Below are 72,089 nucleotides of genomic sequence, written 5' to 3'. Positions count from 1 at the left end.
GAAAAAATAGCCGGGCGTTGTGGCGGGCGCCTGTAGTCCCAGCTGCTCGGGAGGCTGAGGCAAGAGAATCGCGTAAGCCCAAGAGTTAAGAGGTTGCTGTGAGCCGTGTGACGCCACGGCACTCTACCCGAGGGCGGTACAGTGAGACTCTGTTTCTACAAAAAAAAAAAAAAAAAGAGCCTAAGTAAGTTCAGGAGCTACCTCTGCTCAAGATCAGGTTCTTGGTCTGCCTTTTAAGCTGTTTGCCTTTAGGCAAGTCAATCTGTTCATGACTCCATTTCCTTTTCTGTAAAATGTTTGAGTATGAAATAAGTTGGGTAAAGTACTTACAACAATGACTGTCACCTGCTAAATTCTCAATAATATTAGCCACTATTATTGTTATTATTTTTTTGAGACAGAGTCTCACACTGTCACCATAGAATGCTTTGGCATCACAGCTCACAGCACCCGCAATCTCTTGGGCTTACGTGATTCTCTTGCCTCTTTTTCCCAAGTAGCTGGCACCCACCACAATGCCCAGCTATTTTTCGTTGGCCATTGTCATTTAGTTGACCTAGGCCCAGTTTGAACTCACCAGCCTTGGGTGTATGTGGCTGGTGCAATAATCACTGTGCGACAGATGCCAAGCCTAGCCATTATTTTTAGTGTATGAGGATGGAAGTCATTGATCATACTTTTAGACAATTCCATGTTTTTGGCACCTGTGCTTGAATATTATTGATCTAGGGAATAGAAAATGCTATCACTTTTTCCCCAGGACAGTATATGTGGATGTTTCCACAAGATAGCTGTAAGTAGACCACATAGACACAAAATGTGTGAAACCACACATGGAAGAGTCTTTTCATTCTAAAAGACTTGTAATTACAGTTTTATATGACCTAAATAACAGGCATCAGGAAATAAGATTCAGTCTGTAATTCAGTCTTTTTTTATTTTATAAAAATCTACTGATTCATAGCAGTAGGGTGAAGAATACTTCAATTCAACAGGAAGAAGCTATCATACCACAACCTGAGTGCAGATGAATTCAGTGCACTCTAGGGGAAGCAGTTCAAACTAGATTATCCATATGCAGGATTCTATACTTCCTGTAGTATCTTTGTGATCTTTGTAAGTTCTGTTTAAGAGTTTGAGCCATAAATATCTCATGGATCAGAGTTTCAGGGATACTTGCATATATGAGGTCTCTTAGATTTTACTCTAGTTTTGCCACAAAGGTTCTGAATGCTTAAAGGGACCCAAGTCTTCCTGTGTATTCACTTCATCTTACTCAGTGTCTTCTGTTCAATTTTCCAGTCTTTCTGAGCAGAAAATATGTCTATTAAATGAAGGGATATGATGGTTTCTACCATGTGGGTTTAAGGAGGATTAGGTGGGAATTTTCTGAAAGCAATTTCATTTCTGTATTAAAAATAGATCACCTTCTACATCTTGAGAGATTAATATTGATTCTGTCAAACCTGCTTTTTTTTTCCCATTCCTTTTTAGCCTATATTTTTCAATGTAAGCAAGAGTATAAGGGGAGAAAGTTTCACCAAAATCTTAAGGTTGAAAATGTAAAATATTCTATGCTGCTACAGACTAGAAAATCTTATAACCTCTCAGGTGAAAACATATTATAAATTCTTCCAATCTCAGGTTTTTTCTGTGGCTCTCTTTTGACATGAAAATTTGATAAACATTTTAATAAAACAGGTACAGTTTTGTGACCGTCCTTGAAGTCTTTTTGGAAATAAGTCATAGATAATAAATGAGTAAATTTTTTGTAAAAGTAGTAAATTTAAAGTTAAGACATTTGCTCCAAATGCAATGCTCAATGAATAGAAAAACGGTATGGCTATTTTATGTCCATTTCTCTGTATGTACATGCATGAGGAGTAAATTTTTCACCAAATGTATTAAAGGCTTTTTTGGGAAAAGGGAGATAACCACATTACAGTTGACTGTGATGGGCCCTGAAGATCATAGGAGCCTATGAGACAATTATCACAAGTACAAAATCTCCCATAAAATTTAAGAAACAAAATAGCCAGAGGTCCTTTTGTTTTCATCTTTCTAGGTGCATCAATAACTTCAAGACAAAAAACACAATTAAATTATCAGATATGTGGACAACCAGATATTTGGCTGAAGAGGGAGAAGGCAACACTGAGGCTGTGAAGTCCTTCATCTTGGGCTGGCCCACTCAGAACTTTGTGGCCACTTTCAAGTAAGAACCACAGCTTGTCCTATGTTTACCTTGCTGAGCTATTGTGGTCATTTCTGTGATGAGAGGGAAAACTTCAGGCAAATTTTATTCCCCAAATTGGTAGAAAGATAACATTTTATTCTGATTGTTTATGAAATCTGTAACTGATTTTTACACCTAATTAAACCAATACACTTGTGTGACATGTTTCCCCTAAGAGATTTTGGCTTAAACTATATGAAAAGTAAGACCACTATTGGGGACTCTTGTAGTCATTTATGTTGGTTTGGCCAATCTCTTTTAAAGGGGCTCTTCTGTGTCAGTGTCCTGCCATGGGGGCAGGGTCCACTAAGACCTGTGGAAGTGGCAGCAACCGACTGAAGAAATATAATGTTAGAAACAATGGCAAAGAAAGAGACATGAGACAGAGAACAGAATTAAAGGTGGGAAGTCAAGGGTCCATTGACTGTTTGGGGGATTCCAGCAATGGCCCAGAGTGTTTGATCCATTCTGCTTCATAAATATTCATTTGCCCAGAGGGTAAGATGAGGGAGAGAACAAAGATGCCAGCAGTTTCTTTGAGTGAGAATATCAGCCCCTATTGTATTTGTTTTTTAAGGGTTTGAGTAGACTTGAGAAATCTGAAATCTGAGCCTTATAATGAGACAGCATCCTGCTTGAGATCGCACACACAGATTTCTAAGGAGGTGTTAAACTCCATTACTTCCCTGTTTAGTAAAACACCACTGGTGTTAATCTCCTCTGAGGAATCAGGGAGAGGCAGGAATTTTCCTCCCATCACCACCACAGAGGATCTTTCTCCAGCATAAGGGATTTAAGCTCTTCCACCCATATCTCAGGGTTTGAGCTACTCCCTTGGTTTCTGCCCAAGGAAATGCAAATATCCCAAATGGGTATCTGCTTTGCCTGTTTACTATGCAGGAAATGACCCAGTTAATGTATCTTTATAGGTCTTTGCCATAGTCTCTTCTGTGGCCATTTTTCCTCAGAGTGCTCACAGACCCAGCCGAGGTGTTTAAAAGCTGTATCCCTAACAGGCTAGCATTTCAGAAAAGGCAGGAAGCTTGCTAGCATTGGCTAGCTTAAATGTAAACTAGCTGACTTTTCTTTGTTCCAACTCACTCAGCTTATTGTTTAATATTCCTCTGTTTCTGGGGGTGCTCTCCCTTGCCAAGAATGAAGTCTTCGTTCTCCACCCTTCCTGCATACTAAAACAACAAAGGGGACTTGAACTTCTAGGGATATTAAAGGGGAGTAGATTGGTCAAACCCTTCAACTCCCTCTTCAACATCCCCTTTCCTAATGGCTAGGTGTTTGTTTTACATACTGAGCCTTTGAATTTCATAAGTCTTTCGGAGCCACTGAAATGGCATGCATGAAGCTAATTTTATAAAATATTCTGATTTAGTTTGCATAACTGATTTATCCTCCAAATTTTGCTAAAGAAGTAGTTTTTCATCCTACAAACAAAATTGATGTCATGACATACAGGGTTGTGAATTCTGTATCAAGTGTTGATTTAGTTTCTATGGAAATGTGGGAGTTGAGAGCAAAGTATAGATTTTTAAGGAGTAAACCTCAGTTTTCAGGATTCATTATTTCCTGGGTTGTAGGATTAAATAATTTGTTTCCTCTTCTCCTGACTGTTCTTAGTTGGTACTTTTCAGTTTGGGGGGAGGCAAAAATCACAGCTGTGAATTTGAACACCTTCAGGATTTGTTTTTCCCTTAAAGATGTAGGGTCCTATACATGAACCTGATGCTTTTCATTCTGCTTTTCTGCCCAGCACCACCAAACTGTTAAGGCTTCATCCAAAAGCCAAAGGACTAAAGTTTTTCAAGCTGTTAACCTTCTCTAGTAAAGACAGGGATATCATGGCATTCTACTCTGCACTAGTGCCATCCACAAGAGTTTTTGTTTTTTCCTTTTTTTTTTTTTTAAGTCCTTGGTGCATAAATCATGAACACATTTATGGCATTTTTGGATTCAATGTGTTGAGTATAGGTACAAATTGGAATGCTTACTCCCACTAATCAACATAGTCTTCACTTCATTTACCCAATTAAAACGTTTAGACATTTGTGTTCTTCACCTGATAGAACCAACTTGTACTTGCAATGTGCTCCATAGGTGTGGTTCCCCTACTAATCCTCCTTCTATCAATACAACCCTTGCCCTTCACCTCTCCCTCTCCTTTCCTCCTTCATCATAGGCTAAAGTTGTGGTTCATTTTTCATATGCAAGTGTGAGTTCTTATAAATTGGTTTCACAGTAGTACTGAGTACATTGGATTTTTTTTTTCTATTCCTGAGATACTTAACTAAGAAAAAATATTTTCTAGCTCCATCCCTGTAAACATAAAAGAGGTTAAGTCTAGATTTTAAGAACTTATTTGGAAAGAACATATGTTTTTAATCTTTCCTTGCATGTCTTATTTTTCATGGCAGGCATCCAAAGATATCCTCATTTTCTATTGCTTGACCTCCTTGGAGTTCCATGTACAGATAATCTATTTGTTGTGATTGTTGTGACCACACAACCTTTTTAATCAAATAATTTTCATGAAGCTTTATAAGAAAGGAGGGGTTGGGGAATGTGGAAACAAGTTTTATATACACTTTATTGCTCAAACAATGTCTCTTGAACCAAGTGGTCAAGGTTAATATCTCCAGTGATGGCATGTGGATATCATGTACTTCTTGATATGTCATGTTAAAAGCAATTTACCTCCATGGTCCCCTCCCCCCATAGAAAAACATAATTCTATTGCAATAATGAGAAAATCATCCAAGTAACACAAATTGAGAGTCATTCTACAACATCACTGACCAGTATACCTCAAAACTATAAAAGTAAAGAGGCAAAAACAGGGAAATACTGAGAAACTGTCATAGATCAATTTCCTTTCTTTTTATTTTATTTTTTTTTTTTGGCCCTGGTCACATGATTTATTTGTTATATTCATAAAAATAACATAAAATCATAATTAAAAATTCAAGTAATGCAGAAAAATGACAAGTACAAAGTTTTAAAGTACCCAAGCTTTTCATTCCTACTACAGAAAAGTGGGGGCTATTTAGAAGTATAAATACATGTCAAAATTTAAATGCCTTTTTTATTTATATTAAATCATAGCTGTGTACATTAATGCGATCATGGGGCACCATACACTGATTTTATAAATAGTTTGAAACATTTTCATCACACTGGTTAACATAGCCTTCCTGGCATTTTCTTAGTTATTGTATTAAGACAATTATATTCTACATTTACTAAGTTTCACATGTACCCTTGTAAGATGCACTGCAGGTGTAATCCCACCAATCACCCACCCTCTGCCCATCCTCCACCCCTCCTTCCCCTCTCTCTCAATTTCTAAGGAAACATGATAATTAAATGTACTATGGATACTTATTAGCTCCTAGGCCAGAAAAAGGACATTAATGGAAACCCAGTGATGTCTGAATAAAGTCAAGAACTTACTTTATTTGAAGAATAGTGTCCCAAGATTGTTTTCTTAGCTTTAAAAAATAGTCATGATATTGTAAAAGGATAACATTAGAGGAAAGTTAAAGTGGGTGAGAAGGATGCAGGGGCTCTCCAACTTATTTTTATAACTTTGCTTAAAATCTGCCATTATTTTAAAATTAAGATTATTTTCTTACAAAATGGTGTAGAGTTTTGGCTTTTCTGATAATTGCTCTTGAAAAGCATTTCCTTGGGCTCCTTTTTCCCCTAAAGACAGCTTATTTGAGTGACATGGTCCCCAGCTTGCCCTCAGCAAGACAGAACTTTATGTCCTCCATCTTTGAGATAATCTTTCAATATGTCTTTACTTTCTTACCTTTAAGACAAACTTCTTTCCCTTCTGAATATTAGTATTATATTTTTCATAGTCTTAAGTGCTTTTACCAACAGAGAGCTAAAGTGTCTTTATAAACTCAAAGATAACCGCTCCTTTTAGAGCACTTTTGTTTTTTATCCTGTAAAATTGTATGATATTAAGAACTATGAAAGAAAATAACTCCTTGATTGTAGGATAGAGCAAGAGGAAGGGAAAACCTAAGAAGTTTACACAAATAAGAAGATTACAGAGTTTGCCCCACATAGTTGGTAATTTATTTTTTGAAGCAATGTATGCTATGTTGTCAAACTAGTGAACACCATAGAGCAATGAGAAGTAATGATCTAAAGCTGCAGGCAGTAATCCAGATACATTTCACAAATGTAATGTGGAATCAAAGCAGCTAGGTCCAAAGTAGCATATACTGTATGATTATATTTACTGAAAGTACCAAGACAAGCAAACTATTCTCTGCTATGGAAAGTAGGAATGGTGACAACCACAGGCTGAATAGGAACATCAGTGGACCTTCCATGGTGATTGTCTGTTTCATAATCTGGATGGTGGTCATGGAGGTGTGTTACACTTCAGCATTGTGCAGAATTCTCTATACATGTTATTTGTCAAATAAAAGTTACAAAATTACTAAGTCTCTTAAAATGAAAGATTTTTTTAACTTCTTTGAATAAAGTGAGTGGATAAAAAGAATATGTCTCATATATTCTCAACACTGAATAAACCCGAGCTTTGACATGAACTCTGAAAATGTGGGCGTTTTAAAAAAGAAAATGTAATAATTGATGAAAGATGGAGTTTGCATCATTAACTATTGGTTGACAAGATGCTATGTGCTTTCTGGTGGCCAGTTCTGAGATATTGCTTATGCAGAATGTTGCAAAGCCACAAAAATCAGAAAAAAATACAAATACTTCTGAAGTGGATTTTGTTGGATCAAGAAAATAACTAACGTTTCCAATTTCTCTGAAGAGATTAGCGAGAAGGTTTCAGAGAAGACCAAATTGGTCTAAAGTTCATTTTATTTATAAGTTTAAGAATTAGGGTGGTGCCTGTGGCTCAAGGAGTAGGGCGCCGGTCCCATATGCCAGAGGTGGAGGGTTCGAACCCAGCCCTGGCCAAAAGCCAAAAAAAAAAAAAAGAATTAAATACAGCTGGAGAAAACTATTAATAAATAGCCATTTAATTGGAAATGAATTGAGCTTAAACAGGTTGTATTACTTGAAGGTAAGTTTTCTATGAACTCATTTGCTAAATTATAATTCTTCAGTATGTATTTAAATGTTGACATCTCTGAAAACATTTTGATTGCTGAGCCAAGATATTTTCGTCCATATGCCAAATTTCGCCTTCCCCTCTTTTATCTCGATATTAGGCATACTTTGCATCGTATGATGGTTTAAGCTACAAACACACTACAATTGAGATAACTAATCCAGCTTTACAGATGTGGGAAAAGCAAGTGTTGGATTATACATCAAGTATTCTTGGCACTGTAAGAGCTACCACCCTTGCTCATATAAAACCACTTGTAGAAACTCAGTGAAACAGAGGGTCTGTGTAGAATCCATAAAAAATAATTTACTATGACTAGAGTTGATTTTGAAATTTCTCCAAAAGGACATTTTCCCTTTGGGCATGTCCAGAACACAGTTATGCTGAGGTTGCATCTTCCATGTGCAGCTATGTCAGTAACAGCAGGCTGTTTCTATTTTCAGCAGGATTGACAATCTTCAATATGCTAGCCTGAGTAGTTTGTGTGATTTTCTTCCTGTATTTTCTCTGATTGCAGTTCTTCACAGGAAAAAGACAAATGGCTTTCTCTTCTTCAGTGGTATGTTTTTCAGCATATATAGTTTTAATCTTTATGATGCAAGAAATGAATTCAACCTTTCCTGCAGAGATGTGCCCCAGATTGTTCTCTTAAGTAGAAATTGTTCATTTGTCCTGAAAATAAGGTACGGTATGGAGTATTTGGTAGCTACTACTCGCTATATATCTTCTTTCCTTACATGTTTGGCTTACTTTCTAGGAAGGAGACTATTACTGTTCAGAACATTGAGGTCTAGTTATTTTATGTCAACCAGAAAGTAGTCAAGAATATCCTCCCACCCTTCCTGTCACCTCCTGTCTTCTAATTGTGACTAACAGTTTCCTCAGTGTGTGTATTAAGTTCCCATATCTGGAGGGTTTTTGCTGAGTACCTCAAAAGCCAATTCTTTAGCCCTCCATTGTGTATACAGATTTCAATGGTAGATTTAGGCTCATCTGTCAGAACCATAGTTCTTCCCTCCTTCCTCTCCCCTTCTCCTCCCCAAGCAAGAGGTATTGAAGATTTGCACTCTGTCGGAGAGCAACATGAGAGGCAAAATGTCATGGCTTTGCTTTGCCCTTGCCAAGTATTACATATGCTTCTGTTGTTATCAGTATGGTGTGGACCTGTCCAGAGAAGGCAGGGAAGCTATAAGGATAAAATGTTACCCAGAGCTGCCTTAACCTGATTATGCTTCTTAAACCTCACTAGACATGGAGTCCCCTATTCTTTTATGCGCCTTAGTCCAACATCCCAATTTCTGTTTGTTTTCTTCCAACCTAGAAAGCGATCTGATTTTGCTGAGTCTTCTCTTATGTCTATAACCATGGCACATGAGGATATTGAATATATTAGCAAAGCAGATTGATTTTGAAAATAATCTCTCAGCAAATTCCATCTAACTCAGTGTTTGCATTTGATTAGGAACATCGATCTGGAAAAAGTCAAAGATGACCCAAAGAACATTCCCTTAAAAATCTACACTCAAGATGTTGCCAATTGTGTCCATGTAAGTGATTATCAGGCAGTACATTTAATTCCAGGTTTCTTCATAAATCACACTACTGGGGATAATGCACGTAAGAGAGACAGGCAGGCAGACAGGTGGACTGTACGTGTGTAGCACAGGGAAAAATGCAATTTCCTAGGTGTATCTATGTCTTTGTATCTATGCAAAGCAAACTCTGGAGGACAGGAAGCAAGAGAAGCTTATCTTAGCTACAGTATTTGACATTTACACTCGGAAGGAACACCGCCTGTCAGAGGTCTCCTTAGTCCCTGTGCATGACTGTTTCCTGGATCTCATCAACAGCAGCTGCAGGGAATGGACGTAAAGTTATTTCCACAAAGAGATATTTCCTATTATTATTTATTTCCTATTATTATAAAGAATTTTTTCCAAGTTGTCAATTCTGAAGTAAAAAGTAGTTTTGAAAAGTGTGTTTTTTGAGTTGTTATGGATTGAATTGTTCAGGTTAATAAGTGAATGATGTGGGAAAGGTGACATTTTTAGGGGATTAGGATTTTTCTGCCCCAATTTTTTGCAACATGGGTCAAATAAATATTGTTTAACTGTAGTTATAATATATAATTGATGACTGATTTTACTATAAAATCCAGGATGTTATCAATGATGAATTAGATGGAATTTTATGAATAATCTTATGATACTATATCCTGTCATAGTTCACCACAGCTCTAGCACACAAAATGGTTTCATTTGTGGAAAACCATATAGTGAAGAATGGTTATGTTTTGGCTAAAAAGCAAAACTTATTCAAATGTTCTGAACAAGACCTATTTGCCAGATATCATTTCTTCAGTGCAATACTCAAATTTTTAAGGCTCTAAAGTAAAGAGATTTTCTGTAGAAAAGTGGAAATAAATATATTGTTATTACCACCTGATCTGATTCAATTGTTATGGTGGTTTGTTATTGTCACAAGAGGATATTCAAGGAAAACCCCATAAATTATTTGAAACACTTTTTTAAAATGTGAGTTCTTGAGAAAGGAATGATGCTCCACTCTTCAGTTAGGAAAAGATGAAAGATATGGTGGGTCGGGTGCTCTGTTGATACCACTAGTCTCCTAGAGTGTCGTGGATGATTTGACACACTCTGTCCATTGCTCTGTGAAGCAGATTTCATGGCAAGCGTCTCTCTGCGGAGCTCTGCTTGCAGAGTGATTCCCCCACTTAGGAGCACTTGAAGGGGAAGTACTGTCTTCTTCCTTTAGCTGTGCACAACCTGTCAGTGAATACTGCTATTGTGCAACCAAATAGCCCCTTATCCATTTGTGTTTGTTTGTTTGTTTGTTTTTGTTATTCATTAGCTAGAGAGCTCTGTCAGGTGAAATTCACTTTTTTAGTCAACCACAAAGGCATGTGGGCATGTACACTTTCTGTAAGTATGATTCTGAACATGTGTGCCAAGTAATAAGAAAAACTATTATTAAGTAGGTAATTGGGAAGATAGATGCTTCACTTTATAAAAAACTCCATAAGATAATTTCTTTAAATGGGTTGGATTTAGACTTAACAAAAAGCAGAAACCTTTATTAAAATCAATTCTTAATTCAAAGCCCAGTATTTAACATTCCTGTGACACGTCAGGCAAAAAAGTCTCTGGGTTGGGGCTTCAAATCTTTTTTTTTTTTTTAATTAAATCATAGCTGTGTACATTAAGGTGATCATGGGGCACCCTACACTGGTTTTATAGAGCATTTGACATATTTTCATCACACTGGTTAACATAGCCTTCTTGGCATTTTCTTAGTTATTGTGTTAAGACATTTATATTCCACATTTACTAAGTTTCACATGTACCCTTGTAACATGCACTATAGGTGTAATCAAATCTTCCCTGTTGTGCTCTCAATTTGGCATAATCCTTGATGATACCAAGATTCTGATTTGAAGTAGATACATTTCAAATCCTTTATATAAATAAAAATTTCTTAACAAACAACTTTAGAACCAATTTGTCATGTCAAGTAATTGGCTTATGGAAAAGAATTACTGTTAATGGAGAAATAAGTGATACATTATTTGTAGATTTTCCATAGCTTTATTATCATATCTTTAAAATATCATTATATTCTCATTTATGATACTTATTTGTACCTTTAAGGCCCTCTCTATCATGAACATAGCCCAAATAACTGATTTGTTGTAAAACTTATGTATATGGAAAAATATTTCTTTCCTTTATAACATATCATTTTTCTCGATTTGACTGTTGCCTTTTTGGAATTTTGCAAGGTCCAATGATATGCTTGAATTTTGCTGATTTTTTTTTTTTTACATCTCCTTTTTAAATAAGTGTTTCTTGCTATTGTTTAGCATATACCTATGACAGACAGATCATAGACTCTATGGTAGAGTTGTTAATAGAACTGAGATATCTTAAATTTTCAATTCTTTCTATGAGAGGGATTGGCTATTGAAAGTAGCCACAGTGTTTGACACATAGAAAATTCTCAATAAAAATGTAAATATATTTTTGTGAACAGTTATTATTCATGTTTTGCCTAAACTGTCTTTAAGCCTTGCAAGGAAATAAAAGCCTGGACTGTAAAACCAGTACTCAGGAAAAGAATAAAGGTTCATCTTTCTCTGTACTTTCCCAATTACATTATGAGAAAACAAATATACAAATGAGGCAGTGTGGATTTTTCCTTGTTTGTTGATTTTACTTTGGGAGCTGCATCCCTGTTCTGTGCCAAAAATACATTTGGTATCCTATACTTGCTTAAGCTTTAATACTTTTGGGCCACACAACTTTTAATTTCAGAGAAATATGATATTAAAAGGTACAATTTATAAGGGAATACATGTAAATTATTATCAATTTTGTTCTACTGAAGCTTGTGATTGACTCTTTTCATAAAAAATCAAGACTACTTCTTCAGTTGATTTAAAATCTTTATTCAGAGCCATGTTTCTCATTTCTTTTTTCCTACAGTATAAAACCATAAGAGTAAAGAACTCACACACCGCCAACGAAGTTGTGCAGATGGTTTTGTCAATTCTAAGAGTAACCGTAAGTTACTCTGCTGGATGATCTTAATTAGAAACACACTGATATTTTAAGTTCATAATAATCTTATCCCTTTCATCAGCAGACACCTGATTATTAAAGATACCATTACTTTGTCCCCTAAAATGTAGAAATTAAAATGAATAAGCTGTAATATTAGCTTAATACATGGTGGCATTCTTCCAGTCTTATTTTGGATTTGTGTAAACTGTGGTCAGAATGAGATTGGACTATAATTTTCAAAAATAATATGTACCTTGATTGCACTATGAGAATTGTACAATATAATATTTTTATGTAAGATCCGTGTTGACAGAGTTTGAACTCCTTTTTCTCCTTCCTGCATGACACTATATTTCTACTGCTCCTCCATGCAAATATCCTGTTATTTCTCCAAGGTTCAATCAGTCTCAGAAAGGCCAATTCTCAAGGATTTTCTCAGTGTACCATTTTACATAAAGTAACATTGGCTGACCACACATCCTGAGAACGAACTGGCTAGTACTTCTAATAAATCAGGAAAGAAAAAGACAAATTTTGTGTTAGACACTAGATTCAAAGAGCTGTAGTGTGTGCACCATACTCCTTTCTGTTTTGCCTTTAGTTTTTGTCCCTTTCCATTTTCTGTGACACAGGTGAGTGTTTTGAAATTGTAGTAGTAGAGAAGATGAGAGTATTCAAAGATGAGGTAGAGGAAAGAGAACTGGAAGGTTTTCTCATTGTGTCTCTATCCATTATATAAACAGCATACAATGAAAGAGTACTTTTTGTTAAAGGGAATGAATTAAAAAAAAAAAAGAAACTAAAGGAATCACTGTAAAAATGCCATTCCTCAAATGAAGCTCTCTGATATTAGAGCACACTAATGCTATTATATGACATAATGCACACCTAAGATACACCATGATGTCATTATATGTATGTTGATTTGCTTGTTCGTGGTGCTATAGGAAGGCACAACTACATCAGGGACTTTCCCAAAGCAATGCAAACATTGTAACCAAATTATTTATTACCCTCATTATCACACTGAAAAGAGAAAGATTAAACCATAGGACAACCAAAATTTTGGATAAGAAATCTGCTTTTTTTCTTACATGAGACTTGTAATATAGTTAAATGTATATGAACTGAGTAAAGCAGGCACCTCTGCATTGATTTTTATTCTGTACACCTATATTTAAGGGAGGAGAAAGTTTCAGGAGTAGAAAGGAAGATGAATGACATGATTTATTTTCTTATCCGGCTCTTAACCTTTGAATAAAATGGTCAAGCTTTTCAGGAAAAATGTCTTTTACTTTTAATAAGAATTGAGGATATTTGGTGATAGCTATTGAACGGGATTTTTAGTTTGTCTTCAGGTGCCACAGGAAACAATAGATTGTGTTAGATTACTCTTCAAATTTATTTATTTTATTTTTTATTTAAAGTTTTTTTATTATTATTAAGTCATAGTTGTGTACATTAATGCGACCATGGGGCACCATACACTGGTTTTATAGACCATTTGACATATTTTCATATTCTTCTTAGGAAAGTATCTCATCTCAAGAATGGAAAGAAAAGTAACCAATGTACTCATCCCTACTATGAAATGAATTTATGGCTTTCATATGAAAGCTATAAACCAGTTACACTCTTCATATATACATTAAAAATTTTAGCTAGGAGACATGGCAGGGACAATGTTACAAACTGAATGTTTTGTGGTTGCAAAGATGAGTGGTTGTAAGATATTCATCAGAGCTAGAATTCTCCATTATAAAGGTAGACCATGATTTTTAATCTGAATTTCAAGGCTAGGATATGAAATATTGCCAACAGATTTCTCTGTTCTAGCTTTATTGGAACCATTTTTATTTTATCCTTCCTAGAGGATTCAGCAAAATCTGATGAATTAGTATAATGTTTTTTCAAGTGGAGTTCACAGTGCTGTTGGGTCCTAACTGTAACAGTGAACGATTGTATTGTTTTCCGTGACTACTAGGGTTATTTTCTAGGTAGAATTCTTGTTCTTTTCTGTCCTCAGTGCTGGACTTAACCAAACTCAAGCCAGTGGAAACTGTGCCAGCTACCTATCTTCTCAAAGCCTGTTGGTAATTCTTCTGCTCAGAAGTAGCTGAGCTAATAATCAGCATTTGCCTTTTTACTTTGTCATCACAGACACAGCAGCATTTGTGTCTTTCTGGATAACAAGGTTGTCTTTTCAGGGCTGTACTGGATGTCCAGTATTCTCTGAGAAGTTTCAATATTAAAGAAGTCCAGTCTTTCAAGAGGAAATTCACCTTTTAGAAACAGGAAGTTGGTTCTTTTTTTGTTAGTGAGCCGACCACCAATTTGACATTTTATGGCCTGTCTATACAATGAGGCCTGACTCCACTGCAGCTCATGGATCCTGAGCCATCACTGGATGGAGAAAAGCAGGATTCCTGAGTCCTCTACTGGGGGCTGGGAAAGAGACACTAGTTCTAGGAATCAGCATTCACATCTTCAGAATCCATCTCCATGCTCTTCAATGTGATAAGAATTTATAGTATCCATAATTTTCCTTTTGCAAAGCATACAATGTCAAAACTACGTCCTCATTTAGTCCCCAAATTTGAAAGATTTATTATAACTTTGAATTCTTTTATCTCCAAGGGCTCAGACACAGATTACCAGTTGTGGGTAAATTCTGGAAAGAAAAAGGAAGGATATCCCCTTGTTGGTAAGGGTTTGCAAAAGTTCTTTATTGGACATTTTAATTATAATGTGACTTGCTCACATCCCTTGTAGATTACCAGCTTCCTATTTTGATAAATGAGTTTGTTTTATTGCTGTTATGGAAAACTCCTTGTGCTCCATTTGCTGAATGTTGCTGTAGTAATTGATAGGAATGGAACATTGCATTTTGTGCCTATGCCAGGTGGAAAGGAAGAGTTAGTGTTCAGGGAATTACATTCATTAATAAGAGAGGAATAGAAGGGAACTTAATCTCTGCAGTTTAAAATGTCAAAGCACAATGGTATTTGAGGATGACACTAAGAGAATGCAATCACTTAAAGTGTGACAACCACAATCTCATTGTAGTCAGGTGACTAGGATTTAGTGTGTCTTGTATGTAAATTTCTTTTTGTATCTGTTTATTGTGTTTCTAATGCCCTGATCTCTTCATTCTGATCATTACCTGGGAAAAGCAACCTCAAAGGGAAGCAGTAAGAGGAAAGCCTAAATCAAGCCAGTTCCATTACTCTTGAGTGACTAATTATGCAACCAATAAAGAGTCATTAAAAGTCTTTCACAGACAGACATTATATGGTAGATAATAGTAAAGATAGTGATGCTTGACATAGTGTAATGTTCCTTGTTCCTTTTGTTTATGTAACTTTAGCCACTAATGGTTCCTTTTTGGACCCTTATTATACTAGTGTGAGAGGTAGAGTAAATGTCTGGTTAATGTCAAAGAAAAAACAAGAATACCTTTCAATGTTTTCAGATCCAAACACAGGAAGGCTCAACATTATGCAACTCCCAAAATCATCTCCATATTTATTCCAAACAAGGTAGCCTTAAGGTACTAATTCCTTCCTAATTGCTCTTCAAACTACTATGCAAGGACCACCAGCCTTATGCAGGCATCTCTAACTGCAAGCATGCAAATGATCATTTAGTCAACAAAAGGGTACTTTCAAAGAAAAGTTCCAGGAGTAAGGGCAGTATGTTCTGTTTGTAGCACACCTGGTGACAGCACCAGTCAGTCTGAAATGTACATTTAGATTTTTCTGTGTAGGACACGAATACCCATACGGGATACTGATTTGTCACCTTCGAGACAGTGAGCTCATGAGAACAGGACCAAAGGGCACGACCAGCACTTTGACCTTCCAAGAGCTCTCCCTTATGGAAGAGCTCCCTCCAGAAATACAGTGCCGTTTCAGCCTCAAGCCAAAATGTCAGGCTACAGCCCAGGAACACCGAGGTGAGTTGCTCCTCTTCTTTCATAGAGTCCTCTTTCAGGAAGCAGTAAGACGAAAGCCTAAATCAAGCCAGTTCAAGCCTAAATCAATCAGGTCATTTTGCAACACATATTTAGTACAAAGACAAAGACTCAGACATCTCCTTAGATCACATCAGGTACATTTTTCTTTCAAATATACTATAGTTTTTAAAGGAAAGATGAAGTTTAAGCACAGGACAGTTTTACACATCTGCAATAGGCATGCCTGGCTTACAACGAGGAGTTCATGGCAATATGGATCTTTCCCTTCTTTCTTCACCGTTCTGTTCCCTTTCCCTCGTGCCTACTGCAGAGTCCAAGGCACTAAGTAAATTCTGCAGTGCTTCTATGCCTACTTGTACCGTGATACACACCTACTGTGTGTTCCCCCGAGTGGTCACGTTCTCACAGGAGGCTGTCAGTGATGGGTACTAGAAGATTGTGATGCCCAACTTGGCCCCTGGTACTGATAATTACGTGGAGGCTAAGATGAGTCTTCCACAGAAGTCTCTTCTAAGCCTAATAATCTAGTAGGGATGCCAATGTACATCATCCAAAGTTGAGAATGCTAAAAGTGATAGTCAACATACCAACATCCTAATTTATCCTAGTCTATATATGAGCCATAAACCTTCAGTCTGAAAGTAAGATTCTATCAGAAACAGAAGAAAGTAGTAACAGAAAAATATGAGTGGGAGGGTAGAATATCGATGCTGAATTTCTGCAGTCCTTTGTCGGTTTGAAGTAACTAGGCTATCCAGTGAACAGTGACATTGCATTTTACAAATGAGCAAACTCAGGTTCAAGGAATATGAAGTTTAAACACAAGGCATGAAGCACTACCTGCCATGTGACAGATTATAATCATCAACTGGGCTTCAGGTGAAATTCAGAAGTTCTTTATCTCTCTAATATCCAAAGTATGTGGCATTAACAAAAACATTTCTCACAGTGAGTTAACCTTATCGTAGAATAACCGTACTTTAATAAAAAGCTATATGCTATCCACATTTAGAGAAAACAGATTATATCAGAAGTCATTATAAAGGCTTTTCTTGCTTTAAGTGGGAATATACACCAGAGGCCTTTTAAACAGTACCTCCTCTAGCACATTTAAATTGTTTAATTTATGATTTTATTATTGGGCTACATTATTTATAGTTTCTGAAATACTTGCAACAGCAATGTGAATCTAATTTCCTGTTCCCCCCACCACGTTTTTAACATTTTATTGGACAAAGAGCATTGTAAGTGCCCTCTCTTCTCTTCACCCAGATGTCATTCCCTGACTTATTCCTTATGGAAAGACTGGATTCCTTCTGCCTCCTTTTCAACCTACTGAGCTCTACCATTTTCTACACCCATTAGTTCCCTCATATTGTTTATTTTATCTGACAGAGCAGTTATTTATTTCTCACTTGTATGAAGTACAAATGTAGATGTTTTGGGGAAGATGTAGAAAGACATCTGTCCTCTTCAACCAGTCTCTTCTTTCATAAATCACAAGGGCCAGGTGGCCCCTTGAATTACTGAGTGAGCCTCTCCCATCTTTCATTCCCTACTTAGCCAACTTGAGTTCTAATATTATCATGAGACTCTATGTCTTCCAGATAACCTGTATTTTCTTGACTTGCTTTCCTAATTATTTCCTGGAAACATGCTATGTCTGGTTAAAGTCTAAGCACCGCTAGAAGAAATTATACAATATCAGGGTAGCTTGGTATCACTAAAGGCCAATTTTAGTTGAACACTCCACTGGGTATTCTTAGTTTGATTTCTCTGAGGCAGTTACCGACTACTTGAATCGACTTCATTATACACATCCCCTCACACATGCACATCCAACTCCTGCCTCTTTCTTTCTTTCTTTTTTACAGACAGACTTTCACTTTTTCGCCCTTGGTAGAGTGCGGTAGCATCACAGCTCACATCAACCTCCAGCTCTTGGGCTTAGTTGTTTCTCTTGCCCCAGCCTCTTGAGTAGCTGGGAACACAGGTGCTTTCCAAACACCCAGCTACCTGCCACTTTCTATTGATGGTCTGACTTCATGCTGTATGTTTCACTTAAGCGATGGGTAAATCAGTAGATCAGCCATCACGGACATCCACATCTTGCGGACTTCAGCTATATTTACATTCATTGAATTTGCACTATCCATCTTTTTTTATTGATGGCATATTGGTTTTTTGGACCATTAGCTTTTTTCCTATCATTCTTGGGTCATTTTGTATTATTAGGTCATTTGATGAGATATTATAGAGATACTATGGTTTTTCATCCATGAAATTGTGAGCTCAAAGAAGGCAGAGGTTTCGGTCTTTTTGTTCACTTCTATATTTCAAATACCTAGAACAGTGCCTGACACATACAAGTAAGGACTTACTGATTGAATGAAAAAATTCATAGATCTGCCATATGCTCACAAGACACACAAAGAAAATAGCTAGCCTCAAAAGAGTAGTCTTTCCTAGTCCTCTACCTTAATACCTATGTTGTCGAAAACTACCTTTTTAGATCCCTTGTCAGTTTTATTTTAATGAGTTTGACTAATAACTGGGGGTCAGGGACTGTAGGAGTTTTTCTCAGGTTTGTTGATGATTTGCTAAATTGACAGCATCCTCTCTTTGGTTCTCTCTCTTGGAAATTAGGATAATAGTGACCACACATTAGGTGATTGATGCTAAATGGGTTCAGGGATGGAATATTTAAGGACCGATGTTGTCAAGGTCTCCCAGAGGATCACATCTCCTGTGCAACTGCAAAACCATACAGCCACTTACACATTATTTAATATAGAGCCATTGGGTAGAGAATGCTTTATAGAACACAGTTTGAATCAAAGTCGGCAAAGTTTTCCGTGTAGAACTAGCTAGTAAAACTGCAGGTCAATACAAAATATCAAAGCTATTTTACCTAAATACTTACACAATTCTTTGCTTGATGGAATTTAAAATATATTAACCATTTTGTGCAACTTTTTATAGCACAGGTCTACAAATGAGAAGTGAATGCTTGTGAGATAGCATTTCAATGTTGATCTAATCATCAACATTGATGGCAAATAATCTCATCTGTAATGAGTTTTTGAAATCTCATCTTGCAAACATCTTTCACCCATAGGAATTGCCAAATACTGATATGATTTTACAAGAATTGACCATTAGTTGAACATGTTTCTCTCTTGGATTGTAGAATTTTGTTAGATTCCTCATTTAATATTTGTCTTTTAGCATAAAATCACCTGTTCCTTGGATCTACTTTCCCTGTCATTGCAGGGTTCTCTTTCGTGTTTTCCACTTATGAGAAAATTGGAGATTTTCTTCCTCTGGGGATTTAGATGGCCAGAATAAATTTCCTAAATAAAGTTGTAATTTTTATGATTATTGTCATGTAAGCATGAAGTTTTAAGCCTTGTTTAATATTCAGTAGCCTTATTTAAACATGAGAGCAAACACTACTCTCAATCTTACCAGATTTATTCAAGGAATCTAGATTCACATGAATTCAGTTAGCTGAATGATGTTTATAGTAACAGCAAGTTGTTATCAAATGTTGATAATGAGAAAGGAAAGGCTATGCATTAGAAACTATGCAAGATAGTAAATGTTACTGAATGCTTTTCTCAGTCCCAGAGGCAACCTGAACTCTCAGAACACATACCATATACCACAAAGATATTTAAGATAAAGGAAAGGATTCGATTTCCACTTTATCTTCTGTCAACATTCACCCTATCACTGCCATAGAAGTTGTCAGAGCATTTTTCCTAAAAAGTTTGTGAAAGCTAAAGACGATCAACTCGGACAGTTGTAGAAAGAACAAAATGAGGTTAACTATGAGCTAACCAGACTGAGTACAACTATCACACATACACATTAATGTACATATGAAAACAGACATTTACACAGATTGACATTGCTGCAGACACAGGAACCCCTTATTATATTTGAGAAGATTTTGTTTTCTACTTTTGGAAAAGGTAGCTTTTAGGAATATTAAGGCAGGAGGAAAGCACTTTAGATTAGCAGTTTTGATATTCCTTCCTGTCTGCATTCCTCTTGAAGGCTGTGAAATCCAATGGATGCTGAGAGGAAGTCGTCTTATGAGGAGGAGAAGATTCCTATCTTGACAGCTGAAAGAAAGATTGCTGTGACCCATGCCCTGGGCAAAGTAGTACTTTTTAGACGTATTTCAAATAATCCTATCATTAAGCCTCTGAAAAATTGCTTTTTAAAATTAATTTTAATATTGAGAAATGAGGGTAAGTCGATTGCCCAAACAAGTTTCTGAATCAGGAGTCTATGTGGATTACTTACCCCAGAGGCAAAGAGCTACACACCAGAGTATATGAATACGGTGATGCACTTACTGCACCCAAGAAAGGGAAGTGCAGATGATCTGGCAGAATGATGTTAAAACCATCTACCAAAATGACATTAATATGTTTATCTTTTCACTACTTGGCTTTTAAAGTATTTGATTTAAATAGGTTATTCTGAGGATATGAAATGCTAAGACACATTAGCAAGTATTCTGAACAATACGGAAGACTTTCTTAAGATTAGCATTTGACACTGCTGGCTATGTCCTGCACCAAAAGACCATCTCCTTCACTGTTTCATTATCAGAGAATGGTGGTAGCTAAAGATCTTCTCTGGGTAGCTTTGTTTGGTGTCATAAAGAAGAATGTCACACAGCCAGAGTTTCATGACTGATTTTCTTTCGTTCTTACTGGCGAAATAGGGCCCACCCCTGACTGGGGACAGCCTCGTCATATGGCTCCTCGCACTTTCGTTCCAAGAGCCATAATTGCAGGCTAGTTTGAATCTGCTCTACAAATGCAAGCTTCAAGGGTCATCCAGAGCTTTGGGCAGGATGTACTCACAATGTTTGTCTTTTTCAGTATCAGGTGTTCTCTTTCTGGGGTCCCCCCTCCCTTTGCAGCTGCTGTGGGTACCTCTGTTTTGCTTCACTAGATCTTCAAGCCTGCAAGAGAAGAGGTCTCTCTCTGCATTTTATTCACTCTCACTACCCTGAGGCCTGCCTTCAGACTAAAACCTCTAGAAATGTAATATACGTCCAGTGATATCACATCCCCCTGTCTAGGTGTCAAACTTATACCTGTAGTTCTACGTTGTCTGGGTTACTTTACTGCCTTCCAGTGAGTTGATTTGTGTTTGTTTTCCAGAGCGTTCACTTGTTACCTGTTTCTATGTGTTGTGGGGAAGCAGCAGGGCTTACCCACTTTTCCAGGAAGTGGCACCTCAAGAGAGCTATCTTTTTATGTATCAAATCTTGTGCATATCTTCTAGGTTTCAGATAAAATAAAATTTGGCACAGATGATACCAAAAACACTTTTACATTATGGCATCCCAAAATTATATCTTCCAGTTGACTTTTCTTCCTTCTGCCTATTTTGTTTATGCTGTATATTTCTAATAAAGTTTCACTTCCTTTCCTAGTTTTGTTCAATAGTAACTTCTTGAGTATTTCATCTATGCAAGACACTATGGTAGATTCTCTATCAGTCGAAATCTTGTCCATTCCAAATACAGATCAAATGCAAATGCCTTCAAGATTGTGCTTCTGTGTGCTACTGGGTAGTGGTGATACACGTCCCTCTGAATGCCTTTGGTAGTGGGTTCTTCCCTTACGAAAATTTATTTGTTCCTATGTTTGCTTTTATTCCCACCATGATTAGTCTCCTTTTCTGTGAAATAAAAAACTTCATTTATAAGGACAAGTCTCAAGTTTGCATCCATTCTTGCTTCCTGAAACATACTTTTTAATGTTGGTAACTGAAAAGAAACATGAAAGTATTTGTAGTATCAAAGGAAGTAAAAAAATTGTAGGACGTTAACTTCCTGTCTGTGTTCTTAATAGTAGAGGGGGACATCAGGTAACAAAACACTCTTTCTGTGGAACATCTTAGCAGAAATAACTTATCTCCTCCTTCCCTTCCTCTTCCTCTTATTCTTTATTCTCTTCCCATTCATTTTGTCTTTCTCTTCCTTCAATTCTTTGTTCCCTTCATCTTGTCCTTCCCAAATTCTCTTCTCACTTTCTTTTTCCCATTATTTATTTATGATCAAATTCAAACCTTTTCACATGCTTAGTCCTCATTTGAATGGGAAAATATGTGTGTTTATATGCAACACTTTTTGTTTTAAGTTGTTTCAGCCGGAAGGAAAACTTTTCTTTCACCTTTGACAATTTACCACCAAAACTCAAGTAAACAGAATGATGATGTTTCTGAAATAAAGGGGAAACCCAAATATTTGATTATGTTTTCTATGAGCCTTCTTTCATTTATACACGATTGTAATGTAACCTGAGAGTTTGACTAGTCAACGACAAAAGATCTAGGAAAGTTTTTCTGTCTTTGAGCCTTTGTAGCAAACGTACTTCCAAATGGAAACTGTGGTACTAAGGGAAAGTGAGATGAACTAGTTTTGCTAATGATATCCAATTCCATTGTTAGATTTGGATCACATGGTATCTACAAGAACATGTATCATCAACTGGGCCTGCTGCTGTCATTCTGGCACTGAACTGGAGAACTCACCTGTGTCACCACCATCTTCTTCTCCTGCCCCAGGGAAGTTCTTCGGAGTTGCCCTGCCGAACATTTGCGACTATGGCGATATTCCTTTACCTCTCTACGTAAGGCTCATTTTCATAGTAAAATAATGGAAGGGGATTTGGCAAGGAAGAGTTCTGGGAGAGAAATCTTTCCCCAAATGGATAAAGTGTAAAAACTCTTAGTTTTGTCTAAGGATCTGTATTAATAATAATTTGGAGTATAAAAATCTGATGTAGGACAGTGCCTGTGGCTCAGTGAGTAGAGCGCCAGCCCTTATACCGAAGTGGCGGGTTCAAACCCGGCCCGAGCCAAAAAATGGAAAAAAAGCTGTTGTAAATGTTGTAGGAGGCCACACCTCGTGGCTTACAATGGTAATCCTAACACTCTGGGAGGGTTCGGCAGGTGGATTGATGGATTAAGGAGTTTGAGACCAGCCTCAGGAAGACATAGAGCTTGTGTTTACTAAAAATTGAAAAACTGAGGCAAGAGGATTCCCTCAGCCTACGAGTTTGATGTTGCTAAGAACTATGAAGCTGTAATACTCTACTGAGGGTGAGAAAGGGAGACTCTGTTTTCAAAAAGAAAATCTAGGGCGGCCCCTGTGGCTCAGTGAGTTGGGCGCCTGCCCCTAATTTCAAGGATGGCAGGTTCGAACCCATCCCCAGCTGAACTGCAACAACAGCAAAAAAAAAAAAACTTGCTGGGCATTGTGGTCGTTGTAGTACCAGCTGCTTGGGAGGCTGAGGCAAGAGAATCGCGTAAGCCCAAAAGTTAGAGGTTGCTGTGAGCCGTGTGATGTCAAGGCACTCTACCCGAGGGCGGTACAGTGAGGCTCTGTCTCTACAAAAAAAAAAAAAAAGAAAGAAATATGATTTAAATACTGGAAATTCATGAGGAAGACATAATATGAAAAGATAATCTAGTCAACTGACCACAAGAAAGAGTCACATAAACTTGCTTGTGTTAATGAGTTGACTCTGTAGACAGAGATGTTTCATTATCCCTCAGAAATCCTTTCATGAACTCTCATGGTTGTGAAAGTCTTCTATTATCACATTAGGAGCAGTGACTACTGAATCTTATTCTTAAGACTGAAGACATTTTTATTTGTATTTCAAGTGTCTAACCATAAAAGTACGGTCTCTCGAAATTATACTTTGAACACAAAATGGGTGAAATGAAAGCCCCTGAGTTTATATTCTCTGCAATGGATACATGAAGTGGATCACTGCTAAACACAACGGAGTGACCCGTGAGCACTGTGCTACACGAATGGCATGGCATGCCACATTGCACAGCTATGAGTGCTGGGCACTAGTCAAGCCACTAGGCGTTGGCTCTCACAAGACATTTAAGGGGCAGTTATTATCAGATCATCCTCCCTACATAAGAAATGTTCTGGAACCTCCAAACTTTACCCTAGGTTCCATAGTACATAACATAGAATAATTAGGTTTTGAATCTCATGGATTGCTTTTCTCCAAAGCCATTCTCTTCCTCCAGTACAAGTAGAAGACGGAAAGAAAACTAGAACACCTTTAAAATACTGTCAGCAATTTTTAAGAATACAACACATTCTTGTTAACTGAGGTCTCCTTGCTAGACAGTAGCTCCCCTGAATTTAATGTTCCCATCTAACTAAAATGTTGTACCTTTGGACCAAAAATCTCCCTAACCTCACTACCACTCTTACCCTGGTAACTACCATTCTGCTCTCAAAAGAAATTGAGTTTAATCCTTGTAGCCATCTGTCTGGATCTAGTCCTACAGTGCCTTTATCTTAGCACATCCCAGACTCTGGGGCCAAAGAGGGCATGTACCTGTCCCCTTGTTCATGGAGATGAAGTGCCTTTTTTTTTTCTTTGCTTCCCCATAGGATGTTCTTTTTTTCCTCAACGCCAAGGGACCCCTGACGGCTGGCATCTTCTGGGTCCCTGGTGACAGTGACTCCTGCAAAGACATTATTGAAAAACTGGATGCAGGAGTTGAAATTGATCTTGGGCGTGAAAATCCCTGTCTTAGCATGTGTGCTAAAGGTAGGAAAAATCCTCTGTTTGTCACCCCCCGTGTAGCTCTGAAGCAGCATATTTCTTTTCTTTGTTACCTTATGAAAATTATTCTTGTCTGTAAAGACCTATAGCAAACTGAAAATCAAATATGTATGAAAAAAAATTTATCATAAAGGAATCTTAGACCTTAAAAGCCACCACCAATGATACGACATATCAAATATCCTTTTTAAATGTTCATCTCACAATAACCCATCTTTACTTCTGCTACTCCTACCCCACGTACAAAACACAATCTTATTCAAATCTAAAATAATCCAAACCCACTCACAGATGTTGCAAAAACCAACACCTTGCTTATGATGATGTCTCCACTATCGCACTCTCTTCCTGGTGAAGGTAAAGATTTCAAAATTAATCTTGGGTGAAACTTTTTTTTTTTTGTAGAGACAGAGTCTCACTGTACTGCCCTGGGGTAGAGTGCCGTGGCATCACACGGCTCACAGCAACCTCTAACTCTTGGGCTTACCCGATTCTCTTGCCTCAGCCTCCCCAGCAGCTGGGACTACAGGCGCCCGCCACAACGCCCGGCTATTTTTTTGTTGCAGTTTGGCCGGGGCTGGGTTTGAACCCGCCACCCTCGGCATATGGGGCTGGAGCCCAGCTCACTGAGCCACAGGCGCCACCCTTGGGTGAAACTTTTGAAAATAGATACAGAATTGTACCTTAATACAGAAATATTCTTCTACCAACACAAGCCAAAAATTGCTGAGATCACTGACAATTTCTTTCACGTACATAGTTATCATGCAAATATCTTCTTCATACTTTCTCCCCTGTTTCTTTTTCCCTTGACTGCTGAGTCAGAATGATTTGAACATTTGGGTTTTCTTTTACCTTTATGACATTTCGTATTCTATACGGTTCTTTTGCTTCAATCATGATTAGTGAAAACTTTATAACCTCATAATTAGAGTTGGGACTTAATCATTCTGCCCCACAATCTCAGAAGTGCCATATATTTATTTTTTGGTTTATTTTTTATTTAGTTTTATTTTTTATTGTTAAATCATAGCTGTGTACATTAATGTGATCATGGGACACCATACACTGGTTTTATAGACCATTTGACATGTTTTCATGACACTGGTTAACATAGCCTTCCTGGCATTTTCTTAGTTATTGCGTTAAGACATTTATATTCTTCATTTACTAACTTTCAGATGTACCCTTGTAATAGGTGTAATCCCACCAATCACCCTCCCTCCACAAATCCTCCCCTTCCCATCCCACTCTCTTCCCCTTCCCGATATTCTTAGTCTATAACTGGGTTATAGCTTTCATATGAAAGCCATAAATTAGTTTCATAGTAGGGCTAAGTACATTGGATACTTTTTCTTCCATTCTTGAGATACTTTATTAAGAAGAATATGTTCCAGCTCCATCCATGTAAACATGAAAGAAGTAAAGTCTCCATCTTTCTTTAAGGCTACATAATATTCCATGGTGTACATATACCACAATTTATTAATCCATTCGTGGATCGATGGGCACTTGGGCTTTTTCCATGACTTAGCAATTATGAATTGGGCTGCAATAAACCTTCTGGTATAGATATCTTTGTTATGATGTGATTTTTGATCTTCTGGGTATATGCCTGGTAGAGGAATTATAGGATTGAATGGCAGATCTATTTTTAGATCTCTAAGTGTTCTCCAAACATCTTTCCAAAAGGAATGTATTAATTTGCACTCCCACCAGGAATGTAGAAGTGTTCCCTTTCTCCACATCCATGCCCACATCTCTGGTCTTGGGATTTTGTGATATGGGATAATCTTACTGGAGTTAGATGATATCTCAAAGTAGTTTTGATTTGCATTTTTCTGATGATTAAGGATGATAAGCATTTTTTCATATGTCTGTAGGCCGTGTGCCTGTCTTCTTCAGAGAAGTTTCTCTTCAAGTCCCTTGCCAGGCCTGTGATGGTATCACTTGTTCTTTTCTTGCTTATACGTTTGAGTTCACTGTGGATTCTGGTTATTAAACCGTTGTAGAAAACACAACAAGCAAATATCTTCTCCTATTCTGAGGGCTGTCTGCTTGCTTTACTTACTGTGTTCTTGGCTTTGCAGAAGCTTTTTAGTTTGATCAGGTCCCAGTAGTGTATTTCTGTATCTTCTTCAAATGCCCGGGGTGTCCTCCTCATAAAATACTCACCCAGACAGATTTCTTCAAAAGTTTTCCCTGCACTCTCTTCTAGTATTTTTATAGTTTCATGTCTTAAGTTTTAATCTTTAATCCAGTGAGAGTCTGTCTTAGTTAATGGTGAAAGGTGTGGGTCCACTTTCAGTCTTCTACAGGCTGCCAGCTAGTTCACCCAGCACCATTTGTTAAACAGGGAATCTTTTCCCCACTAAATGTTTTTAATTGGCTTTTCAAAGATCAAATAATGCTAAGTAGCTGGGTTCATCTCTTAGTTCTCTATTCTGTTCCATACATTTACCTCTCTGTTTTTGTGCCAGTTCCATGCTGTTTTGATCACTATCGATTTATAGTATAGTCTGAGGTCCGGTAGCATGAGTCCTCATGCTTTGTTTTTATTTCTGATTAACGTCTTGGCTATTCGAGGTTTTTTTCTGATTCCATATAAAATTAAGTATTATTTTTTTCAAGGTCTTTAAAGTATGATAATGTAGCTTTAATAGTTATTGCATTAAAATTGTATATTGCTTTGGGTAGTATGGACATTTTAACAATGTTGATTCTTCCCAGCCAGGAGCCTGGTATGTTTTTCCATTTGTTAACATTTTCGGCTATTTATTTTCTTAGAGTTTCATAGTTCTCTTTATAGAGATCTTTCACGTCCTTTGTTAGATAAACTCCCAAATATTTCATCTTCTTTGGCACTACTGTGAATGGAATAGAGTACTTAACTGTTTTTTCATCTTGACTATTGTTCGTATATATAAAAGCTACTGATTTATGAATGTTAATTTTGTAATCTGAGACACTCCTGTATTCCTTCATTATTTCTAAGTGTTTTGTAATAGAATCCTGGAGTTTTCCATATAGACAATCATATCATCTGCAAAGAGAGAACGTTTGATCTCTTCTGAACCTATATGGATACCTTTGATTGCCTTTTCTTCCTTAATTGCAATGGTTAAACTTCCATTACAATGTTAAAGAGCAATGGAGACAATGGGTAGCCTTGTCTGGTTCCTGATCTGAGTGGAAATGATTTCAATTTAACTCCATTCAATACAATATTGGCTGTGTGTATGCTGTAGATGGCCTCTATCAGTTTAAGAAATGTCCCTGCTATATTAATTTTATTTATTTATTTATTTATTTTTATTAAACCATAGCTGTGTACATTAGTGTGATCATGGGGCACCATACACTTGGTTCATAGATCGTTTGACACATTTTCATCACATTAGTTAACATAGCTTTTGTAGCATTTTCTTAGTTATTTTGCTAAGAAAATGGACCTTTACATTCCACATTTACTAGGATTTACATATACCCCTGTAAGATGCACAGCAGGTGTAATCCCTCCTCATCCCTCCCCCCTCCCTCCCCTCCCTTTCCCCTTTCTAATTTTCTTAAGTGTTCTGATCATGAAGGAATGCTGGATATTATCTAAAGCTTTTCTGCATCAATTGAGAGAATTATATGTTCTTTGTTTTTTAATTTGTTTAATGTGCTGAATTATACTTATAGTTTTACGTATATTGAACCATCCTTGAGACCCTGGGAGAAAAGCAAATTGATCATGATGTATAATTTGTTAGATGTGTTGCTGGATTCTGTTTGTTAGGATCTTGTTGAATATTTTTGCATCTATATTTATTAGTGATATTGGTCTATAATTTTCTTTTCTTGTTGGGTCTTCTTCTGGCTTGGGGATCAGGGTGATGTTTGCTTCATAGAACGTGTTGGGTAGTCTTCATTCTTTTTCTATATTTTGGAACAGGATGAGTAATATAGATACTACTTCCTCTTTAAAGGTTTGGTAGAATTTTGATGTGAAGCCATCTGGGCCCGGGCTTTTCATTTTAGGGAGATGTTGTATGGTTGATGCTATTTCAGAACTTGATATAGGGCTGTTCAACATTTCCACTTCATTCTGGCTAAATTGTGCAAGGCGAGGTGCTTCCAAGTATTTTTCAATTTGCTTCAGATTTTCATATTTCTGAGAATAAAGTTTCTTGTAATATTCATTAAGGATTTTTTGAATTTCTGAGGAGTCTATGGTTATTTCCTCTTAGTCATTTCTGATTAATGAAATTAGAGATTTTACTCTTTTCTTCCTGGTTAGGTTAGTCAAAGGTTTATCTGTTTTATTGAAATTTTCAAAAAAACAACTTTTTGATTTATTGATCTGTTGTATAATTCTTTTTTTTTTTCAATTTCATTTAATTCTGCTCTAATTTTGGTTATTTCTTTTCTTCTACTGGGTTATGGGTTGGAATGTTCTTCCTTTTCCAGTTACTTGAGATGTCTCATTAAGTTATTAACTTCCTCTCTTTTTGCTCTCTTGGGGAAAGCTCGCAGTGCTATAAATTTCCCTCTTAGGACTGCCTTTGCAGCATTCCAGAGGTTCTGATAATTTGTGTCTTCATTGTCATTTGTTTTAAAAATTTCAGGTTATCCTTCTTAATCTCATCTATGACCCAGCTATCATTCAGCATAAGGTTATTTAACTTCCATGTTTTTGTATGAATATGCAGATTCCTGCTGTTACTGAGTTCAACTGTTATTCCATGGTGGTCTGAGAAGATGCAAAGAATAATTTCTATTCCTTTAAATTTACTGAGGTTAGACTTGTGACCTAAGATGTGATCAATTTTGGAGTATGTTCCGTGGGCTGATGAGAAGTATGTGTATTCAGCTATGTTGTGATGAAATATTTGTAGATGTCTGCTAAATTCAAATGTTGGTTAGGTTTAATTTTAAAATTTCTTTGCTCAGCTTCTTATTGGAGGAACTATCCAACAATGTCAAAAGAGTGTTGAAATCTCCAACATTATGGAGCTGGAGGAAATCAAGTTGCTCATGTCTGTTAGTGTTTCACTTATAAGTTGAGGCGCATTCTGGTTGGTTGCTTAAATATTAATAATTGAAATCTCATCGTATTGAGTATTACCCTTAACAAATATGAAGTGACCATTCTTATCCTTCCTTACATTTGTTGGTTTAAAGCCTATTATATCTGCTAATAGAATTGCAATACCTGCTTTTTTCTGATTACCATTTGCCTGAAATATGGATGACCATCCTTTCACCCTGAGTCTATATTTATCTTTTAAGGTAAGATGTGATTCTTGTATGCAGCAAATATCTGGCCTGAGTTTTTGTATTCAGTCAGCCAACCTTTGCCTCTTTAGAGGACAGTTTAAGCCATTCACATTAATGGAGAATATTGATAAGTCTGGTAAAATTTTGGGTATTGAGTTTTTCAAAAGTCCAGTAGACATTTTTAATCCTTTCACCACTGTGGAAGTTGGAGTTTGATCAAAAGTTTCTGAATGAGTTTACTTTTGTGGTACAGGAATGGGCTGGTCATTATGGAGGATAGTGCTGGGAATATCCTGAAGAGCTGGTTTGGTTATGGCAAATTTCTCCAACATGTGAATGTCATTAAAGTATTTATTTTCTCCATCATAAATGAAACTCAGTTTACCTGGATATCGGATTTGGCGTTGAAAGTTTGTTTGTTTTAGAAGATTAAAAGTCGATCATGTATTTATTTTTTGAAAACCTAGACCTAAAATCAGCTTTTAGCACAGCTTCTGTCCCTGGAAATAGCTTCTACAGGACTTTCTTAGGCCTTCATCTCCCAAAGGATTGGAATCAACTAGAGCCAGTGGTAGAGACCAGCCCTCAGCCTGAATCTCAGGGAAACATGATGACAATGAATCTTGCCTACCTCTAGTTCAGCAGAATGGCCCTCTTGTTAGACAATCTTACTTCATGACTTTACGATCAATCACATTTCTTCATACATGGGCCATGTCTCTTCTTCAACAAATCCTCATTTAGACATTTTCAAATAAATGTCACTCAAAAAAATGGAGAACTTGATTTATTGTCATGTATTCAGTTTTGAAAAGGGTTTGTACTTATTCTTCCATCCTGGAATATAATACAGACATACATGGTCCTTTAAGCAAATTATATATGGCAAGGATATGTATATTGTGCATGTACATTGGCATTATAAATATTCTTCATGAAATTAGGTTTTCTTCCATCTCTTTTTTTAAGAAAATCAGGCTGTCTCAAACTATCTTCTCAGCATACTGTTTTTCATAAAAATACACTTCTTAAATTGTACTAAATTGCTGAGGCTATTGCAAAGAACAATGGTATTTTAAGTGCTAAATTGTGATTTGAATGACAAGAATATTATTTTTTTTAAAGGGGCAAAAAAAAAAAAGAATCATAATGATTGAAGAATCCGCTTAAATGGATTTTGGGTAATTGAAGTTTTATTGTACAACTGCATTTTACACCCATTTTCTCTAAGTGGTTGTGAAAAGGGACATATTTTTCACCACAACTTTGTAAACTTCTGTTTTCTTATTTTTAAGTCTGTTTTGAAATGGTACTTAAGTATTCTTTTAATTTTTCACTCATGTTTTTTTTTCATTAAGTCATTTTTACACAAATCATGAATACAATTTTGTGATGATGGGATTCAATGTCTTGATTATCTGTAGAAATTGGACTGCTCACATGCAACTAATTAACATAGTCTTCTGGTTTTACTGAAATAGAAGTATAAGTCTTCCCAGTGTGATTGGACAAAAATTGCTTGATATTTGCTAACTTGGATACATCTGACTTTTCAGGAGACATTTATCTTTAGTCCTGTGAAATCTCAGCTCAAATGAATTGTGAAATTCTTCTGAGGCCTAGGTTCTGCTTTGAAAGACAAGAGATGTTTAGTCGTGTGCTGGGAGTTCATGACTGCAATTCAGAACCTCTCCTAAGTTGTTATTCCAACTGTGGCAGAGTTAGTTAAGATGGTTCCAAGTTATTTTCATTCAAGGATAGTTGTAAGATTTAATGTTGTTCTTCAAGAGCAATCATGAGTATTTTCTCTATGGAGGTTTTTAAAAGAATTGCCCTATTTTGAAATCACAAATTTTCCTCTTCTCTATCTGACTTTTAAAATGGGTGCAATAGTTCAAATTAGTTTGGAATTAGAAAACTCAATAGCCTAACCCCCAAGTGGTTACGTGTTATGACAATAAGCCTGAATCACAATCATCCAGGCACATGTCTAGTGGAAGATACGATAGAACAGGGAATGCCTTGGAATCGATCTATTTTTTTTCTTATTACTTCTCTGACAAGTATAAAAGTATAATACTAGAGTGACATGAGGACATTGATGTTTTTTGAAATACCTTAGATTCTCACTTGATGTTGAGTGGCCTTCTCTTTTCCTTTAATGTCACCTTTAATAGCAGGTGTCAATTAAAAGGAGTGGGCTAGTCTTTATAGGCAGTGAAAGGAATCAGAACTCCTTTTAATGTCTGAATTTCTAACCAGTCATCATTGCCATTCCAGCAACAACCCTGTTGCCTGCATAAGAATGAAGGCTTACAGGAAATGTGATAGGATGACAAAATACATGTACTAAGAAGTCAACAGGATGGAAATTTTGGAGCCAACAGGGGATAATAATATTATAAAAACTACACAATTCCTTTCTCTTGACTGATGGGAACCAAGAGTACCACAATGGGGCAAATGCTAAGAGTGAGAATCCTGGAAGGAAAGACACTCTGAGTAATAACTCTGAATAGTGGGAGAATGGAACAGACAAGTCTCCAGGGTCTTTATGTAGTTCAAGAGTGTCATCACTTCCTGCAATTGAGACCTCCCTAGACTAGGAAAAAGAGAGGACCTCATGTCAAGAGGTACTGCTATGATGGAAGAGTCTTCCCCAGATGATGGAAAAAAGAGGGACCCAAAGTCTGGTGAGGATGAGGCATCAACGAGCTAGGGAGATGCAGAAGAATTAGAACTAGCTGGAAAAAATACACTGGGTGGGGACAGAAGTATGAACAAGGTCTCCACAAAGAGATAAAACAAGTAGTCAGAGCCACACACCATTTGGAGGACTACTCTGGAGGGGCAGCACTACCAAGCGAAATAGCAATAATACGGATGAAGAGACCAGTGATTGCCAGGTCAAAGGCACACCAAGTGATGAGCGTTGTAGGACACATAAGAGCAAGTAGGTAAAGAAGGAGATCTCAGAAGGAGCAAAGTCTTGAAGGATCCCTTGAATGAAAAGATCTGCAATCCACTCACAAATGTCTCCAAGACTGTTTGTTTCAGGCCGAGACCAATTTTCCCATGAACCCTGAACAAATGACATAAAACAACAAGACAGACAAGGGCCTGACATGAACTATGTCTATTAGTCCACACTTACTCTCACATTTCTATACGCTCAGAACCAATACACACACTCGTACACCACTCAACAGACTCAGAGGTTGATCAGACCCCCCACTTCCAACCAAATTGTGGGAACCCCAGATGGATCTTACCTTGTCTTAGACGTCTTCCTGTATAGGTGCCTGTTCCTGCATGCCAGTTCCTCCCTGTGTTTGACTCCCTGAAGACTCATCAAGGGGACCTGGCGGATTAGCAGAAACCACCAGGTGCATCTGAACTCTCCCTCCCAAAGTGGTCTCATCCATCTCCACCAGTCATCTTGACTAGATTCTCTGAGGCTGTTTTCTAAACTTGTTAGAGAAAAGGCTCAAAAGCACCTGTGAATGAATAGGGGGGCATCCCACATTAAAAGCTCATCACTCAAGTTCACAAAGGGTCCTAAGGTGTTCCTTGGAGAACACTGTCTGTGGAAAAATATCCTTCAAATGTTTGAAAAGACAGCTTAGGGGTGAGTCTGGTTTTGGTGATGAAAACACTATGTTGTAAAAAAGCAAAAGTACAAACTAAAATATATTAACTAAATGCATAAGACATAAATGGAACAGGAATGAACTAAAATATGTAATTTTGTGTAACTGTGGCTAGGGGTCCCCATCAGCATCCCAGTGTTCTGTGGGAGCCCCCAATGGGCCAATAGCTCAGTAACCCATGGTTCCTGCTTCTGACAGGCCCAAAGCCCGGGAGTATGAGGTTACTGTCTCACAGGATTACAGGACCAACCTCAGGCATCATTCTTGAGGGTAGAAATCAAAGTCCCTTTTCACCTGCCCTCTGAACCCCAATTTCCCTGTGGACTGAGGCCACAGCAATGATGTCTCAGCAGCAGAAATGTCTTGCTGTTTCTGGCTGGGCTAAAACTCACCATTGGTTTTTCTTCTAGCATTTTGAGGGGTGGGATGCTCTACTGACACACGCTTCTGACAGTCTCTGACAGGCCAATAGCCCAGCAACCTGGGGTTCCTGTCCACAGCTCCATCCCCTTTGGCTTTCCCTCAGAGGTTCCTAAAGGCCCTACACAACTCACAACAAACAAATACAACAAAAAGTTATATATTATCACAGTGGTCTACAAGAACAAATAAGCACAACAAGAAATGTACACAACAAGTTGTTACACTCATGTTTGCAGACACTAGGCAGATATAGGTGTTTAAATTTCTTCCCTCCAGAGGTGGAATTTGGCAGAATTTATGAGTGATTGTCAGCTTTTCTCCTGAGGGCACTGGGTACTATAGGGTCCCTGGAAAGTTTCCAGGGGGCTTCCAATAAAAGCTCACTCTGGAGGCCGCCTGAGTATCGGCAGTGTCAGTGTCTGGAGAACCTCTCTGGAATCTCTATAATGTTATGTCCAGGAGTCCCCTCAAAGACCACACCATCAGACAAGTCAAATTAAAGAGGAGAACTTTTATTGAAGAGCCGGCTGGCAACTGCCCCAGTGTCTTAAAATGAAGTTTCTGAGTGCAACCCTGAATTGAGTGAGGCTCTGAATTTTAGAAGGCAAAAATTTTCCAGGGGTCAAGCATGCATAATTCCAGAAGCGAAAGCAACAGAGAGTGAGGTGTGTTAGTCAGTTTATTAGGCTATGATCACAAGAGCACTTAGTAATTCATTTTCACAAAAAAATACAATCTACAATCTCCTAAGGTAATGTAGGGAGGGGGACTCGCAGGTGAGGGTCAGAAACAACATGATCATAAAAAGGGATAATCACCAAGGATATAATCACCAGTGTAGTTAGTAACTTACATCACTAACAATTTTAGAGGAGTGCATTCATAGTTAGACAATGGAAGGATACAGAAGAGGAACTGGTTTTGAAGCTAATGGAACATAACAGAAAAAGAGTAAACAGTAAAGTGGATTCAAACTTGCTCTTTTAACATTCCCATATCATATACTGATGGCATGAAGACCACCTTAACACCAGAACATAGGATGTCGTACAAGTCTGCTAAAATGTGTACACAGAGGAGGTTCCACCCAAATAGAGAGTCCTTTAGCTTTCCCACAGTTATTCTGACTTTAGTTATTCCTACGGGTTTATTTGGAAAAAAAAAATTAAAGCATTCATTTCTTTGTTGAAAAGTCAGTGGTGAATTGGCACAGAATTCTGTGTAGTTCGTGGAAGGGAGGACTTCACTAAACTTTGAAACAAGTTATATTCTTTCTGGCTTCTCTGGCATATACTTGATATGAGAATAATGCCTTAACACATTTGTTTTTCCTCTGTGTAAGGATTTTCTAAAAAACATTCCGGAAAGCATTTTTGCAAAAAGGCTCTACCACGAGTGGCTGTCCGTAATGGAGAAAAGCAGCGACAGACAGAAAATTGAAAAAATTAAAAGGTAATTATTTTAACATTTATGTCTCAAAAATTAATTTTATACCTTACATTTTATAATTTGTCTACTAAAACTCAAAGTTAGATTCATGGGCAGCAGGTTAGAAGTTGGCTTCTATGAGCTTGTCACTGTCATTGTTTTCTCACTAATCCAATAAGCATGAAATGCTTGAACATTGTGCCCGTTCTGTGTACCTGATTTTTAATGAATAAAAAGAGCTATTTTTCATTAATTCACTAGCTGTTATGTGGGTCACTATGAAATTTTTGAGAGACACAAAAATGAAGAAATGTAAAATCTCTACAGACACAATCAAATGGAACCCTGCCAGAAACCCCAATAAGACTTGCAAATTGAAACTTGCATGGAAGAGTCAGAAAGGGGAGTCAACTGTGGTTTTTGGAAGTGAATTAATGCAGCATAACACAGGTTACAATTTATGATCTTAATTTTGCTAAATATCAAAGTAATTAAACATCTCTATTAATTCTTGAACTGAAGTCATAGAGAGAAAATGACATTTCCTCTTCTCAAGAAATTCAGTTTGGGAAAGATAGATAAACCAAGAAATTACTGTCAGTGCAGTATAATCTGTCCTATAAAAGAGATATTTAGAGAATATTGTGGGAACAAAGCAGAGAATCACCCAGCTCAGCTTCTTGAGTCATGTCTGTAAAAAAGGGAGATGTATAGTGTCAGTATGATCACAAAAAGTAAATTGTTTCTTCTCGTGCCAAGGGAAATTTTGGGACCAATTCGATAGTCCTTTCTTGGATATATCCAACATGATAAGAGAATAGAAAAGAAATGTTTATTTACTCTGACTAAAGAGTGTGCGTTCTGTGAAAATTCAGGACACTCATTATCATTTACGTGCATGTTATTGTTTAGTATAGATATTTTTCCTTGAACATCTTTTAAATACGAATTATATGCATACTTTTGGGGATTGTTGGAACATAGTACAGATATTGAAGATACCAGAAACTAAGCCATGTGGCATAATCATAACTCCACTTCCATTAGGGTTTGGTGTAAGCCATTTAGATAGCATCAAATTCTACATATTTGTTTGGTCATTGTTCACAATATCATTTATCCATATTTATAATACACATATCATTCATATATGTATTTATCCTATGTACCATTAAAAGATAAATATTTTTTAAAAGGCTATGTTGGCTCAGACCCTGTAGCTCAGAGGCCAGAATGATGGCCACATACACCGGGACTGGCAAGTTCAAACCTGGCCTGTCCCAAACAACAATAACAACAACAACAACAAAAATAGCCCAGCATTGTGTTGAGTGCCTGAGGAGCTTCTTGGGAGTCTGAGGCAAGAGAATTGCTTAAGATCAAGGCTGTGCATTTGCTGTGACCTGTGATGCTACAGCACTCTACTAAGGGAGACATAGTGAGACTCTGTCTCAAAATAAATAAATAAATACATACATACACAAATAAAAGAAAGTGAGATAAAATAAAATACTATGTCTCTCATGAAAATATGAAATAAATGCATATCAATGCTTTTAGTTAAATTAATAATTAATAAGGGAATCAGTAAGATAGTGTAGCCATCTTTATAGATTGCACATTATGTAACCTTACGTATTTGAACCAAATTGAGCCAGAAATACTGAAATAAATTTACAAAATGATGAAAATATCCCACTTTCTACCAGAGCAAGGGTTCAGAGAAATCTGTTGACTCTGTACCAGACAGAGTTTTCAATTCTTTTGCAATGTTTTATGTACACTGCTAACAGTTATCTTCAATGACAGAGATGTAAACAGTCCTGGTTGTGAAAAGGCTTAAGGATCCCATAGTATCCCCAAAGCGTTTACTAGATGCCTTATTTTATATACAATACACCCAGTAATCTTTTGGTCCATTTGAAAGTCCTGCATAATTCCTCCTCAGAGGAATTATACTTCTTTTCAGACTATTATGCTGAAGAAAGTCTTTTCTGTGATTTGTACAACAGGAGTCAGACATGCTTGTTTTCCTCAGGTTGCAGATTCTTTTATTAAAAAAGCAACAATCGTGAATATCAGCTTGTCCATGTTTTCTGAGTAGGAGTAATACAATATTTTGGTAAATAATCAGGTAAACACAACTGTAGCCCAGAATGAAAGAGGGAAGAGGAGAGTGAGGAGAAGGAAGGGAAGAGGACGTGTGGAGGGTGGGTAATTGGTGGAACTTCACCTAGGATGTATATTGCAAGGGTACATGTCAATCAATTAAGAGTAGAGTATAAATGTCTTAACACTATCATTAAGAAAGTGAGGTGACGGTTATGTTAATCAGTTTAATGTAAGCATTCCAAATTGTACACAAAATCAGCACATTGTACCCAATAAATGCATTAATGTACCCAGTTATGATTTAATAAAAAAAATTGTTAAGAGATAAAAAGAGAGAGAAAAAGAAAAGAAAAAAAGAATCTCTTAGCAATTACCAAATCAGAATAGTAGAAAAGAAAGTAATGAAAACGTGACACATATGTAAAAAGTGATAGAAAGGAGGTAAGATTTGGCTCTGCATCCTGTTGCACAGTGGTTATGGTGCCAGACACACGCACTGAAAGATTCAGGTTTGAACACGGCTTGGGCCAGCTAAACAATGGCGAAACACCTGCAAAAAAAAAGAAAAAATGGCTGGGCATTGTGGCAGGTGGCTGTAGTCCCAGCTGCTTAAAGGGCTGGAGCAAGACAGTAGCTTGAGCCCAAGAGTTTGAGGGTGCTGTGACAACTGACAACTGATTCTGCAACACTCTACCCAGGGTGACATAGTGAGGCTCTTTCTCAAAAAAAAAAAAAAAAAAAAAAGGAATGAGGCAATATTTGGAACAAAATCAACCACAGAAGATGGTGGAGCAGACAATGAACTCTCAGAATGGACCGGGTGGTCTTTACACCTGGGATTTGGTTCTTCACCTAGAGACAGCATTTCTGTGTTGCCAGTTAAAAATAAAGGAGCAATTTAAATTTAATCACTGTTTAATTTCATCAGAAAGGTTTTGGTGGGTTGTGGTTGAGAGTAATCTAAATGTTGCAAGATTTACCTAAGCTTCAACATATTGAGCTAGTTTCAGGGAAGTATTTCATGAAGAGTATTCGTTTATAAATGACACTGATCTGAATTCTACTAAGTTTTCATTGTGTTGTAAAGACAGTGTATAAATATGCCCCCCCAAATCTCCAGTGTTTCTTTTCTCATTGTCTCCCTGCAGTTCTCACTTTATTGGGTTCTACATTAACTGAAACTTGGGTATCTGAGCTGGGTTCCTATTTGCCTTGTACCTCATGCAAAGTTAGTGTTGCCTGCCTTTACAAGATTGAAATAAATTGCATTGCCTACCAAGTGCATTTTTCTGTATTTAGGCTATTAGACCAGCTACCAAGAGCAAACGTTGTGCTCTTACGGTACGTGTTCCTGGTCTTAAGTAATATCGCTGAACTCTCCGCGGCAAATGAAATGGATGCTTTACACTTAGGGGTGTGTATGGCTCCAAGTATTATCTGGCATCCTTCTGCAAGCAGAGAAGAAATGGCCTCTGCAGAAAAGGTAATGAAGTTTTTGTATTATATTTTCTGGGGAACTGAATCACCATTTGTAAAGGAAATGGAAGGTATTTAGTCTTAAAGACAATGTCTTATAGAAGTTGAATAGAATACACTTTCTTAAATTTAAGTCTACTATATAAAATGCAATTTATCAACATGTTATATGAAAATAAATGCTTCTTTTTATACGTTAATCAGCTTGTGGAATTTGTGATAAAAAACTGCCGCAACATCTTTGGAGGACACGTCACTGCCCTGTTTGGAGAGTCATCCGGAATATAAAATACTCAAGAAAAACCCTCAGGTACTGTCAATAATTGGGTTGCTTTTTGTGAAAAATGGACTCATGTCTCTGAAGATGCTGGCACAGTTGTTTTCTTCAAAGCCATGCAAGCTGAAAGAAAGCAAGCCTGGTATGTGGCTCAACAGAGCCCTGGGTTTCCCGTCATTTCTTAGAAGGCCTGCTAACAGGTCAGGTTATTTAACAGGATGGTAGAGTTAAATAAGGTGTGTGATAAGTTCCTAGCTTTCATAAGTTATCAGAGGCAGCATGCTACAGTAGGATGGTTTGCACTTTTTTTTTGAAAAATTAAACTTTATAAGAAATGTTTGTTTTTGACATAGTCTCTCAATTTATCACCCTCTGTAGAGTTCTGTGACATCACAGCTCACAGCAATCTCCCACTCCTGGGCTTAGGTGATTCTCTTGTCTCAGCCTTCCAAGTAGCTTGGACTACAGATGCCCACCACAATGCCCAGCTAAGGAATTCTAATATATGTCGTATATATTGTTGAAACTGGAATAGAAAGCTCAGAAGTAGTAGAGGCAGGACTGATGTTCTTATTTTTCTTTTTTCCGCTCCCTGATTCTTGAGACACTTCTCAGAATTTTACTGTGCTTTGAGATCATTTGACAACAATTTGCATTATTCGCAGATAGGCAGATGTTAAAATCAAAGACAAAAGAAACCTCCAGGTTACGAATTCCTATATCACTAGCTGCTAGTTATGTTATCTTTGGCCAATTGTTTTATGCCACTGAGCATCAATATCTTAATCTAAAAAATGTGGATGAAAGTTTCTTTACGATTACTGTAAATATGAAATGAGGTAATGGATATTACAGAAACTTGAGCAAAAGAAACTGATAGACTTAGTCAATGGATTTCCCAAGAGTAAGCTATGTTTAACATCCAGCAACCCATGTTAAAAGGTACATTCTTATGCAGAACTAGGTATATGGAATTATTTTTTTACTTTTATTTTGTTATTACCACTTAGTCTAATGACATTTTCATTGTTTGGGAAAATTTTGCATAGAGAAAGACCATTCATCAGGACCTAAGATAAATCTAGTACACCTCAACAGGCATTTCCCATTTTAACACCTGTGGTAATATTGTAATAGTTTCTTTATTGGCAGTAGGAATTGAAATACATTACCTAAAAAGACAATAAAACTAAGCAATATAGTTCATTTCTAAGGAAATATGGGTTTATTCGTTCTAAGTATGAGTGTTAATCCTGTTTGATTTTTTTGACAGATACATCTAGCTTTCCAGAGAGCCATGCTTCCTCATGTGAGAGCTTGAAGAAAAAAGCGACTGTGCTGCTGGCCCACAGTGTGATGAATCAAAGAAAATGGTCCAATTGAATTGAAGCATTGACTCACTTATAATGTCTCTGGACTCTGGCCTTGATGCCCTTGAATTCTAAATGAGCTTCAGAGCCTCCTGTATGACCTTTAGTTCAGGTGGACCAGCCTCCTAAAGACAAGCTGATGGATGTAACAATGTGCAGAGATATTCCACCACAGAATCCTGCCAAGATTCTGTCTGGCACTTGTCCACAGCTGCAGCATATGTTAAAAAAAAAAAAATAGAAAAAGCTGTCCTGTATAAGCTCCACCTTGTTCTACAAGGCTAATTCTATCACATTAACAGCTGTGGCTCACCTGTAGCCCTAGCTACTTGGGAGCTGATTTCTCAGCAGAAACTTTGTAGGCCAGATGAAGAGTTCCTATCTTGAATGCACTTCAACAAATTTCTGACAATGTAGCATTCTTTAACCTGCAAACTACAGTTCGTATTTGATGGAGGAATCAAATCTTCTCCTGACTTGCAAACAAAAAGTGAAGCTGAACAGCTCCTATCTTGAGAAAATACATCTAACTTCCATGAAGAAATCAAGACAGAGGATAAAAAGTTGGAAAAGGTTGATACTAAGCATGAAAGTGCACAAAGTCAGGCCATTCAACACAATGAGGAGGAGGAAGAGGAGGCTGAGGAAGAGGAGGACGAGGAAGAGGAGGAAGCAGAGGAGGAGAAGGAGGAGTCCAAACCAAGAGTGAAAATGATATTGCTAATGTTTTTAATCTCTGATTGATTATTCAATATGAATTACTAAAAAAGTAATAAATGGTTCACCAAGTTGATTATTGGGGAGGATTAAAAAGTTTAGATAAAAGAATGCAATGAAAACGGTCTGAATTTTTAGCCAAAACGTCATGGCTCTTCCATCATGAAAAAGCACCAGTTCACACAGCACTGTCTGTGAGGGAGTTAAGAGCAAGCAACATCATTTTCACGCTTGGTTTGGACTCCTCCTTCTCCTTCTCCTCTTCCTCCTCCTCTTCTTCTTCCTCCTCCTCATCTTCCTCCTCCTCTTCACCCTCCTCTTCCTTCTTCTCCTCCACCTCTTCCTTTCCCTCATCTTTTCCCTCCTCCTCCTCTTCCTCATCCTCCTCCTCCTCTCCCTCTTCCTCCTTCTCCTCCTCCCCTTCTTCCTCCTCTTCCTACTCCTCCTCTTCCTCCTCGTGTTCCTCCTCTTCTCCCTCTTCCTATTCCTCCTCTTCCTTTTCCTCTTCCTCTACCTCTTACTCTTCCTCATATTCCTCCTCTTTCTCTTCTTCCTCCACTTCCTGCTCCTTCACTGGGTAAAAGTTTGGACAACAATATTATTTTATACTATTGAAAATCCTAAGAACCTGGAAGTTGTAGTTCTCATTGTAGATACCAGTGACTTTAAAGCAGCAAAAGTAAAATTAGACAAAAATACATATTATAATTGTTCTGAAAACCATGTTTGCAAACAATCCAGGTTTGGGGTTGTTTTATCACTGCTTAAAAAAAAAATAAATGAAATACCAATACAAGCCTGAAACTAAGCATCAAAGTGCACAACAGAAATCAGGCAATTCTCCACAAGAAGAGGAGGATGCAGAGGAGAACAAGGAGGATGACCATAAGGAGGAGGAGGAGGAGCTGAAATGAGCAGGAAAGAGTGGAAGAAAGAAGAGCAGGAGTGGAATTGGAGGAGGTAGATTAGGAGGAGGAAAAAAAGAAAGAAGAGAAGGAAGAAGAGGAGGAAGAGGAGGAGAAGAAGGAGGAAAAGGAGGAGAAGGAGGAAAAAGATATGGAGGAGGAAGAGGAGGAGGAGAAGAAGGAAGAGGAAGATGTAGAGAAGGATGAGGAGGAAGAGGAGGAGGAGGAAGAGTAGGAGGAGGAAGAGGAAGAGGAGGTAGAGGAGGAGGAGGAGGAAGAGGAGGAGGAGGAAGAAGAAGAGGAGAAGGAAGAAGAGGAGGAGGAAGAGGAGAAGGAGGAGTCCAAACCAAGAGTGAAAATGATGTTGCTTGCTCTTAACTCCCTCACAGACAGTGCTGTGTGAACTGGTGCTTTTACATGATGGAAGAGCCATGACTTTTTGGCTAAAAATTCAGACCGTTTTCATTGCATTCTTTTATCTAAACTTTTTAATCCTCCCCAATAATCAACTTGGTGAACCATTTTTAATTTTTTAGTAATTCATACTGAATAATCAATCAGAGATTAAAAACATTAGCAATATCATTTTCACTCTTGGTTTGGACTCCTCCTTCTCCTCCTCTTCTTCCTCCTCTTCCTGCTCCTCCTCTTCCTCCTCGTGTTCCTCCTCTTCCTCCTCCTCTCCCTGTTCCTATTCCTCCGCTTCCTTTTCCTCTTCCTCCGCCTCTTGCTCTTCCTCATCTTCCTCCTTTTTCTCTTCTTCCTCCTCTTCCTGCTCATTCACTGGGTAAAAGTTTAGAAAACAATATTATTTTATACTATTGAAAATCCTAAGAACCTGGAAGTTGTAGTTCTCATTGCAGATACCAATGACTTTAAAGCAGCAAAAGTAAAATTAGAAAAAAAATACATATTATAATTGTTCTGAAAAATATGTTTGCAAACAATCCAGGATTGGGGTTGTTTTATCACTGCTGAAAAATAAAATGAAATACCAATACAAGCCTGAAAATTAGCGTCAAAGTGCACAACGGAAGTCAGGCAATTCTCCACAAGAAGAGGAGGATGCAGAGGAGAACAAGGAGGATGATCATAAAGAGGAGGAGCTGAAATGAGCAGAAAAGAGTGAAAGAAAGAAGAGCAGGAGTGGAATTGGAGGAGGTAGATTAGGAGGAGGAAGAAGAGATAGAAGAGAAGGAACAAGAGGAGGAGGAAGAGGAGGAGAAGGAAGAGAAGGAGTAGAAAGAGGAGAGGAGGAAGAGGAGGTGGAGGGAAAAGATGAGGAGGAGGAAGAAGAGGAGGAGGAAGAGTAGGATGAAGAGGAAGAGGAGGAAGAGTAGGATGAGGAAGAAGAGGAGGAAGAGGAGTAAGAAAAGGAGGAGCCCAAACCAAGAGTGAAAATGATGTTGCTAAAGTTTTTGATCTCAGATTAATTATTCAGTATGAATTTGTTAAAAAAAATAAACAAATGGTTTACAAAGTTGAGTTTGGGAAGTATTAAAAAGGCTAGATAAAAAAATTCAACAGAAAAGTTCTGAATTTGTAGCCAAAAAGTCATAGCTCTTCCATGATGACAAGGCACCAGATCACATAGCACTGTCTGTGAGGGAGTTAATAGTGAGCAACATCATTTTCACTCTTGGTTTGGCCTCCACCTCCTCCTCCTCCTCCTCCTCCTCCTCCTCCTGCTCCTCCTCCTCTTCCTCTTCTTCATCTTCCTCCCCCTCTTCCTCCTGATCTTCATCATCCTCGCTACTTGTCTCATCTGTCCATTATGACTTATTCCTTTCTGTGAAGGTAATGAAAACATTGAAAGGAAAACATTTTGATGATATTCAGGACATCAACAGTAATATGAGATTAACTCTAATGGCCATTCCAGAAAAAGATACTAGACATCACCAAAAGACTAATAACCAGAATATATAGGCAAGTCAAGAAAATCAATAAGATTAAATAATTTTATTAACTGAGCAAGAGAGAAGAATAGAAACTTGTCTCACTAAAACAGATTAATGGAAAAACTAATTGTGAATACATGCTCTTTGTCATTAATTATCAGAGAAGTATAAATCCAAACCATTAAGATTTCAGATTACACCTGTCCCCAGTGAGAATACCCCAATCATAAGGTCTCAAAGCAGCAGATGCTGGCATGGGTGCAGAAAGAAAGCAATACTCATGCACTCGTGATGGAACTGCAACTACTATGGCCCATATGGAAAGAAGTATGAAGAGGCCTAAAAGAGCTAAGTATGGGCCTACTATTTTATATGAATCCCATTACTAGAAATTTTCCCAAGATAATAAAGGAACATTTTATTAAGATACCAGCCTTTGAATGTTTATAGCAGCACAATACACAATCATGAAGATGTGGAAATAACCCAAGAGACCTTCAACACATGGAGTCATAAATTCTGGAATATTTATATGTATCATGGAATGCTATTCTACACTAAAAAAAGGTGGATATTTTGTATCTTTTGCAACACATGGATGTAATTGGAAGCCAGTCTCCTCAGTGAAGTGTCACAAGAATCAACAACAAACATCACATGTACTTAGTCCTAAAGTGGCACCATTAGATTAATACATGCTCCTATGAGAGAAAAACTCGATGGGATTCGAGGAAGAAGTCTGGTAAATTCCCACTCACCATGTGCATTGCACCCCTGTTTGAAGGACACATTTGCAACTCAGACTTTAACCTTACTTATGCGAACCATGTAACTTAACTATGCTCCCATATTAATCTGAACTTAAAAAAAACATAGTTAATCAAAAAATTAAGAGTACGACTATGTCTGTTGATGAATAAAACAATGTGAAATGTTCAGTGTAAGTGAGTGGCCATCTCTACACCATTTCTCAATCACAAGCCTTCCCAACTTCATTCTAGGAAGCAGTCCATTCATGCAGCCACAGGACAGAAAATCATGATTCAAGAACTTTGGGTAACTTCAAAGACGTCACGAATAAAAGATGCGATGGAAAAGAAAATGGTCGCTCTTGATATCCTACTTCTCAGGATTAGTAGCATCTGTCTTGCCTACTTATTAAATGTGTTAGTTTGTGTTTAAAACACAAATATGCTCAAAGAGAATATATCCAAAATAAAAGTGGTCTAACTTCAGAAGACTTTGAATGTCTTTAAACATTGATCTTTCTACAGAAGACTCTAGAAAACATTTCTTTCTTCAGTTAAGTAATTGGTAGATTCTGAAATAGAAACTTTTTACTACTAGTGTTTTGATAAAGATCTGACTTTTGCTCTTGAAAAAGTAGGTTATCACTTTTTAAAACACAGCCCATTGAGTCTTCAGGAAAAAGCATGGTAATGTGACTTTGGGGTTAAGACTCTTGTGTCTTGAATCTCTTGGGTTTCAAGTTTGTACTGTCTCAAAGCTATGAGGAATCTCTTGGTGGTGACTCAATTTATTTTTCAGGCACCCTACACACAGCCTGGAGATGAGGTTCTTTGTTTTGCTTTTGGTCTGCATTTGTCCTTTGGGAGGATGCTTCTCATCCTACCAGCTATTATCTCCTCACTCAGCTTCACCCTACACCACATCCTTCTTCTTGTGCTACTCATTTCATTTTGACATGTTTTTCCTTTCTGTAGGATTGGAAGGTGACACACTGTTTTTTATCCAGGCTGAGTGTCAAAGCTCTTTTTCCACCATTTCCTGGATTGTATTGAGTGTTTTCTATACCCATAGATGGGCTACAACTGCTTTGTTACCACATGATACTCTCTACACTACATCATTATCAAGAACCACAGAATGAGCACCATATTAGACAAGGGAGATCATATTTAGTTTCATTCAGGGCATCTTTCTCACCACTGTCACCTTCCCATTGCCCATCTGTGGCCTCATTGAAGTGGAATACCTTGTGTGAAATCCCAGTATCTGAAAACTGGCTTGTGATGATACCCCAGCCTTAAAGATGGCGGAGTTCATCAATGTGAACCTCATGTCACCAGGCTGTTTTCTTCTCATTCTCCTTTAGAGACCCATCATCCACTTGCTCCATCTTGCAAATATTCTCTACTATGGGCTAATGCTGTGTTTTCTTCACTCACACTTCCCACTTCACTGACATTCTACTCCTCTATGTGTAAGTGGTCTTCACTTACCTGAGGTCAACCCTAAAGCCCTTGCTGGATACAACTACTCACATTATGAATAATGTCATATGTCCCATGTTGAATTCCTTAGTATATAGCCTCAATCATAAGAATTTGAGGATGGTATAATGGAGGATGGTATGACATTAACTGGGCTTCATTCCTGTGCAGTAGTAGAGTTAAGTAGCTCACACTTTTTCACATGTTTTGGAGGTTAGAAGCATTTTTATTTGCACAAGTATTTTTGATCTTGAGAAGACAGCAGTTATTAATATTTCCATTTGACTATGTGAAGACTAAGACTTGAAGAGTTAAAGTAACTTGTGCAAGTACACTTTAGGAGTGTATGGCAGAAAGGAAACTCTAGGGCTGTTTTTCTGACTGCAGACCCTGTGCTCTCTTGAGTATTTGTTACTGCTCAAGATGGAGCTATGGAACTCTTCTCTGAAGATGGAGCTATGGATCTCTTCTCAGTAGGAAAACAACCAAAAACTTCTGTGTCTCAATCTTTATTTTCTTCATCCTCATCCATCCTCTGTTCTGCCCAGCCCACCCTGGCACTTCATCTTGGCTGCACTACTACATCTCCAAATGCCTTCATTGGAAAAACATTCATCTTATTGTTCTTAGAGGTGTTCAAATAGTGGGAGGAATGCATCTTCATGGTTCCAGATGGCATCCTTTTACTTCCATTCCATGAAGTCGTATAAAGATAAAGACCTTTCTGGCTAAGAAAGGAGGCAGATCTCTTGAAGGCAAAGCAGAATTACCAGTGTGCTGTATCACTGCCAATCCCTGGCCATTGAGTTTAGATCTGAAAGAGGCCCTGGCTCTGAACAGTCACCATGCGAATCAGAAGAGAAGGTAAGTTAAGGAATCCATGGAGTTGTGATGGTGCTGTTATCACATGTTTTAGAACCAGGATTTGTCTCTGTCTCGCTTAACACAACATGGAGGATGTACTGGGTCCAAGCTATAATTGTTTTGTGTTCTTGGCTTCTCTGTTCACGGAAACAGTGACACCAAGACACACCTGAAAGTGACTTTTTTTCCTTACTAGGTTCCTTTGTTAATATGGGGATAGATATGATTAGATTAATATGTGGATAGATATGATTAGGTTCTGTAGTTGATTTTTACAGGGTTAAAATTTGAATTGTAAGTTGTATACCTAAGAAGTATGCAATATACCCATACAGTGTACCTGTTGCATGGAAATTTACATATGCCCTATCCCCGTCTCACCGACTTGAGTTTCAATGACTTTTCCTCTAATGTGTGCATTTAGGTGCTTATTTACTAGTCCAAATTTAGCGCTTATTAAATGTGGTTTTAGTTTTTGCATTGTTGTGATACTTATGAGAATGGACTCCAATTTTATCTAGCTTTTTACAAAAGATACGAAACCCCATTTTTTTCCCCACAGTTATTGGTCAAGGCTGGGTTTGAACCCACCACCTCAGGCATATGGGGCCAGCGCCCTACCCCTTTGAGCCACAGACACTGCACACAAACCGTATATATATATATATATATTTTTTTTTTTTTTTTTGCTGTTTTTGGGAGGGGCTGGGATTGAACCCGCCACCTCCGGCATATTTGGCTGGAGCCCTACTCCTTTGAGCTACAGGTGCCGCCCTAAACCCCATAATTTTTGAAGCAGAGTTGTATTCTGTGGTTTACACAGACCATAATCTATTAATACATTCATGTGTTGGAGGTCATTTCCATTGTTTCCACATCTTTGTAATTGCAGATTGTGCTGCTATAAATATTGAATTGTAAATATCTTTATGATAAAATATCTTTTTGTTTCTTTTGTGTAAATACCAAGTAGTGGAATGACAGAATCTAATGGTAGGACTACTTTTTGTGCTTGGAGGAATCTCCATACTACTTTCCCAAGATGTTTTAAGTAGTTTTCACTCTCACCAGCCGTCCCCGAGTGTTCCTTTCTCTCGACATCTGTGCACCATTTGATGTCTTGGAAATTTATGACATCATCCATTCTTAGTGGGCATAGTGATGTCTCCATATTGTATTTATTTGCATTTCCTTGATGATTAGGAACAATGAGCATTTTTCAGGTACTTATAGTACAGTAGACTATTCCCATAAAGGTTGTGTTCATGTCCCTTGCACAGTTTCTAAAGAAGTTGTTCAATCTTTTCTTATTGATTTGCTTGGGTTCTTGTAAGTTCTGGTTATTGTTTCTTTGTTGAATGTGTACCGTGCACATGTCTTTTCCCGTCCTATAGGTTGTCTCTTTGCTATGTTATATCATTTAGGTCTGCAGAAACTTTTTCACTTGATCCAATCTCATTTGTTTAATTTTGTTTTTGCTGTGATTTCCAGAATTGTATTCTTTACAAAGCATTTTCTAAACTGAAAAGATTAATAGCTTTTCCCACACTTTAATCTGGTTTCTTTATAGTTGTGTGTCTTAGGTTTAAATCTTTTATCTATTGTGAATGGTAAGAGGCGCAGCTTCTGTTTCAGCTTTTTTACATGTGACTAACCAGCATTCCCAGCACCATTTATTTAATGGGAATTCACTTCCACAATCTATGGTTTTGTGTGTTTCATCAAAGATAATATGGAAATATAAGGCTGGTTTCATGTCTAGACTCTCTGTTCTATTCCATTGATCTATGACTTTAATGTTACAACAGTATCTTGCTGTTTCATCATTATAGACTTGTTGTATAATCTAATGTCTGGTAAAGTGGAGTCTCCAGATTTGTTCTTCTTCGGGAGAATTGCATTGGCCATTTCTTTTTTTTTTTTTTTTTTGCTTGTTTGTTTGTTTTCCTAATTCCAAAAGAAGCATAAAACTATTTTTTCAAGATCTAGAAAATACGATGTTCATATTATAATAGGGATTTCATTGAATCTTTAGATTACTTCAGGTAGTATCTGCATTTGAACAGCATCAGTTCTTTTCTCTGTTCACATCATCTGTAATTTTTTTCTCAGTGTTTAATAGTTCTCTCTGGAGAGATTCTTCCTATCCTTTGTGAAATATATTTTAAGGTCCTTTATTTATTTATTTTTGATGCTATTGCGAAGCAAATTGTGTCCTTGATTTTATTCTCAGTTTGAGTATTGTTAGCATATATGATGGCCCCCCATCTGAGTACATTGTTTTTTATATCCTGGGATATTGTATCTATCTTGAAATCCCATTAGACACTTGGTTGGATCTTTGTAATTTTCTAGGTACAAGATCATATCATCAGCTTTTGGCAAAGAGTGAGAATTTCTCCACGTCCATACCCAATTATAGATAGATTTGCTTTTTTTTAAGAACAGGAATTTGATTTATCACATCAATAAACAAATCCTAAAATCACAATACTGAATATTCAGATTTTTTTCCTTTTTTTTATTAAACCATAGCTTGCACATTAATGCAATCATGGGGAACCATACACTGGTTATACAGACCATTTAACACATTTTCATCACACTGGTTAACATACCCTTCCTGGCATTTTCTTAAGTTATTGTGTTAAGAGATTTATATTCTACATTTACTAAGTTGTGGTATATGTACACCATGGAATATTATGCAGCCTTAAAGAAAGATGGAAACTTTACCTCCTTCATGTTTACATGGATGGAGCTGGAACCATATTCTTCTTAGTAAAGTATCTCAAGAATGGAAGAAAAAGTATCCAATGTACTCAGCTCTACTATAAAACTAATTTATGGCTTTCATATGAAAGCTATAACCCAGTTATAACCTAAGAATATGGGAAAGGGGGAGAGGGAGTGGAGGGAGGTGGAGGTTGGGCAGAGGGCGGATGATTGGTGGGATTACACCTGCGGTGCATCTTATATTTGATTTTTTTAAATCTGATTATTCTGTGTTGGACTTCCAGAACCATGTAGAATTGTAGTGGCGATAAAGGACATACTCATCAGATTTTGATTTAAGGGGAAATATTTTCAGTTTTTCTCAACTCAAAATCTTGCTGGGTGTGGATTTGTCATAGAACACCTCTATCAATTTAAGGAATGTCACATCTATGATAATTTCATTGAGTTTGTTATTTAAGAAGGTGCTGACATTTGGCTGATGCTTTTTCTGTATCCATGGACTGGATCCTATATTCTTTGTTATTACTTCTTTTTAATGTACTATAAAAGTGGTTAAGTTACACATCTCTGGGAAGAAATCCACTTGTCATCAACTTTTTTATTTTATTTATTTATTTTTTTGTGGTACAGCAGGATTTTGTGTGTTGAGTTTTATAGAGTACTTTTGCATCTATAGCCATTAAAAATGTTGGGAGTTATGAGTTATTTCTCTGGCCTTTCCTGGATTTGGTAACAGTGTGATATTAGCTTCATAAAAGGACATGGTGGGGGGGTTCCTTCTCTCTCAATTTTGTGGAATAGATTGTGCAATATTGGTACCACTTCTTTGAAGGTTTAGTAGATTTCTGATGTGAAGCTATCTGGTTAAAGCCTTTGTTGTTGCCACCTTTCTTTACTTTTGTTTACATTTCAGTAATTGATCAATTGGTCTATTTAGGAGATCTATTTCTTCCTGATTGGGTCTAGAGAACTACTGTGCTTCCAGAAATTTGTCCGTTTCCTCCAGAATTCTCACATTTCTGGGCATAGAGATTTTTGTAGGATTTAGTCAACAAGTGTTATATATTCATGATATCTGTTATTTCCCCTTTTTAATTTCTGGTTGACTTTATTAGACATCATACTTCTTTATTTAAGATTAATCAAGGACAAGGGTAATCAATTTTGTTTCTTTCCAGAGTAACGTCTTTTAGCTTTGTTAATTTTTGATTTTTTTTCTTGCCTTGATTTCATTTAGTTCTATGATCTCCTTTTGGTTCCTTCTTCTGCTGTTTAGTAATAGAATGCTCTTCCTTTTGCATTTACTTGGGATAGAAGCCATTGTGTTGTTGATTTGTGTTCTTTCTGATTTCTGGATGTAGCTGTTTATGGCAATGAATTTCCCTTTCCTGACCACTTTTGCTGTATCCCAAATGTTTTGTGGCTTGTGGCCTCATTATCACTGTTTTTGTGGAATACATGTGTTTTAATCTTTATCTTTTTCTCGGGAAAGCTATTGGTTAGTATTCATGACTATGCGAGGAAATGAATGATTTTGTTCCACCTCCATTCTTCATTAATTTCACTAAGGTCTGTAAGTTCCACTTTATCATTTGTGTAATTCAATGAGGCCAGTTTACAACCTAGGATATGATCAATCTTGGAGAATCATGCATGTTGCTAAGGATGTGTCTTCAGTGGTATTCAGGTGAAGTGTTATGTAATTGTCTATTTAACCCATTTGTTCTAGGGACGGGTTTCAGTTCAATGTTTCCCTGTTTACTTTCTGCTTGGATATCTCCAGTTTTGTCAGTGGGGTGTTGAAATCTCGAGCAATTGTGGTCTTGCTATTTGTCATTTTCTTTAGATCCAGCAGATTTGGCCTTTTAAATCAGGCAGTGCCTCAGTAGAGTGTATTATTATTTAGCACTGACATGTCTTCTTGATAAACTGTTCCATTCCTCAGTATGTGATGACCTTTCATTTATTCATGTTTGTTACTTCAAGTCAATAGTATCTGTGATGAGAAGTGGTATTCTCACATTCTTTTATTTTCCATGTGGAGAAATGTTTGCTTTCCAATCCTGGCACTGCATCCTGTTGTGTCCTTGGGGTTAGTTCAGTTTCTTGAAGAGTGCATATTCATGTTTTCTCTTTCTTTTCTTTTCTTTTCTTTTTCTTTCTTTCTTTCTTTCTTTATTTTTAATCCAGTCATCCAGCCTGTGTTTCTTCGGTGGGGAATGCAAGCCATTCAGACTTAATTAGAGAATAGATAAGTAGGGCGCATTTCTGTTTGTTATAATGTATGAGATTCTGAAATGTCACTCGGGGAATTGTAGTTGCTAGGATTTCTAGGGAGTTTGACATTGTCGTGGGTTTCTTGTATTTTCCTGTACTTAAGACAGGACTTAGTCTTTTCTGCAGGGCAGGCAGGGGTAACATGTCCTTAAAGGTAGCATGGTAGGAATAGATTTGATTTCTCCACTGAATATGAAACTTAGTCTTGTAGGATAGAAAGTCTTAGTCTGGTGGTTGTGGTGTTTGAGCAGATTCAAGAGAGGAGCCTGGTCTTTTCTGCCTTGAAGTTTTCCACTAAAAATTTAGCTGTTAATCTGATAATTTACCCTTGTAGGTAAGATGATGCTTATGTCTGTCATCTTTTGAAACTTTTTATTTCATGCTGACTTTTGCCAGGTAAACTTCAGTTAGTCTAGGAGATGTCCTATATGAATTATTCATACTGGAGTTCAATAGTCATCTACTAAGTGCATGGCTATTTCTGTGGTAATGGTTGGGTAATTTCCAGCTGTAATATCTTTAGATAGACCCTCCATGCTCTTAGGACTCTCTTCTTTACCTTCAGGGACACCTAATATTCATATGTCTGGATGCTTTGCATAGTTATATCTCTCTAAGAGATTGCTTGCATTTGTTTTTTTTCTTTAGAGCATTGTTAAATTACTGTGTTAGCTAAAGAGCCTTATCTTTAAGCTCTGAGGTTTTTTCTTCTCCACTGTTTGTTCTATTTTTGTTCTATTCCTTAATGTCTCTTCCTGTACTTCCTGCTCTGTCATAACCTCCTAATTTTGTCTGGATCCTCTGTGGCATGTCTTCAACTTTGCTAATTTTTTCAGTTTTCTTTTTTGTTTTTCTTTCTTTTCCTATTATTTTTGTACTTCTTAAACATGTTTTCAATTTTCTCTTCAATTCCATTCATTTCATTTCCCATCCATATTCTGAATGCCATTTGTGTAACTTCAACTATTTATTTATAGTTGCTGTCTTTTGCATTAGCTTCATTGTGAGCTGTTGATTTTTCATCTTTCTTTTTTCTTCAGGTGGGTTCTTATGTTACTCTGTCTCTCTCTCTCATCTCGCTTTACACTGCAGTATAATGCTAAGTTGACTTTTCTCTATGATGTACCTGTCAGGGTGGCTGTCTAATCTCAAATCTTGATGTTCTTTTCGCTAAAGAATGACCAGAAGTAGCAAAGTGTCAGTTCCAGCTTATAACACACTATTATTCTGGATCTTAGGGTGGTTCATTAAAAAAAAAAAAAAAATGGCACCTGTGTCTCAAAGGAGTAGGGTGCCGCCTCACTTACCAGAGATAGGGGGTTCCAACCCAACCTCCGCCAAAAATTCAAAAAAAAAAGAAAAGCAGAAAATCACAAGTAGGTCTCGTATGATGGAATAACCACAGAGAGGAAGCAAATTCAAGGAAGAAGTTTTTACTGTATAATGGACTGTGTCTGTCTCTGCAAGGAGAAAGAGACAGATTACTTCTTTCTGAAGATTCTGTTTCTTTAAGGACTTCCCTGTCCACTACCATAGTTACTACAATGTATGCCTGTATTTTTCACTTATTCTTTCTTTTTCTTGTGCCAGAATGTGTTATCAAAACAATACCTATTATGAATTTTACGAGTAAGTTTTGTTTTCCTTTCAACACCTCCAGAAAACAAAGCCATGATGCAGTCATCAAACGTGGAGACCTATGATATGGATACTGAAAGTGAATCTAAGAAGATAGCCCATGACATCAGATGAGGAGGATTATGATCATGTGTGTTCAAAGGCATGATCACAGGGGTTGAGACATGTTCTGTACATTTCTTGCTCTCTTTGGAGCCATGCTTTTTTGCTTTAAATAAATGGATTGAAATGAATAAACAGCCAGTGAGAAACACAATTTGTAATTATTCATCTTCCATCTTCACCTCTAGGGGCTGGCAGCAGCCCTTCTCCTGCCCCACTTTGACTGCCTCCTGGAGCACTCTTTCTCCTGGGCTGTGGACCTGCTACATGCTTCTCTCCTTTCTGCCATGGGCATGTTTCCTGCAGCTTTCCCCAAGACCCACCTCAGACTGCCTCCCGAGCCCTACTCCTGCCCAGCCTCTGGCCCCTCTCCTGCAGGCATCTTCCTAGGCTGTACTGGCTGCCTCCTATAGACTTCCTTCCATCTCATCTTGGGCCGATTCATGCAGTTCTCATCTTACACCTGGGCGACCCACTGACGCCCCTCTTCAACCCATCACAAGAGCTCAAACCTTGCAGCTTTCCTCTGCCCCACAAATGTCTCTTCCCATGCTTCCTTAAGGTTCCTCCTGCAGATGTACTCAAGTCTCTCCTCTGGCAGGCACCTTCAGCCCTCCCTCCATCCTCCCTGCCACTATTAGCCTCTTAAACCTTTCTCTACTCTGGTCTCAAAACACACAGTACCTCCCTACTCCCTTTTCAGGCTAGCCCATCCCATAGAGCCCTCCTTCCTCACTGTCACCTAAAACCCAGTGAAGTCCTTCTGCAACCCTATCCTGCATCACCACTTGCAGCACTTCCCATTTTCCACCCTAGGCTCCCTCTACCCCACTGGCTGCGTCTTGCAAAAATCCTCCCTCCCTGCCTGCATCCTCTCCCTGCAGCCTCCAGTTGGCTCCTGTTAATCAACCCCTGCAGTGTTCTTCTTCATTTCCCCATGCTTCTCCCATGCAGTTCCCCCTTCTCTCTACCTGCTCTGGATTTCCCCTTACAGCCCTTCTCTCACTGTGTCAGTGTCAGGCTCCCTGAAACTCTCTTACCATTTTCCCATGGACCACCCACTGCAGTTCTCTTCCTCCTACCTGCAGACTACCTCCCTATCCGACTTAGCCATTCCCCTACAGGCCTTACTGCACTTACTATGGGCCTGACCCCCTGATGCTCTCCTTCTGCCCCCTGCTGCCATGCTTCCTCCAGGCCTTGGGCTCAGTCTCTTAGCTCTTCTCCCACCCAACTCCAAGCCATCCACTGCTGCTCTCATCCAGCTTCCTAAAGGCTGCCCCCTGCTGTCTTGCTTCAGGGCAGCCCCAGGCCCTTTGTAGCACTCCTTTCTCCCTGCTGGGTATACTCCCTGCAGCTCTCTCCACTCCCCTCAGACCCACACCCTGCAGCTGTCGTCCAGTTCCCTGCTGCCCTACTTCCTACCTGACACTGTCCCTCCTCTTTCAGGCCTCCTCCAGCCCTCACAAGGGATTGCCTGCTGTAGCCCTCCTTTCTTCCCTAGGAAGACCAGAAAAGAAAAACTTATTTTTCTACTGTGGGGCCATCCCCGGCATCTCTCCACAAAATAGCTCTGTGTAGTCCCCTGAATCCCTCCTGAGTCTTCAGCATGGACCTCACTACCTGATGCTCTCTCTCTCCCATCTCAGGGCAACCCCAGCAACCCTACTCCTTCCTGGCTTCAGGCTGCTCCCTACATTCCTCTATCTGCCCCCACATCAGATTGCTATCTGTAGCCCTTCAGTGTATCACTCTGCATTTCCTCCTTTATCCCTCTTCACTCCCCAGAATGGATGACTACCTGCATCTCTTTTTCTTCCCCCTGCAGCCATCTTTCTGCCCCACCAAATCCATGAAGCTATCCTCCAGACATCTGCTGCCAAACTCTCTCCCCACCATGGATCCTGACCGCAGAGGCTTTCTTCCTTTCCTGTTGCTGTCTTCAGGCTCCAATTTGGGCCACCTCCTGCAGCCCTCCTCCTGCAGCCCTCCTCCTGCCTCCCTCCAGGCTTCCCACTTAAGCCCTCCACCTGTCCCACCATCAGATGCCCCCTGCTGTCCTCCTTCCACCTGCACACAGACCTTCACTTTTTCTGTTCTGGGGCACACCTTTAAGCTCACTCCTCCCTCATTGCTATGCATAGGTCCTTGAATTCTTCATCCCTCCCTGTCACTGATGGCTTCTGGCAGGCCCCCTCCTGTACCACCCAGGGCAGTCTTCTTATAGTTGTTCACTCTTTCTTCAGCAGACATCCCTCTGGTAGTATTCTTTTCACCCTGCTGCAGATTGTCCTCAGTTCTACTCTCATCCTTCCTCAAGGTACTCTCTGCAGCTTTCAACCTGTGGGTGGCTCCCTGAAGCTCTCCTGCCTCATGTAGCCCTACTAGTTTTTCCCTTATGCTGCCCCATGCATTTGTTCTCCTACTCTGGGATGCCCTCCTGCAGCCAACCTCCCTTTTAGCTCATGGCCCAACAATCACCTACTGCCTCATCATCCTCCACTCTCCTAGCTTCTTTTAGGAGCCCCCCACACTCCCAACCTCAGGCGCTCTTCTGCAGCTCCCCCAGTCACTGCATGCCCTTTGTTGCACTCCTGCCTTGCCCCCAGGCCACCCCAGTCAGCTCTCTTTCTGAATTCTGTTGCCTTTCTTGCTCCCCTGGCTGGGGACTGCTACCTGAACCCCTCTTAAAGGTCTAGGTCCAGTCTCTGGCTGCAGCTCTCCACCAGCCCCAGCAAGGGCTGGTCTCCAAAGCGCTCTTCCTGCTCTCTGCTGCCATAATTCCTCCCCATTTCAGGCCCTCCACCTACTCCTTTCTCCAGTAGGCAGGTTTGAGGAGGACCACCTCCTCCCTTCCTTCTGTTTTGGCCCATTCACTAGAGCACTCTTCCTATTCTGCTGAGGATCTGCCACCTGCAGCCCAGCTCGTTCCCCTTTGCATGACTGCCCCCTGCAGGCCTGCTCCCTTCCTGCCACTGGCCTGCCACCTGCAACCCTACAAGCCTGGACTCTTGCTGCCCTAATTTCTCCCCAATTCAGGCTCTTTCCTTCCTACTTGGGTATGGAGCCTATCGCTCTCTTGACTGTCTAATGAAGAGATGTGATAAAGATTAATAGGTTTTAAATGTGAAAATCTTCAAAATGGTGTAAAAATGTATACTATACAAGTAGTGGTAGTAATGAGATGAAAAGAGTCAAGCATGTTATTTGGGAATCAAATTCAAACTTAAATACTTCTGCTAAGTTAAATTAAATTACATTGAGCCTAAACCTGGTTCCATACTTTAAAGCCTCACATAGCAAACTGCAACGTATCATATCAAGTAAAGCACCTGCACTCTAACTTAAGAACAGTGTCTTGGCCAGTCTTAGGCTGCAATTGATCTTGCTATGTCCTGATGGGTGTACTTGGCCATGTGTGTGCAAAAGGCTGTGCCAGGAATTATGGACCAACTACATGTCCAAGGCTCTGTCAGCCTGAGTTGGCCATGTGCATGGATATAGCTCTGCCAGCCTATATCGGCCAGGTATGTACCTGACTCTGTAGGTATTGTGGACCCTAAAGGCATACATAGCTGCACCAGGCCTTGCTGGCCATGCACCTGTACATGAAGGAGCCAAGCTCTATGAGCCATGTAATACTTTGCATAGCTATGTCAGGCTCAGTGAATCCTATATATGTATATAGGTCTTCTAGACCTCTTCAGCCTTTTATACATACATAAATGTGCCAGGTCTTGTGGCAAGGTTCATATACATTGCTATGCTATGTTTTTGAGCCATGTACCTGACTACACCAGTACATCTCCAGGAACATTTCTGGGCCAGGACTTGTGGGCTATGTACATGTACATGAATTTTCTAGGATATATGAAACAGGTACCTGTACAACCTTATGTCAGTACTGTGGGCCATGTATATATAATTGACTGTGCCAGGCCCTGTGAAACATACGCACATACATGTATGTTCCAGGCCTCTGGTCCAAGTACATGTTTAAAATGGTGCAAATTTCTGTTTGCCAGGTTCATAGGCATAACTATGACAGGCTCTGTGAGCCATGTTTATGTACTTCATTGTGCCCAGCCTTTTCAGCCATGAACATGTACGTGGCCATGACAGGTTCTCTTAGTCATGTACATGCACAACTCTGTTCATATATCCATGGCTGTTTTAGGCCTTGTGGGCAATAAGCATGGGTAGGTGCTTACCAGGTTCTCCGGGACATGTGCATGTACATGGTAAAGCCAATCTTAGGGTGCCATGTCAATGCACATGACAGTTTTATGCTCCTGTCGATGTGCATGGGCATGCCCATGCTTGGCCTTATGGGCCTTTACAAGTGCATGAGTGTGCCAGGCTGTCTGTGCCATGTACATATATATGACTCTGTCAGGCTCTGTGGGATATGCACATGTACGTGACTGCGCCAGGCTCTGTGTCCTAAGTGCATCAGCTTGAGTGTGTTAGGCCTTTTAGCCATCTTCTTGTTCATGTCTATGTCAGGCCTTGTGGGTCAAGTGCATGTACATGACTGTACCAGATATTTTGGCCGCATGAATGTCCATGACTGTGCTATGCTTTGAGGGCCACTTGCATGCACATGAGTATGTCTGTGCTTGTGGGCCACATGCATGTGACTGTGCTAGGCTCTGAGGGCCACATGCATGTATGTGACTGTGTCTGGGGATGTGAGCTATGCAAATATACTTAGATGTGCTTAGGGTTGTGGGCTATGTGTATGTACATGGATCTACCAGGGTCTGTGTGCCCTGTACATATAATGGACTGTGCAAGGAATTGTAGGCCGTATACAAGTACATGGCTGTGCCAATACTTGATTGTTATAAACACAAACATGAGTCTGCCAGGTTCTGTGGGTCAGGTATATGTACATGGCAGTGCCAGGCTTTGTACAGTGCCATGTACATGTATATGCTTATGCTAGGTTTTGTGAGTCATGTGTATATACACATGACAGTGACAGCCTAGTGGGCCACATGCATGGACATGTGCCTCCTTTGAGGACCAGGCACATGTAAAAGTGGGATCCAGGCTCTGTCTGCTCTGTTGATCTACAAGATCATATACATGTACTGGATGTGCCTTGCACATGTGCAGTCCTAAGTCAGGCCATGTGGGTCTTGTACATGTACTTGAGTGTGCCAGGATCTGTGGCCCATCTACATGCACTTGGATGTGCCAGTTCCTGGACACCATGTTCACATACAAGTCTTGAACATGTCTTGTGGACCATGTTCATGTGTATGACAGTGCCATACTCCTTGTTATTTATGTAAACATGCCTATGCCAGGGCTGGTGGCCATGTACATGTACGTGAACTTGCCAGGCTCTGTGAGCCATGTACATGTATGTGCCTGTGTCAGGCTCTAAGGGTCACATACCCATAGCGTACATAGCCATGACATCTGGGTCATGTGTATGTACATGAATGCGTTAGGACTATGGGCCATGTAAATGTACATGAGTCAGATGTGTGGGCCATATACATACACATTTCTCCTTCCAGCCTTGCGACCTATGAACATGTATAAGTTTATACCAGTCTCTGTGGGCCATTCTCATATACATGATTATATCAGACTTTATGTGCTCTTTACTTGTACATGAGTGTGCCAGGCTCTGTGGGTAGTGTCCATGTTGATGACCATTATAAGTTCCCTTGCCCTTGTATATATACATGGCTCTTCTAGGCCATATGTGCATTGAACATGTACCTGGGTTTGTAGGCCTTGTTGTGCCAGTCTCTGTGGGCCACCTCTATGCCAAGCTCTTTGAACCATGTACACATAAATGACTGTGCCAGGCTCTGTGGGCAGTGTTCATGTACGTGACTGCACCAAAATCTGCTGCCCATGTTCATGTTAATGGCTGTGTATGTACATGTCTGTGCCAGGCTATACAAGACATGTATGTATAGGAGTGTAGCACACCCTGTGGCCATTTACATGTACATATTTCTTCCAATATCTGAGGATTTGTATATGCAGATGAGTGTGTCAGACTCTGCGGGTAACATACACTTATATGCCTGTGCCAAGGCATTGATGCCATGTATCTATACATGACTGTAACAGGCCCTATGTACCATGTATGTTTACATAGAACATTGCAGACATTTTATGCCAAAAACACAAACAAGACTGTTCCACATTCTGTGGGCCAGGGCCATGGCCATGTGTAGGTATGTATATGAGCTAGGCTCTGTGGCTTATGTGTACATACATGACATTCCCAGCTCAGCTGTCCATGTGCAGGTACATGTGCTGCTCTGAGGGACATGCACATGTATTATTTTGAGCCTGGCTCTGTGGGCCCTGCTGATCCATATGCCTGATCCAATCATTGTTGACCCAGTTCATGTTGTACCTGGACGTCTAGACAATGTCGACCACGTCCATGTACATGACTGTGCAAATATTTGTGGGCCATATCTATGTAAATGTTCATGCTAGGCTTGTTGGAGGCATGTATAGATACATGACTATGACCTTGTCAAGCCTTGTGGCCAGGTCCATGCACATTTCTGTGCCTGGCCTTTTGGCCCTGTTTATGTACACGAGTTTGTGAGTCATGTACCTATACCTTAGAGAGCCATGTCTTGCTGTCCATGTACATGAGCATGATTATGCTGGGCTCTATGTTTCATGTGTATTTACATGACTTTGTCAGGAGTTATGGTCTATTTACACGTACCTGATGACTACGCAGTCTCTATGGGCCATGTGCATTGGCACAGCCACGTACACAGACCTTCCTTCCCACAGGAGAGCCTGGAGTTCAAGGGGAGTTATAGTGGAGGACAGAGATTAGCATCCCTTATCTGTGTCACCCATAAATTCAGGGCCCAGAGCATTCTCATGTGGTGTAGAAAATTTCCTGAAGTACAATCTTCCTGTAGACATTTAAAATTCCTTTTTTATTAAGTCATCTAAGGTGAGGTGGTTTGTTTGAAAACACAGGTGCTATTCCATGGCTGCTCTGTGAAGAGGACCAGGATGACCTATGGAGAAGTATGCCACAGAGAGTGGCTGGGGTCAAAGGGCCAATGATGTCTAAGTCACTAAGGGGGACAGGCAGAGTGCCCGGATTCTTCCTAAGACATAGAAATTGCAAGAATATTGACACCGCAAGATTTTTCCCAAACTCTACATATGGGATCAGTGCAATAACTAGGGTAGAGGATGATTATGGGTAGATAGAAGACAGAATTTTGTGGAATCCCACAAGCATGAGACAACTGATGACATTAACAAAATGAGCACTTTGTGATCACTTAACGTGTGCCAGATGTGTGTCACTACATCAACAAACTATCATGGTACATGAAAATTGATCAACAATTTAATTTAATTTAGCAGACAATTGTATTCTCATGCCCAGACAACATGCTTAAATCAAGTGACATCATGTGCACAGATGTTACAGAGTAGCAGAATGGCGAGCAATGGGGTCAGAAATTACTGAGGGTAATTTCTGAGAGACATGAGAGAAACATTTTGGATCAATGTAATAATAAGTATTTCATCACCTGTGTTATCCAAATAATAATGACTGCCTTCACTCTTACTGTCATAATTCCCGTCTGTATGACTACTGCATGAGGACACCAGGGGAGAATTTGTCCTTTGCAAGACTCATTACCCCGTTTGGTAAGATTCTCCCTCAATCTGCAAGCTAGTATTTCCACCAGCATTATTTGATTTATAATTTTTCTACTTAAAAATTATCCCAAGATAGCAATCATGTAGGCAAAGAATCCTAAGAGACAACATTTTTTCAAGTTCTTGAATTTTATCATTTGAACCTAGTCTCAAAGCCTTGTCCTCAAGGAACATTTTAAAATAATGATCCTCAATAAATTATTAGATACAGCAAATATATTCTATCATCACAGAGACAAATCATTAGGTATATATTTTTTTCAATTTTTCACATTTTTGTGAGCATCTTGGGAATGAATCGTTAGTGTTAACGTTTTATTAAATAAACATCACACAATAAATTGTTCACGTTTTTGCAAGCATCTGTTTTAAAGATGTATAGATAGGAACTTAGAGAAGTTTAACTTGCAGAAGATTAGGAGCAGGTAGTCAGTGTCAACGGAAGTCTGTGCGACAGTAAAGACTTGCTCTTCAATCTTATACTATTGCTTTTGATACTTTTCTCAATGTGAATGTTTTAGTGAACTAAATGAGTGGCTATAAAATGCCTATGGACACAGAGTATCTGCTTAATTATGAAGGTAATGTTATTTTTTGTGGATTCTAGTATTTCTTTTTTTGGCTTTGCATAAATTTAAAAGTTTTGTTTTCTGCTCTTAGCCAAGTACCTTATAAATAAAATACATGAACAAATAGTATTAAGGGCTTCCCATAGCACTTAATTACCTTGACAGTTATAGAAAATCAAGGTTTAACTTAAAACAAAAAATATTGATTATTCACCAACACAATTTGACAAAAAGTTATGAAACAACTGATCCTTCCTCACGTGGCTCCTTGATGACATGGTGTGAAAGGTACCTTGTAGATTCTCTGTAGCTGCATTTGCTATCCACCCTTAAGTACAATTTGCATTAAAGTGCTTTATTTTAATTAAAGAATGGTTATATATCCTTTCTTTAATTTTACTGATAATAATGATTAAGACACAATAAGTTTACTGGAAAGACCATTTGATAAGACGTCAATTCATAAATTATTAATTCAAAAAATTCCATTCTGATTGATGAGTCACATCATCTTTTATGTCACTGTTGTAAAACGATCATTTATGGATTGCAGCACATTATTGTGGAGATTTTACTGTCCATCCTTTCTATAAATACCCCTTTGAGCTTTGTATCTCTTTGGAAAGTGTGTGCACAGTTTTACACTTTCATTTCCTATCATTGTTCATATTTTATTCTCTTTTAAACTGCCTTCCTTACATAAATCACTCTCCTTAGATCGGGTACTAGTAATTTCTTACAAGACAGGAGCAATTTGATGGGCAATCAATTTTTTTTTATGATTAAAAAATGGCAGCTTTCTTAGAAATCTGCCTGAAATAATTTAAATGATCTCATTTCAAGTGTGACCCAATCATGATCACACTATGCTACACTACTAAGAACCAAGATTCCAATGCTTAATTGTTGTTCAGAAAACATAAATATTAATCACTGCTCTTTATTTTGTCTGGGCCAAATATGCATCTATTAACCTTGCTGTCTCCACCTAGTGATATCTTATAAAGAGACATGTTTTGATGAAAAAAATATGAATTCCATATATATGGCCATCACGGCAACATTGTAGAAAGGTAAAATAATCAGAATGTGTTTATGGTGATCAGAGAAGTACAAAGGAGACATAGTGACTATATGTGTACAGTTTTGTTTTTTTTGTTTTTTTTTTTTTGTAGAGACAGAGTCTCACTGTACCGCCCTTGGATAGAGTGCCGTGGCGTCACACGGCTCACAGCAACCTCTAACTCTTGGGCTTACGCGATTCTCCTGCCTCAGCCTCCCGAGCAGCTGGGACTACAGGTGCCCGCCACAACGCCCGGCTATTTTTCTGTTGCAGTTTGGCCAGGGCTAGGGTTTGAACCCACCACCCTCGGCATATGGGGCCGGCACCCTACTCACTGAGCCACAGGCGCCGCCCTATATGTGTACAATTTGAAGTTAAGATGTAATGGAATTGATGCAAAGCCAACTTCTTAATACTTGGTGATATTGAACAGTTATTGATACTTTTTAAAGCTGTTCTTTCTTTGAGTCTATTAATAGCTACTAAATAGGTTTGGTTGAGCAAGTAACACTTGTTACCACCTCTCCTGGAGGTGTCCCACTGACAGAGGATAGCAAAGAGCATAACATTGCCTTCTTCCAGGAGCAGTAGTCCCAGGATGTCAACACACTACCATGATTTTCATGTGTTGGGAGCAGGATTCCTAAGAAAGAGTCAGAGGCAGTCTGGAAATGAAGGCAGGCTTCATTTACATAAAGAAGAGACAGAGGAAGCTTAGCTTCAACAATGAGTGTCTATTCCCTATGTCCAGGGGATTTCGTCCCACAGCCAATACAGGAGGTGCTCTGCACCCACCCTCTTGTTCTGCATTTGAAGGACCCTCTTCCCTCTCCACCAAGAACAGATAGAGCAGTAGGGTTGACTAGCTACTATTTGATGTAAGCAGAACACAGAGCCACACATCAATTCTGGAACAGGAAAAGATAGTCCCCAGCAAGGTGATATGCCCAGTACAGGCTGTGAGGGCTCCTTATCTCCGTGTATGGAAATGTTTCCATTCCAAGGCAAGGTCTTAGGTAACTGTGCAAGGGTCTGTACGCTGCTAATAATTTCCCTGCAAATGAGTTTGTTCCCAATGTTCAAAATGTTAGTATTTAAAATATACTAACAAAGAGATAAACATATCAGATTAGTACCAATAATATAAATGTATATATTAAACTTCTCTATTGTTGGAATTACTTTATAGTTTATGTGAATATAAAATAAAATGCTGGGGTGGTACCTGTGGCTCAAAGGAGTAGTGCGCCAGCCCCATATGCCTGAGGTGGTGGGTTGAAACCCAGCCCCAGCCAAAAACCGCAAAAAAAAAAAAAAATAGCTGGGCATTGTGGCAGGTACCTGTTGTCCCAGAAACTGGAGGTTGCTGTGAGCTGTGTGATGCCACAGAACTCTACCAAGGGCGATAAAATAAGACTCTGTCTCTACAAAAAAAATAAAAAATTAAAAAAATGCCAGTAGCATTTCTTTTGAAACTTAGAAAGTGTTTCTAAAAATTCTATTACTAAAAGAAGCAGTAAACACATATAATACATTTCTTTGGAAAATCAGAATGGTTATAACAAAACATCAGTAATGGTAGGCCAGGCACAGGGGCTCACGCCTGTAATCCCAGCACTCTGGTAGGCCGAGGTAGGTGGATTGCTTTAGCTCATGAGTTCAAGCAAAAGCAAGACCTGTCTCTACTAAAAATAGAAAAACTGAGACAAGAAGATCACTTGAGGCCCAGTTGAAGGTTGCTGTGAGCTATGACAGCACAGCACTCATTGGCAATGGCTTAAGAATAGTAAAAGCAATGGAATGAATGTTCCCACAGGAGGTAATTATGTGTATGAATGCCAAAAAGAGCATCATACAGCATTGACAAAATGAACAGGTCATCGAATAAATAAATATTCAGTCAATGTAAAAACTCATTTTTATAAGGTAGCAAAATAAATTTCAGATGTATCAGTTAATCAAGTATAAAAGTTTTAATATTTTGTAATATTGAATTCAGCATATAAGATTTTCTCTAAGTGGATGTACGATGATAATCCCAAAGCTACAGGGCATCAAAATAGTTACAAAGGGAAGATTTTAAACAAGAGAAGTAAATATTTTAAATGGACAAAACTAATGTAAATTTACTATATCTTGACAAATACATATTATATGAGAAATAAAGAGAAAAATCAAACAGCATAAAAATCAGGAAAAGGAACTTATACCACCACATAGAAAACAGCATCTCACAATACAAAAAATATGGAAATTTGAAAAATTATTTGAACTGAAAATGAAAAGTCAAAATATTTTATATTGATTGCTTATTTAGTTTTTGACTTTATGCTAACGACTGAATGGTTGATCTTATTTAATTACCAGAAGAATATAATAAGTAATCATCTCCCATTAACAAAAAGAAAAAAGCATCTCCAGAAAGATTGCCCTCAAGCCATGCTCAGTGCAAATTGACTTTACAAGAGATGGTACGAAACCTAGAGTCAGCTGCAGATAGAGCTGCCTCCATAGACCTAGTTCTTTCTTTCTTTCTTTCTTTTTTTTCCACGGAGTAATTTTGTGGTAAAGAGCATGAGTTCTTCGGTGTTATTGCCTAGTTCTAAATGTGAATTAATCATTTTTTTAAAATTCAAATTATTTTGAAGGTACATGCAATTAGGTTATGTTGTTTGCATTTGCAAAGTCTGGGTTGCAGCTGCATCCTTCACCCAGGAAGCGTGCCAGATACACCTGCATTGTAACTGTTAGGTGGGAATTGCCTGAACTCCCCGCCCCCGTAACTTGAATTTAATTGTGTTTTCTCTCTTGTGGGCCTGTAGTTGTTGAATCTACAGTATCAACATAAAATTTAGTACATGAACAAATGTTATCACAGAACCAAAAGAAAAAAAAATGGTGAACTATGAGTAAAGTATCTTAAAAATTCACCATTTATTGGTTCTGTAATTACAGCAAGTGACATAATCTCTCCCTGTCTCAGTTCCAGTATCAGTTAGATAAAAGTAATAAGGATTTGTGTGATCAATAAATGAAAACATAAAATTCTAATGCCATACATGGCATATCTAAGTACTAAATATTTAGTATGTGTAAAACCAAGAAAAAATAAAATATCAATACATATATTTAACAAAATTATCGCTTTTAAAATTGAAACCATGCATATATTATTAAATATAGAAATTCAAACATATATATGAAAATATATATAAAGAAATCATGTACTTTAATTCAAGAAATAAAAACTGTTTTACCAAGTTCTAGTTAACTTCTTGTCAATACTTTGGAAAAAATTAGACGCGCATATAAAAACTCAAAATAACAGCAATTGATAATGACATAGAAAAAAACTCCTGTGTTTTTTTATTATCTATATTGTATAATTGGGATATTTCATGAAGTAGTGCATTTTATATTCTCTAGAATTTTTTCTATTCATATATTCTTTTTTTTTATTTTTATTAAACCATAACTGTGTACATTAGTATGATCGTGGGGCACCATACACTTGCTTCATAGATCGTTTGACACATTTTCATCACATTAGTTAACATAGCTTTTGTAGCATTTTCTTAGTTATTTTGCTAAGACCTTTACATTCCACATTTACTAGGATTCACATACACCCTTGTAAGATGCACCGCAGGTGTAATCCCATTAATCCCCCTTTTTCCCCCTCCGTCCCCCCTCCCTCCCCTCCCTTTCCCCTTTCTCCCTATTCTTAGGTTATAACTGGGATATAGCTTTCATGTGAAGGTCCTACATTAGTTTCATAATAAGGGTGAGTACATTATAGCCCTGAAAAATCACCTGGTTGTTTAACGTTTTCTATATATTTTCATACTTTTCTTCTTGCATACATTTTGGGAGATTTTCCCAAATTTAAATTACAGTTGTTACTTTGAATTTCTCATTTGTGCATTCATATTTTTTTATTCCTGCGAGCTCTTCTTTTTTCTCTGATTATTTATAATAACACCTTGGTCTTTTTTATAGATATAGTACTTCATCTTTTGAAGGATACTATAAATCATTTTTTTGTTCATTTCTAGTGTTTTGTTTTGCTTATATAAGTTTTTCTGTCCTTGAAGTTGCTATTTTCAGTTTATCTGTCTCACTCATGTCAAAGATTTTATTTCAGATAGTTAATGTATTTTTTCTCTAATTTTTCACATTGGGGTACCAAAATCTTATTGGGAGTTTGATGAAATGATATCCAATGTAGGGTGATAGCTTACTTTTCCTTGAGGGATGATCAAAATACTAAGAAAAGGATTTTCCAATATCTCGTCCGAAAGATAATTTAGTGTTCAGGGATTGTGACTTGTATAGATGAAATTGGCTGTGTGCTTCATCAATCAAGGAGTTTATACTCACTTGTCCTTCATGTCAGTATGGTTCCCCAGTCATCATCTGTACCTGATGTTCTCCAGTCCAGGGGTCAAAAATGTTCGTATACTTCAAAAAACCAGTGTTCAGTCATCTGTAGTCATTCAGTAGAGTAGAGAAAGTGGATGTACTAGTTTACATTTACCCCTCTAGAGTGCAGAAGAGATCTGAAGATTTAACTTTTTATTGGACTTTCACAATCATCTTTATTTACTTTGCAACACATCAACACTCCATTTGAAAAGTTACATAGTCTACAAAGTATTAAATCACACCTCTCCTTTATTAGATTTCCAGAAATTCTGGTTTATCCACATTTTCAATTGTGAAGAAGGTAGCAGCATAACAGTACCCTTTTATGACAAGAACTTTTCACAAAATTGGCATAGATGGAACATACCCTCCAATTTTAAAAGCAGTATATGACAAATCGGCAGTCAGCATCATGCTGAAAAAATTACATGCATTCCTGCACTGATCTGCAACAAGATGTGGTTTCCCACTGTCACCATTGCTATTCAACATAAAAAATCCCATTTCTAAGGTGGCGCCTATGGCTCAGTGGGTAGGGCACTGGCTCCATATACTGAAGGTGGTGGGTTTGAACCCGGCCAAATTGCAACAACCACCACCACAAAATAGCCAGGTGTGTGGCAGGTGCCTGTAGTCCCAGATATTTGGGAAGCTGAGGCAAGAGAATCGCTAAGCCCAGGAGCTGGAAGTTGCTGTGAGCTATGACACCATGGCATTCTACCGAGAGGGACAAAGTCAAACTCTGTCTCAAAAAAAAAAAAAAAATTCTATTTCTAGAAATAAACCTAGTGGGTAAACCCTGAATGATTTTTACTATAATCACGGGATAAAAACAAAACATTCTTTCTCACTTTTTTTTTTTTTTTTTTTGAAGCAGAGTGTCAAGCTTGCTGCCCTGGGTAGAGTGCCTTGGCATCACAGCTTATAACTCACAGCAACTTCAAACTCTTAGGCTTAAGTGATTCTTTTGCCTCAGCCTCCCAAGTAGCTGGGACTGGGACTACAGGCACCCACCACAATGCCCAGCTATGTTTGTTGTTGTTGTTGCAGTTGTCATTGTTGTTTTAGCTGGCCCAGGCCAGGTTTGAATCCACCAGCCTTAGTTTATGTGGCTGGCGCCCTCCCCACTGAGCTACAGGGGCCACCTCATTCTCACTCTTAATTATCAGCCTATTACTGGAAATATTATACATGAAATGATGCAAAAAAAAAGAAAGAAAAATTTTAAAAAAGAAAGTAAAGGCATAAATAGGAAAAGGAAAGGAAGTTGCACAATTATTTTATCAATAGAAGATATCTCTCTATTAGGTACATATCCAGAGGACCAAAAATCACTTAATAACAAAGTTATTGGCGCTAGAATGTTTAGTGCAGCCCAATTCATAATTGCTGAATCGTGGAATAAGCCCAAGTGCCCATCGACCCATGAATGGATTATTAAATTGTGGTATATGTACACCATGGAATATTATGCAGCCTTATAAAAAGTTGGCGACTTTACCTTTTTCATGTTTATAAGGATAAAGCTGGAACATATTCTTCTTAGCAAAGTATCTCAAGAATGGAAGAAAAAGTATCCAACATACTCAGCCCTACTATGAAACTTATTTATAAGCACCCACACTTCCATATGAAAAGTAGCCCGGGATGAAGGGGAAGAAGGAGAGGGAGGGAAGGGGAAGGATGAGTGGAGGGAGGGTAATTGGTGGGACCACACCTACAGTGCATATTACAATGTACATGTTAAATCTTCTACGGGTAAAATAAAAGTATCTTAACACGATAACTAAGAAAATCAAATGAAGGCTATGTTACTTTGATGAAAGTATTTCAAATTGTACATAAAACCAGCGCATTGTACCCATAATTTCATTAATGTACACAGCTATGATTTAATAAAAAAATAGAAAAAAGACTATATCTATGATTAGTTTGGATAATTAAAGAATTTTTAAATGCTATCAAAAATAATAAGTTAATTGAATATAGTCACAAGATGTGATATTAGTATACAAAATTCAAGTGTATGTTAATATATCAACAAAGCAATCCAAACTTGAAAATTTAAAAGTAGCACCAAAAAAATGAATATTTAGCAAGCTCTGTACAATGCAAATTACAAAGAACTGTTGAGAAAAAATAAGGCAAACCTAAGAAAATGGGAAAATCATATATCTATTGGCTAGAAACCCCAAATATATAGAATATTAACTATTTTTGAATTGATTTATACACTGTATCTTAATCAAAAATACCTGTATAAATTAATAAGTTTTTCTAAAATGCATGTGGCTCATCAATATATAAAATTATACACGCATCGGAATATATAAATGACTCTACATGACTTAATTAGTCATCAGGAATAAACTTCTCTATACACGAACGATTCACCTGAAAAGTAATAAGGCAATAGTGAAGATTAGCAAAGACATACAGCAACCAGTATGTTCACACATTGCTGAGGTTAAAGTAAAACTATAGAAAAGAGTTTATACTTTTTTTTACAAAATTAAGTATACACTCATCATATATTCAATAATGCCATTCTTAAGCATTTAATCAAAAGAAATACTCGTTTACATTTCATAACAATTTTTTATATAAGCAAAACCTCCAAACAACTCAAAATTATATCAACAAGTACAAGGGCCAAGAAACTGTGACATGATCCCTATTGATTACCAAGAAACAATGAAAATTAATGTACTGTTGCTACTTGAAACAACATAAATTAATCAAGAACACTATAATGAATGAAAGAAGCCAGATGCATAAAAAGTATAATGATTATTTTATTTACATGTCATTCTAGAAAGTAAAAATATAATATGTAATGATATAAGCCTGATACGTGCTTGGTTAGGTCTGGAAATGGCATAGTATTAGCTAGAAAGGGACAAATGAGAAATTTTGATGTATGTAAATATTTTATATGCTAAATGTGGCAAGATTTAAACAAGTTTATAAATTTGTCAAAATATGTTGCACTGTATACATAAATTAATTGTATATTATCTCTATAAAATGGTTCTTTCTCTTTTTAAATTAAGCATTAGAATTTCTCTGAAATACACGTAAACTTAAGTCTAATATTAATGAAGTCAAATATGAGATGAGTGAGTGTAGTCTTAGGATATTCTCCATTGAATTGTCCATGTGCATTTAAGTAATACATTTTACATTTTATTTTCAAAGATGTAAGCCTGAGAAATAATAGGAAAAGAAAGGGTAAGAGAAAGAAGACAGAGCAGGAAGTGCAGCTGGTGGCAGGAAGCAGAGATTCTGACAATACAGGCGGGTGTCCCTCACTCTTGATGTGAAAACCTCTCAGTGTGCATCCACCACCAAAATATGCTGTAAAAGTTTTTGGTGATAAGAAAATCAGGGGAAAAAATAAGTGCTGAGCTTAGGTTTGTCTCAGTTGGGGAAACAGAGGATAAAACAGCAAAATGAATTGAAACTCAAGTTAAGACGAGTTAACCAAAGCCATGAAAATCAAGGCTGAGGTCACCTTGAAAGAGCGGGAAGGAAAGACGAGTTAACCAAAGCCATGAAAATCAAGGCTGAGGTCACCTTGAAAGAGCGGGAAGGAGAGGACATTAGGTTTACCCTAGGAATTAAGGAACTTAATCTCAAAAATCAGGAAGAGCCACCATCGCAGAAACCCTGGAGATTTTCTTCCCTTTTATTTTTGCCAGAAAAAAAAATAGATAGGGCAGCGCCTGTGGCTCAAGGAGTAGGGTGCCGGTCCCATATGCCGGAAATGGCGGGTTCAAACCCAGCCCCGGCCAAAAACCACAAAAAAAAAAAGATACAGTAAAAATAAAATAGATAAATATGTGAAAAATACCTATGCTGAGATTAAAAAAGATAAAACACAAAAGGAGCACCTGCATTATGTCCACAATAGTTCCCCTATTCTTTAACTTTTAGATAAAGCAGCTTATATCATAAAATAGGTTAATTTATGTAATATACATAAATATTTCAGATTGTACACATATATGCTAAAATGAGATAATATTCTAAAAATACACAATAATATATAGATCAGTAGTTAATAAATATCTCTTTTTAAAAAAAGAGAGATTACAGAGGTACAGAGATACTAAATATAGAGCCCACACCTATCAAAATCCATTGAAATGAACAAGATCTTTATACAGCTATTCTCAGAAAATCCAATTATGAAAAATGTTGTTTACATTCTAGAAAATGTAACTGTAGATTCATTTATATTTGTTTTATTTATTTATTTATATCTTGAACTGTTCTTGAGGTGTTTTTAGACTGTGCACTGCATCTAAATTACATTAAATGACAAAAAGTAAGCTTTTAATCAGCAGAAAAATTCCTCATATTCTATTAATACCAGAAAGTAAATTTCCTCTTTACACGGTTAAGTAAGCTTGTATAACTATCTTTTAATA

General features: G+C 38.0%; 1 protein-coding gene and 1 long non-coding RNA gene across 2 annotated transcripts; both read left to right on the top strand.

Annotated features, from left to right (window-relative positions):
- Nucleotides 1-2,148: 2,148 nt before the first annotated feature.
- Nucleotides 2,149-15,715, top strand: LOC128587246 (uncharacterized). The gene is made up of 3 exons (XR_008380553.1): nt 2,149-2,215; nt 14,567-14,633; nt 15,696-15,715. It is a non-coding gene; the product is annotated as an uncharacterized LOC128587246 (long non-coding RNA).
- A 19,375-nt stretch (nt 15,716-35,090) lies between these two features.
- LOC128589254 (rho GTPase-activating protein 20-like) lies at nt 35,091-40,459 on the top strand. Its single transcript, XM_053596223.1, has 4 exons — nt 35,091-35,325; nt 38,713-38,896; nt 39,094-39,199; nt 40,440-40,459. The coding sequence occupies exons 1-3, from the start codon at nt 35,282-35,284 to the stop codon at nt 39,175-39,177; spliced, it is 312 nt and encodes a 103-aa protein (XP_053452198.1). The 5' UTR covers nt 35,091-35,281; the 3' UTR covers nt 39,178-39,199; nt 40,440-40,459.
- The last annotated feature ends 31,630 nt before the right edge of the window (nt 40,460-72,089 follow it).

The sequence above is a fragment of the Nycticebus coucang genome, chromosome 6 (genome assembly GCF_027406575.1).
Source record: "Nycticebus coucang isolate mNycCou1 chromosome 6, mNycCou1.pri, whole genome shotgun sequence".
NCBI lineage: Eukaryota > Metazoa > Chordata > Mammalia > Primates > Lorisidae > Nycticebus > Nycticebus coucang.
The sequence above is the reverse complement of the archived record's forward strand: the minus strand, read 5'-3'. Positions and strand labels throughout refer to the sequence as shown.

Bases quoted from the DNA above. Each gene is read 5' to 3' on its own strand.
- LOC128589254 (XM_053596223.1), top strand. From the start codon at position 35,282: ATGGAGAAAAGCAGCGACAGACAGAAAATTGAAAAAATTAAAAG. The intron at 35,326-38,712 runs GTAATTATTTTA...TTCTGTATTTAG, and splicing joins AAAATTGAAAAAATTAAAAG to GCTATTAGACCAGCTACCAA. The intron at 38,897-39,093 runs GTAATGAAGTTT...TACGTTAATCAG, and splicing joins AAATGGCCTCTGCAGAAAAG to CTTGTGGAATTTGTGATAAA.